Genomic DNA, 64,198 nt, shown 5'->3' on the forward strand with positions numbered 1-64,198 from the left:
ATTGGATATATTTTATAATAAAATTATAGCTTTAGCTCACTATAATTTCTATAGACATAATCTGTAATTTTTTTTTGTTTTGGAAATAAAATAACCCGTTAAACAAAACCACAAACCTAATAAAATCTTATTTGTGTTGGCACAAAGACAATTGAGAATTGAGAATTGTTTCTATACTCAAGCAAAGACAAAATTTGATATGTTATGACACAAAGATAAATAACAAATCACAAAAATAATAATTTACTTGTACTATTTGGTGGCACAAGAGACCTTAATAAATCATCTTAAAATTCATACACCTAAAATCTAGAAAAAGTGTAAGTATAAAGGGCATACACTTGTCATAATGAGCAAGAAAATGGAGGATTTTATCTTCCTATTCTACATGCTATCAACCTCGCTACGCCTTCCTCCTCTCCCAGCCGCACACAGGCCATGCGCCGTGGCTGCTGTCCCCGTCCTTCTACCTCCTCCTACAATCTACCCCCTTCATCTCAAAGTAACAGAATTTTAACATCATTAAGATCAATGGCTCCTAACGCTCCCTCAAAAGCTTCAACCCAATTTGATGGCCAACATTATTTGGATCATCCCTACACCCTAGGCTTCAACGCACGCCCCCACACCCCCTTACACGGCGTTGACGCACCTCACGACCAACGACCCATGATCGAATCCCCAAATTAAATTTCCTTCTTCTCCCAATGTGGTGGCGCACCAGGCAGGCTCCCACGGTGGCCGGCCTTAGGCGCGGCCAGGCCTCGGTGCCGCTAGCTTCCGTCCCCCACACCCCGCTGCGCACGCATTTCTCCCTCCCACTCTCCAGATGTGGTGGCGCACTGTTTGGGCCCCTACGAGGATTGAGGATTTAAGGGCTATGGTGCGGTTGGCCTCGGTGATGGCCGTGAGAGCAAGCCGGCCTAGGGGCTCGTGGGCCGAGGCGCACGCGCGGGTGAGGAGCTAGGTGCCCTTCACGAAGTGTTGGGTCGACTGGGCTGTGGAGGAACCGCCGCTGGCGTCGGAGCGGCACTGCCGTAGGGCGGCACGGCGGGGGAGGGAGTGGAGCGCGACGAGCATGCCAGCAGCAAGGAGGAAGGAATATGTGAAAGTTGATCTCACATATTTTCCTTTCATAGTTAGTGTAAGGAAAATGGACCCTAGGCCCATTCACTTTGGATTTTGGTGTTTAATAACCAACACAACCAAATTGGACTAATAAATTTGCAAGTAATTATTTTGTAGTTTAATATGGTGCAAGACGTGATGAGGACATGACATCCATGCATATGACCATGTTTGGCGCATTGGATGGAGGGAAAGGAGGCCAGTAAGGGTGTCTAAGTCAAGAAGGAGGCCCGAGGCTAATTCGGTTCGAGTCTCCGAGGTGGAGGCCCAAAGCAACTCAAGTTTGAGTCTGCCTCGGAATCCAGGACCAGTCTGCCTTAAACTGGTCACCCAGGATGCATCCGGACTCCGTTTTTGATGATCCATATATGGATGGAAAGCTAATTGGATAAGAAAGCCAACCCAATTGGTTTCAAGTCAAAAGCCCTTCAGAATCAACAGAAATCATCAAAACAAGTCAGCGTCCAGAATCTACCATGGTGCTGCGACACCGTCTTTTGGTCCGTTGGACCGCGTATAGTGTTTGGGCCCATTAGGGGGCGCATCTAGGGGGGTGACGCCCAATACTATAAATACCAGCCGTCGCTCCCTTAGGGTTTGGGTTTAGCTTAGATTAATCTGTCAAGAACAGTTTCGCCGTTCATTGGTTTGTGAGACCCCAACTTCGTGAGTTTAATCATTCATCTGTAATTTGGTTGCGTTTTTTCTTGTTCTTGCTTGTGTTCTTCATTGCGCAGGCAAGGATTAGCCTTCTTGGTGAGGTTAACCTGGTCCGTGACTCAGTTGATAACCAGAGGAGCTATGGTGCTAAGATTGTAGGGTTCGATCTTTCGATCTGAAGCCGGATCGGTGTGTTATTCTCCGCCACAACGATAGTTACCATCACCTGACGGAAGATCGGGATCCCTGTCTCCATCAAGTGGTAATCAGAGCTAAGGTATACCATCAGGTTCACATTTATTCCCTAGTTTGAGTGTTTCGCATTCGTCCCATAGTCCAGTGCCATACTCGTTTTTTCTGTCCTAGAACATTCCGCGCCATAGCCTTTGCATATTTCAGTTTTAGAGTCCGTCGTGTTGAGTTTGTGTCCTGGTCGAGATCTTGTTGCTGGTTAGGTCGTGTTAGAGTCCAGTTCGTGTGTTTTCCCCCATCGTTTTCATCAAATCTTTGCTGTTGTGATCAATTTTACGCACATTGTTTCCGTTTTGTCCTCTAATTCGGAGCCAATTCTTAAAACTGGTCTAGTTTTCGTATACGGACTCCGATTTCGACGTTCCATATATCAAAATCGATCCGAAAAAATTTTCGGATCCATCCATCCCCCATCTTTTCAGGGTTGGAAAATTTTAAAATGGTCAAAAACTGGTCACAAGATCCTATTTTCGTGGTCACAAGCTTTTTATCGATTTTGAGCACGTCTTCTGAAATTTCCACAGGCCACGTCTTTCATTTTTTTAAGCTCATATTTTTTGTGGTTACTTCTTTTGTGCTCCTAAGTGAAGAAAAAATATCAAAAATAAAATAAAATAAAAAAGTCAAAATTTCCCAAAAAACAACGACGGCCCAAAAAATAGAAAAAAGAGAGGGGCAAAAGAGAAACAATATCTAGAGGAGCACATAGAGAAGGCCAAAGTGAGCTGTGTTAGCGTGTGCTATCTGGTTTCTTGTTTGTGTTGCTGTTTTCCATCCACCATACTTGTTTTTCACACTCCTGTCACCTTGCTATCCACCATACTTGTTTGTTACACACCTGGTACTTGGAACATTTTAGACTAGCAACGAGAACAAGTACTTTGGACTATAATTCAGCATTACTTTCTGTTACTAACTTGTGTGCCAGATATATATATTACTCTTTGTTTGCCTTCCAAGCTCCACAAATTCTTCAGATCAGTACAGAAAAGGGCCTTGCAATCTCGGTACCACTACCTCATAGGTATCACGAACCAGCCGCCGGTTGTACCGCCCACTGCTTGCGTTAGTAAAAACTTTGTAAGAGCTTGGTAAGACATTTCCACTTGCTATGAAAAGTGACACCACTACAACCACGTAGTCATTTGGTAGGGATAACTTTCACTGCTTGTTCCTGTTTTTGTGTTTACAATGACAGGTTGTTCGTATCCACCGACTTATGATGGTATAGGTGCTGATGAGTACATAGAGTAGAAAATTGCCATTGATAACATATTTGCTACTCGCTTTATGTGTCCAAGGAGGAAGGTAAAAAATGCAGCTAGTGTTTTGTGATATTCTGCTTTATCTTGGTGGGAGTCTTTAGATCCTTCTGATAAACCTCAAACTTAGAATGATATGAAACTTCTTATGTGAGAAACCTTTGTTAATCCATCTCCTATTTTGATTTCGTATGCTGAGGTGCACCATTTAGAGGAAGAGTTGGTTGTTATTCCTCTTGCTATGACTAACCTTCTGCAGAATAATATACATAAGCGAGAGGATGACGTGGAAGAAAATAAGGAGCTCACAACCTCATATGCAAATTCAGAACCATCACTTCACCATGCACCTATTACTCCTGCTGAGAACACAGGTAATGCCCATGGTCCTACACTCACGGAAGGTGAAAATTGTCTTAATGTACTAAATTTTTCCACAAACCATGCTGTCATAGAGTAATTGTTAGTGGAACCCTCTCTTGATTTATCTTTGTCCCATGATAATTTGCTTGATGTTCCTTATGACAAAGATGAATTGGTTGAAGATGCTTCAGTTTTACATGTTTTAGAACCAGTGACTTGTGCTGAAAATAAACATGTTATTCATATTGCTACTAAAATTGATGAGTTTAAACTGTTGTCTTCTTTACATACTTTGGGTTACATTGAATTTGATGTTTTGTGTAACCTAGATTGTTTAGAAGAGAGCCTTTTTAAATATGCTGATTTGCCTTAGTTTTCTAAACACACATATCATGTTATTAGCAGATATAACAACAAGGGACAATATATGATACATCGAGTATACATTCGTAATAATATGAATTCTCCTTTTATTGTACAAGATTATGATCATTTAGAGGGCAGCCATAATAATACAAATATTTTCTCATGTTCCTTAAAGAAACAAGTTCACTTCCAACAAGGGGAACTTTGTTGGTTGCTACCTATGTCTGCTCGACCATCTATTCCTATATTGTCTTTGGTTAGTTCTAATCTTTTTGTAGGATAGTGTTTACATACATCATGTGCATTCGGATCGTGGAGTCTACATGCTTGCTAAAATTTTTATGTGAGATGACATGCTAGAAACTTGGAAACATGGTCACGTTCCTTCTCACAATTATTTCAGTTTTCTTTGTCCTCGTAACCCTATTCTCCTTTATGTTGTGCAGAATCAGTTTGAAGCACAATCGACGCCGAGGACGGCTTTTCATCAAGAAGGGGAGGATGATGAGGACATGACATCCATGCGTATGACCATGTTTGGCGCATGGGATGGAGGGGAAGGAGGCCAGCAAGGGTGTCCAAGTCAAGAAGGAGGCCTGAGGCTAATTCGGTTCGAGTCCCCAAGGTGGAGGCCCAAAGCAACTCAAGTTCGAGTCTGCCTCGGAATGCAGGACCAGCCTGCCTTAAACTGATCACCCAGGATGTATTCGGACTCCGTTTTCAATGATCCATATATGGATGGAAAGCTAATTGGATAAGGAAGCCAACCGAATTTGTTTCATGTCAAAAGCAGTTCAGAATCAACGGGAATCGTCGAAATAAGTCAGCATCTAGAATCTACCAGGGTGCTGCGACACCGTCTTTTGGTCCGTTGGACCGTGCATAGTGTTTGGGCCCATTAGGGGGCGCGTCTAGGGGGATGACGCCCAAGACTCTATAAATACTAGTCATCGCTCCCTTAGGGTTTGGGTTTTACTTAGATTAATCTGTCAAGAACAGTTTCGCCGTTCATCGGTTTGTGAGACCCCAACTTCATGAGTTTAATCATTCATCTGCAATTTGGTTGCGTTCTTTCTTGTTCTTTCTTATGTTCTTCATTGCGCAGGCAAGGATTAGCCTTCTTGGCGAGGTCAACCTAGTTTGTGACTCAGTTGATAACCAGAGGAGCTGTGGTGCTAAGATTGTAGGGTTTGATATTTCGATCTGAAGCCAGATCGGTGTGTCATTCTCCGCCATAACGATAGTTACCATCACCTGATGTAAGATTGGGATCCCCGTCTCCATCAAGACATGACTTGGACAAAGGTAACATGATGATTAGATGATCAACACCTCAAGTAAGACCCTAGAAGCACAAGAGAAGACCTAAGATATCAAGCAAAGTCCAAGCACGAAGATAGAAACCAAGCTGGATGCAAGATCATAAAGAAACACGCTTCATAGAGGTGACTAGACATGGACCTTATAAGGAGTGGACGCATCCAATCTATTGCTCGGCAACAACAGGCGTTAACAGTAGCGACCGGACGCTGAGCGAGGCAGTGACCGAACGCATAGACTTCACTATTCATCATCGCGGCAGTAATTCGGCGTGACCAGATGCAGCGGCATAGGACAACCGGATGCACAATGTGTAGCCTCTGATCGAGTCTAGAGAGGTTCTAGAGTGACGCTAGCACGACCGGACGTGTCCGATTGAGTGTGACCGGACTCGGCTCAGAGTCCGATCAACACGTGCGCTCCAACGGTCGGGATGACCGAACATGTCTGGTCAAGACGACAACAGCATCCGGTTAGTAGCAGAAAGCTGGGTTTCACCCCCAATGGCTACTTTCTCTATGAGGCTTATAAATAGACCCCCAATAGGCCATTTGAGATATGGAGAGTTGAGAAAACATACTAAGGGTGTTGATACACCATTTTAGTGATCTTCACTTGTATAGCGCTTAGTGATTCATTAGGTGATTAGCGTAGGTGCTTTGTGAAGTGCTTAGGTTAATTAGACCACTGCTTATGTGCTTGCTCTAGGTTTAAGTCTAGTGTTTAGTGAGGTTTGCATACCTCTTACCACTCGGTGCTTGTGCGCACTATTGTTATACATTGGAGGGGCTTCTAATCTTGCGAGATCACATAAATCGTGTTTGTGGTGTGGCCGCCACCGTGTACCAAAGGGAACAAGGCCTGCGGCGGTTTGGCCAAAAGTTTGATAGTGAAGACGACGGGGAGCAGTCCTGGAGAGGCTTGCCGGAAGGCACACCGGAGACCCACTTACGCATGGAGAAGGCCCAGGGCTATCCATAGAGTTACCTGACCGAGAGCTTGGCCCTTACGAGGGGCTCCAACGAGGACTAGGAGGAAGCTTGCGCGCTTCTTGATGCCTCGGTAAAAATACCGGAGTCATCTACGGGAGTTTGCATATCTCTACCTTACTCTTTAGCTTCCTCATTTACATTATTTGCATAACTCCTTTTTGCAGTAGAGATAGCAACACACTAGCAAAACCGCAGTTGCACATTTAGATAGTTTATCTTTTGCATAGGTTTTGCTAAGAATAGAAAAAGAGGCCATAGTTTAGAGTTAGAGTTTTAAGTTGCCTAATTCGCCCCCTCTCTTAGGCGTCACGGTCCCTTACAAGTGGTATCGGAGCCGGTTGGATCAATTTGGACTTTTGGCTTCACTGCCGTTGAGCCGACGACATTCTAAGTGTTTAGGATGGATACCTCTAGGCCTCCATACTTTGACGGCACTAACTTCCCCTACTATAAAGCTAGAATGGCTTGTCACCTTGAGGCGGTAGATTTGGGTGTTTGGAGAGTCACTCGTGATGGGATGAAACCCATTAAGAATCTCGATAAACCCACCAAGAGTGAAGAAAAAGAAATTCATTTCAATGCTAGAGCTAAAAATTGCTTGTTTGAATCTTTTAGCATGGATGTATTTAACCAAGTGTTCACCTTAAATATGGCACATGAAATTTGGTTAAAACTCTGAGACCTCCATGCCAGCACAACTAATGTTCGTAAGCAAAAATATTGTCTAGCTAAACAAAATTATGATTCCTTTAAAATGAATGATGATGAGCTTGTTCGTGATATGTATTCTTGTTTGAATCTAATTACCAATGAGCTCTATTCAATAGGATTAACAGAGCTAGATGATGCGGACATCATGAGGAAGATCATCTCCGTGCTACCATAAAAGAAATATGCAAGCATCATCGCTATCCTTCACAACATGGAGGACTTGAGCACCATGACCCCGTCCATAGTCATTGGCAAGATAGTGGCATTTGAAATGTCATGGAAGATGGGTCAAGAAGAAGCCTCGTCATCAAGCAAAGGCAAAGCTCTCACATGTAGTGAGAAAAAGAATATGAAGGGCAAGCAAGTTGAGACAAGCTCAAGCTCCTCAAGTGAAGATGACGAAGAAGATGAGGATGATGATGATAATGATGAAGATTCAAGTGATGATGATCAATCTTCCTCCTCCACCTCTGACCTTGATGAAGAATCAATCAAACTTATCAACAAGGTGGAGAAGATGATCCAAAGGCTCAATGTCAAGGGTGTGCCCATCCAAATTCAAGATTTCATCTTCACCAATCAAAGAAATGAGCAAAGAAAGAAAGGATGTGGCGAGTTAGGGCACTTTGTGGAAGCTTGTCCAAATAAGCCCACACCCAAGACAAAGAAGAAGGCGTGCAAGGACAAAGCCCTCATATCAATAAGGTCATGGGATGATTCTTTAAGTGAAGAAGACCGCCACAAGAGGCGAGGGCACAAGTACTCATCATCAAGCACCTCACGTGTGTGCCTTATGGCACGAGGTAACAAAAAGCCTATCCCTAGTGTTAGTGACAATAATAGTGACAGTGATGATGAGCTACCTTCTTATGATGAAATTGTGCAACAAAATCTTAACTTTACTAAAGTTTGCACTAGTCAACAAAAGAAGCTTAAAAAATTAAAAGAAAAACTAGATAGCTCACAATAAGCTTATGCTACTTTGCTTGAACAATATGAAACTTTTGCCAATCTTAATATGGAGCTATCTACTAAAATTGAGCAACTTGAGACTAGTGCAAACACAAATAATTGCACAATCAATGATGAGCAAATTGTAAAGAAAAATGAAAAATTAAAGAAAAAGTTAGCTAGCTCACAAGATGCTTATAAAAGTTTGCTCGCTAAAATAAAAACCATGTTCAAACATTGTGATGAGCTAACTAATAAAGTTGCAAATCTTGAAGCCATCGGTACAACCCCCACCAAGGCACCTAAAAAGAAAGGTTCAATTTTTGACATGCCTAAAAAGGATACATCTACTTCTTATAATGATTTATGTTTAGACTCACCCTTGTGCAACCAAGTTTGTATTGAAAAAGTTGTTGTAGAAACATGCACACAAGAGGTCGCAATGGAGAATGAGCAACTCAAGCAAGAAGTGGCTTGCCTCACCAAGGACTTGACTCAAATGAAAGGCAAGACGGAGCAAGCCCAACTTCATCAAGATAACACCATTAAGGTAGTGAAGAAGCTTGACGAAGCACAAACCGTGGTTTGCTACGTATGCCATAAGGAAGGCAACAAGTCCTATGAGTGCAAGGTGAAAAATGGGGGAGGAGCTAAGAAGAAAGAGAAAAACAAAAAAGGAAACAAGCAAGTTCTCCAACACCTACACCAACAAGGTGGACAAAAGGGCCTCCACACCTTATCTCTTGAAGAAGAAGAAAAATGACAAGGTGGTGGCCATCAAGCTGAACAAGCAAGCCAACAATGGGGCTAAACGCATTTGGGTGCCAAAGGAGATAATTTCCAATATGAAGAGCACCAAGAAGGTTTGGATCCCAAAAAGGAAGTGAGAAGTCCGATGGACTTTAGGGAATTTGGAGACTTGGCAAAGTATGGGTGCTTTTCATGGGGTGCATCATTATTGATAAGGTAATTGCCAAGTGGGTTAGTAAATACTATGGACCCAAATTCTCCTTCCCTTGTTAGGTAACAAGATTAAGTTTCTTAAAATTTCAATTAGCTTCTAGTTCCTTTTCATGCCTAGGTTTGTATTTGTATGTTTAATCTTTTGACTTGCATACACTAGGTATATCTTATGGTAGGCTTGCTCGGTTTCACTCTTAACCCTTGGAGCAAACCTACATGGTTTAAATTGTTTAGGAGCACGACACATAGCTTGTTTTACAATTATTCATCTAATATGTGCCAAAGTCCAAATTGTAGATAATTTCTCCTGAATATCACTTTCAAAAATGATTCTCACATTCATGTGATGTCATCTTTCAAGTGGTATTTTTTATTCTAAAATCAATATGCATGTCTCCTATAAGTATTCCATACTTGTGTGCACAAATTTAGGGAGAGGTTACTCTACAAGTTGGATGCTTTGAGACTAACCTTTTTTAAGCTTATCATGTGTGTAGTAGTCTCATTGCAAGAAAAATGGAGTCCCTGGAATTAAGCATCATACTTTAAATATTCACCACCTATTGCAAGTGGTATAAATTAAATTGGTTTCCACATGTGGTATCTCTAAACCGATATCATCATGTTAATTTTGCTTTGATATTTATATGCTTTCTCTGTGCATTATATGGATTAAACTCCCTTGAGCATTAATTTGCCAATTATGCATAAACTATATTCTCCATCATATGTATACATGTATTTAGGGGGAGCTTAGTCTATGTAATGTGAGAGTCAAATTTTGTGACCTATTCCACTCCACATACAAAGGATCACAAAGTTTGACCCTCTCTTGTGCTACTAATGTCTTCTTTTTTGGTGTTTGATTCCAAAGGGGGAGAATTTGTAGGACCAAAAGCAAGCCCGATAATAATAATTTACAGGTGGTAATGGTCCGAGAAAGGGAGGATAGTGGATTATTGTCGATGTTTCGAGTAAACACCAATGAGTAAATTTGTGTTATTGCGTGTCTGGCCCAGATGGTGTGCTAAAAAGACATAAGGTTTATACTGGTTCAGGCAGAATGTCCCTACGTCTAGTTCGTGGCTGTTGCTCATGTTATTAGCACAAAAAGTTCATAGTAGGGGTTACAAATGGGCAAGAGAGGGATAGGTCCCAAGTCTCTAATGGAAAGGTCGAATGGGTGCGGAGAGCTTGGTCATAGTTCAACTATGTGTTCAAGGTTAGTGGTTCTACTGTGATGCGGCGTGATGCATGATGTCATGAATCGATCCCTTAGTGTGGTTTCGTGCTTTCTCTTTTATAGGCCAAGGGAAAACATGGGTTACAGCGAGAGAAAAGAAGAGAGAGAGAGAGAGAGTTTGAATGTACTTGTGTGCTCCTAAGTCTTGTTGCCCATGTTGTGGGTACAAGACGGTCATAAGTGCCCACAATACTATTTATGTTAGACACATGTGGCAGGCTTTACCGTATTCGCCTAGTATGGCAAATGACGGCGCCCACAAAACTGTAAGGCAAATGTCGATGTCCACAATACTGTTTGGGTTCTAACATTGCGGGAAGGTTGTAAAGCACCCTTCTAGCTTGGCCTAGTGGTACTATCCTATAGGTGTACAGGGTATGGGCCTCGGTATTGTGGTTGACTTGAGTGCCTTGCCTTATCTGCTTTGCCTAATTCTTGGGTCACACCTTCTGGACCGTAGTAGTTGTCGTGAGCTTCGATAAAGATCCATGCCCGAGGGATTAGGCGAGGAGGAGCCAACCCTCAGACGTTGGGTGAGTCAGACCTAGCCCTTGGGGGTTAGGCGAGGTAGAGCTAGCCCTCAGACATTGGGTGAGGAAAAGCTAGCCCTCAGACATCGTGCGAGTCGGGCCTAGCCCTCGGGGGTCGGGCAAGGCAGAGCCAGCCCTTAGATGTTGGGCGAGGTGGAGCTAGCCCTCAGATGTCGGGCAAAGTGGACCCAACCCTTAGGGGTCAAGCAAGATGGAGCCCGTGACCACAGCATCCACTGAGGCAGAGCCAACCCTCGGGGGTTGGACGAGGCAGAGCCCTGGCCTTGGTGGCCAGATGAGGTAGAGCTCAACAAGAGGTGTAGTCGCACTCTTGATCGCTCAGATGAATCAACGTTGACGGTTATTAACTCCTCCTCTTTGGGCACCCTAGTATTGGTCCTTGACAGTAGCCCTCGAGCCTCTAGAGGAGTAGAATACTCTTTTGGAGGTTTTTCCAAAAGGAAGGGCTCTAAAGGCCCTGGCCTTCTTTTGTCACCCACGGCGTGTCGGTGATCCCTTCTTGCAGAGGTCAGACCCTTCGTGGGTATGGCCATGAGATTTGGTGGTTGTTTAGCTAGATAGTTTGATTGGGGTCCCGGTATCCCATTCGTGGGGATCCAGTCAGGGTAAGCTAGGCTAAGACTCAATTATGGGCCGAGATGCCCGTGGCGCTCGTGCACCTAGGCGCTGGCCGCTTGCGGGGCCCAACTCTTTCCATCCCTTATTGTAGGGGTGCTTGGAGCAGCTGTTGGACCCATTGATGGGCCAACCGTCAAACTCCTAGGCCTAGATGGGCCATAGATGCATTTTTGGATCTGTATTCCTCTTACTCGTAACGAGTCCCGATTCGCATGGGGAGGCAAAATGTCTGGCGAGTTTCCTAAAGGAAAGGATAGGGATTGCGTGCGCATATCCCATGGCATGATTTTGTGGTGGATCATGGCAGGCATGGAGATCTAGGCAGATAGTTGGTTCCATCGCATTCATCGCCCCTATAAAACTAAAGGGTTTACCCCTAGGGTTTCATACTTTGCCTTGTTGCCTTCACATCTGCAACCTCCACCGCCAGTCACCTAAGCTCCATGCATCTGTGTCTCAGCCGCCATCGAGTTCACATCCACCCACCCCCATCTTCCAATGGAGCCATGGTGCCGCTCTAATATCACCCTCCAGCGCATGGAGGGCCTTGTCCGTCATGGTCTTCTCTATGTGTGGACCACCACCGAGGAGTGGCGGCTGCCCGACGAGGAGGACGTGCCATCGCCGCCTGATGGCTATGTCGTCTCATTCATGCACTTCCATGAGCGGGGGTTTGCTACCCCTGCTCACAAATTTCTTCAGGGGTTGCTGCACTACTACCAAATCAAGTTGTAGCACCTCAATCCCAATGGAATCCAGCACATGACAGTATTCATCGCCCTGTGTAAGGGATTCCTGGGGATCAGTCCCTACTTTGATCTGTGGTGGTACTTCTTCGTCGTCACCCTTCAGAAGTAGCAAGAGAAGAAGCAGGAGCTAAACACGTCGATGGGATGCGCCAACATCCATCTGGAACAACAGGGTCGGTGAATACCCGCTAATGCATTTGTCAACCTCCAACAAGGGGTGGCATTCGCATTGGTTCTATCTCAAGAACGATGTAGCCTCCCCCTACTAGAGTTCACCAGGCGCCTAGTCGAAGAGGTCCTGGACTCATGGAGGAAGTGGGGTGTCCTAGAGAAGGACAAGAAGAAGATCTAGGACCACCTCACCGCCATCTGAATCCTAAAGGAGAGGGGCCTAAAGGGGTCGGGCATCATCGGCACCTTCCACATGAGGAGGGTGGCGCCACTGATGAGGCGTGTGCTTCCCCTGTACGCGATGGCATCCGGGGCATTATTCGATGAGACGGCGCTTGCCAAGGGGGCGCTCTCCCCTTTCAAAGTTGTGCAGCACATCAAGGAGGTGATGGAGCCTTCTTGGGACAGCATGGGCGCCCCATTGATTTTGTGTACCCGGTGCTGAGGCATCCCCCAATTTGGCTAGAATTAGGATACATCATCCTTGTAAGTTTTCCCTTCCTAATGCCTTCTCTTGAATTAAACTCCCAACCCCTTGATACTGACATTGAGATTGGGGGACCAGCCGAGGGACCTCATCCTTAGGGATCACCTGGCTCCATTGTCGAGGGATCCATCTATGAGGGCGGTGAACCACGTCGAGGCTGAGCGGTAGAGGAAGGTGAAGGAGGACGAGCAGAAGAAGAGGCAGCGGCAACTGCTGGTGTGGGAGCGAGGGGAGGACACTGACAGTGACGACGACAACGATGAGGAAGATGATGATGAGGTTGTCAATGACACCGAGCGTGATGACCAGGAGAGCAAGAATATGCTGATAGGTACCCGCTCATCCTTGCAGGGGTCAGGACCCTTCCCATTTCATGGAGGGCACGGGCACAGGTTGCTGCCCATGGCGGGTGATGGGCGCGGGTGCGGGCATGAGATTTTTCTCACGGGTGCGGGTGTGCGAAGCCACTATCTGTGCAGATATTACTAAAGATGGCAATGGGTAGAAAAAACCCACGTACCCATAGGCACCCGACCCAACGGGCATGGATATGGGCATGAATCTGTGCCTATGGGCATGGGCACGGGCACAGGTTGCTGTCCGTGGCGGGTGGCGAGCACGGGTGCAGGCATGAGATTTTTCTCACGGGTGTGCGAAGCCACTATCCACGCGGATATTACCCGTTGCCATCTTTAGCCGTGCCTCCGGATGCAAGGGAAGCGAGCCCCTCTGCCTAGGAGTAGGGGTGGACTCAAAATGGCCCCAACCCGATGAGGCGGAGCTGGGGTCTAGGGGTTCGCCCCCCAAATGTATCCACCACCCAACAGCGCCGATGTAAGTCACCAATTCCCCTATTTTTCTCTATTTTCCTCATGACTCATGTCTTTCTTTCTCACAGCATCTTAAGGCTGCGCAATCTTTTGGCGCTGGCACCAAAAAAGAGCGTCACCCTTCAAGTGAGGCGGCAGCCACCGGCTGACGTCACACCCATTTCAGGCAGGAGTGGTGCCAGTGAGACTGCGTCGCCGACTAGTGAGGCACCGCTCATGGTGGCACTCATGCCCTTGGTGGGACAAGCGGGCGCCGAGGCTAGGGGAACGCCCTCGGAGGTCACCGAGCAGCCAGCAATGAAGGTGATTCCACTGCCGACGACGAGGCAGATGGAGCTACCGACCACGCTTGTGGCGCCAACCGCGGCAGGCATGACACCGCCGATCAAGGCCCCACCAACACAGGCGGAGGTGGCAGTGACTGTGATAGGTGAGGCATAGCTAGATGCAACCATGGTGGTGCCTGAGGAAGTGATGTGATCCACACCACCTGCGGCCCATTTGATGGTGCCCAACATGGGCTGGACGGAGGGGGACATGGCCGAGGGGTCCCTGAACATCATGGTGATGGCAGAGAGGACCAGTGGGGAATTGTCCCTAGCCCTAACATCAGGGGGCAGTCATTCACCCACATGGGACAAACCCCTGCTCAGGTGGATGAATCCACAAGACCCGACATCGACACTCTTCACCTTCGATGATGCCACTGAGAGCATGAAGCAGGAGAGTCTCAACGAGGGGATTACAGCCGTGCTAAAAGCCTTGGAACATGCTAGGGGCGCCCTACACAAAGTCATCATTCCCACTGGCCGAGTATTCACTTGACCTTGCCTCTCGCCTTCTTCTTTCTTCATGTGTTTTTGTGCTCTGATCATCTTTTTTAGTCCCTTATCGCTCATAGCCAGGAGAAGTCCTAGTTCCTTCGTGAGCAGGAGAACTAGGACTGCCTCATCGAAGAGGCCCACCTATGCAGGGATGTGACCACCCAGCTTGTGTGACCACCCAGCTTCTTGAGCTAACTCCTGTTGCCATGGAGGCGGATAGTCTCCAACTATGGGAGGCCGAGGCCCATCGACATGAGGAGGAGATCGAGAGGGCGTTCGAGGCCCTATCGATGAGGGTGTGACAAGATGAGGAGGAGGATGCTAGAGTTAGGAGGGAGTGGGATGAGCTACTTTAGAGGGATGCTGAGACCCACCAGTGGATCCTCAACCTTCTGGCTGAGGCTAAGAAGGAGCGGGAGCTAAAGCTAGTAGTCAAGGAGAAGCTCACAGCCCTAGAGCGGAGGGTGAGTCACGATGCTGAGGCGGTCACCCAGCTATGCAGGGAGCGAGACAAACTGCTCCAAACCATGGGGAGGCTCTGCTTGGAGCGTGGCACAACCTGTGATGAGCGCGACCAGACCATCCAAGAGCGAGATGAGGCACAGCAGAGGATCAGCTCCCTCCTGGCCAAGCTTGGAACTGCTACAACCTAGAGGCTGGAGGCCGAGGGCATCTCTGCCAGGCTGGCCATGGAGCTCACCGACACAAGGATGAACCTTCAGGCGGAGGGCGCCGAGCTCGATTTCTTGAGCGCCACCCTTAGAGTGGTCTACGATGACCTAGAGGTGGTGCGGTCAGAGGGGACCAGTTCGCTTGCGGCTCGTGCCGTTGAGATCACGACACGGGTGCGCCAAATTGAAAGGAACACCCTTCACGCTAGGATCAACCAAGCCTTTGCATATGCCCACTCTCATTATGCGAATAGCATTGACTTAGAGACGATGAGCCTTGGCTTCGCTCCTGGCTATGAAGCCCATGAGCTAGATGAGATTGAGACGACGGTGGCTCCTCTCTCATGGGACCTGACGGATAGAATTGAAGACATAGTTCTCCCCTAGAGGGGCTTGTTAGTTGAATAGGTTGGATGATCATTTATTGTAATCAAAGGACAAGTGCCGACCCTTATGTATCATGAAAACAATTTCATCATTTCATTTCGTTTGATTGAACTTGTTTTCCTCCCTTTTTGTATGCGTCAAAGGGGCTCATGTATTTCAACCCTTCTATTCGTTAAGATCATAGGGCCTAAGGTGTAAGAGCAATACTTTGATCACGCTGGTGAGCAAAGACACCATAGCCACTGAGGCGTAGGCTTTTTGCAGTCCGACCAGGGAAACTCAGTTGTTTGTTTCCGCAAACCTTGCCACTAGGCTTAATGTGAGGAAGAGGTCTGACGTGGGGACTATTTTAGAAAAGGTGTATTTATACCTTTATTAGCCCTGGAGTGAGATCCATCCCCTTTGCCGTTGCTGGGGTCGGATGTCACTAAAAATCGAGGAGAGGATAGCGACATTTGTAGAAGAAAGCATCTTTTGTATTCGTGCATACCCCCTCCCTAGGATCTGAGCTATTGTTCTATGACTGTACATTCGGTCTCCCTATGAGTCCAACCTTCTTAGAGCCCCCATGTGTAGCAAGGGTTTAGTCGAGGTTTGGCTTGTCTTTATGATTGTCGCCCCATCCATGGTTTCCACAACCAAAGGGGTTGAGTTAATCATCTCTTGCCTTGATGGCTCGAGTGACGTGTTTGGTGAGCTCACTAATGGGCAGGGTCAAGTGGAATCTGGTTCTATCATTCGTGATGGGGTCAGCAAAGCCCTTGTGTGGCATTCCGCTGCTCCTTAACCCGTCTTCCAACAGATGCCCCCACCATGGGGATTGTATAGGCTCGGCTAGAGGCTAGGATCGAACAAGAAGGTCGAGATGAGGCCACAGGGGCTCATCTGCATTTTCTCCCCTGGCTCTTGTTCAATGCGAGGTGGCCTTAGGCCCTCCGTGGGCCAGCCTTTGAACCTCGGTCTCTCGATTTAGGGTCGGGTGGCTCGAGCCCCCAAGCCTAGTGGGTCTCGGTAGGGGTCGGCCGTGTTTCGTGTGTCACCCTATCCTCAGTTTCCGCAACTAGAGGGGCTAAGCTAACAGCACTTGCTTTGGTGGCTCGAGTGTTGCGCTCGGTGAGCTCGCTAATGGGGCTGGCAGAGTCCTCATGTGGCATTCCACTACTTCTTAACCCGCCTCCGGCAGATGCCCGATCCGTTCGATAGGCTCAGGTGGCCCATTGGCCTCTCCTCAATGGAGATTCTATGGGCTTGGCTTAATGTTAGAATCGAACGAGAAAGGTCAAGATGTCCCTATCCATGTTTGAGTGGGGTCGGGCAAGGCCACTGGCGCTCATCTCAGTTTTTCTCCCCTAGCTCTATTTGACTCGAGGTGGCCTCGAGCCCTTCGTGGGTCAGCCTTCAAATCTTGGTCAGTCACCACTCATATCGAATGAGACGACTACCGCTTTGTGACACGACACGAAGCATTGTGATGCAGCAATTGCAATGCTTGGATGCATGTGATGAATGAATGGATGAATGAATATATGAGAATGGATGAATGATCATGAAATGGAAACAGAAAGGTGGGAATCGGTAAAGTTACCTCAATGGTTTGAGAGGTGGGTTCAGGGAGCTCTTACCGGATATGTCTATGTGGGGTCCAGATCCGACATTCATGACAGAGTCAGCGTAACCTACATGGTGTATCCCACTACTCCCTATCTGTCTCTCGGCAGCAGCCTAAGTCGTTCAATCGACATGGGCGACCTATCGGCCTCTCCTCAATGGAGATTCTGTAGGTAGACCCCTCCAAACCCTTCCTGGGAAGGTGGAGGCTAGAGCTTGGGGTACAGAGACAAAGACTCTGATCACACTGGTGAACAAAAACACCATAGCCGCTGGGGCATAGGGTCCTAGCAGTTCGACTAGGTTTACTCAGAGTTTGTGTCCGCACACCCTGCCTCCAATTTTTAATGTAAGGAGGGGTCAAACATAGAGAATGTCTATCAGGTAGACACTCTCGCTAGCCCCTAAGTGATATCTGACCCCTTGCCATTGCTGGGTTCAGAGGCTTGGTAGCGAAATTAATGTGTAATGTAAAGGTGCTTGTCTCTTGGTAGTGGCTTTGAGCTATTGGATCGACCTAGGGACCGGTTTTACCTCGGTGGTAAGAGTGATGGGTCCAAGAAGCCTCCACCAGAGAAGAGCAGAATCCTGTCTGCTCCCCACCCATTTCTTGGCAGTGGCTTAGCCATCGAGCCGACTTGTGTTGCCTGCTGAGACAAGATTTTCCTATGGAGATAAAGGATGAGAACATCCCACATAAGAATTTAGTTAGGCAGATAAGCCAGGCAGAGAAACTTGTAACAAATGGATAGGCTTTTAGATTTTGTTATAGCAAACAGCCTTTTAGCTCTTCTCGCCTTTTTGTATAAAAAGGTTAGCGCACTCTGACCCTTTCCGTCGTTAAGGTCATAAAAGATTGGAGTGTGTGTGAGCCAATTTTGATCACACTGGTGAGCAAAGACACCATAGCCGCTAGGGCATAGGTCTCCCATAGTCCGACCAGTTATACTCAGAGCTTATTCCCGTAAACCTAGCTCTTAGGTCTTAACGTAAAAAGGGGGGTAGGCACAGAGAATGCTTGCTAGGTAAATGTGCTTATATCAACCCTCGAGTGAGGCCCAACCCTTTACCGTTGCTGGGGTCAGATGTCCCAAAAGATCGGGGAGTTCGATAACAAAAGCTGATAAGAGAAAGTGTGCTTTTATTAAGGGTAAAAGTGATGTAGCTGCTCGATGTTCTAGGCATTGGCGAAGACCTCACCGTCGATGGTCTTCAGCTTGTAGGTGCCTAGCTAGAGCACCTCCACGATGACGTACAGTCCCTCTCACAGTGGGGAGAGCTTGTGGTGGTCCTTGTTGCTCTGGATGAGGCAGAGAACTAGGTCTCTGACGTTGAAGGCCCAATCTCGCACTCGACAGCCATGGTATCATCATAATGCCTGCTGGTATTTGGCCGAGTGGAGGAGGGTAATGTTGCATGCTTCGTCCAGCTAGTCCATGGCATCCTTGAGGGATGCCTCGGCTCCTTGTTCATCATACGCCCTTACGCTTGGTGCTCCGTAGTCTACATCGATTGGGAGGATGGCTTCAGAACCATAGACCATGAAGAATGGTGTGTAGCTAGTGGCTCGGTTGGGGGTCGTCCTTAGACTCTAGAGCACCGCATGAAGCTCGGTGACCCATCTTGCGCCAAACTTATTCAACTGGTTGAAGATCCTAGGCTTGAGGCCTTATACGACCATGATGTTTGCGCGTTCTACCTGCCCGTTTGTTCAGGGGTGCACTATGGAGGCCCAGTCGATGGGATGTGATATTTATTGCAAATCGAAGGAACTTCTTCCCAGTGAACTATGTGCTATTGTCCATGATGATGGAGTTCAGGACTCCGAAGCGATGGATGATGTCGAGGAAGAACAGCACAGCCTGCTCAAATTTGATCATGACGATCGACCGAGCTTCTATCCACTTTGTAAACTTGTCTACGGTGATAAGTAAGTGGGTGTAGCCCCTAGATGCTTTTTGAGAGGTCCAACCAGATCGAGTCCCCAGACCATGAATGGCTAGGTAATGGGGATCGTCTGGAGCGCTTGGGCCAGTAGGTGAGTCTACTGAGCATAGTATTAGCACCCTTCGTAGGTGCGTACGATCTGCTCGGCGTCAGCTACCGCAGTAGGCTAGTAGAAGCCCTATCAGAACGTGTTTTCGACTAGGGTTCTAGGTGTGGCATGGTGACCGTAGACCCCACCGTGGATATTGCTCAACAAATGCCTCCCTCATTCGATAGGGATGTAGTGCTACAGGATTTTGGTGTGACTTCTCTTATAGAGTTTGCTCTCCACAAGAACAAAGGACTTGGCATGACATGCGAGCCGTTGGGCCTCCATCTTGTCTGTCGGCAGCGTATCATGGAGGAGGTAGTCAAGGTAGGGCGTCTTCTAGTCGACCAGAGGGTCAGGCTCTATCACTGGGTCCTCTTTAAGCTCCATGACTTTGGGACTAGATGGAGCCTATGGTTGGTCAGCCCCCAAGCCTAGAATGGGTGGACCGTCACCAGCTTGTTCTGACCCCTCATAGCAAACTAAGGGCTTGTGGTGTTTGCTAGCGAAGGCACCCGTTGGTACTGGCTCTTGATCGGACGCCGCCTTTGCTAGCGCGTTAGCCACCTCATTGAGGCACCTTAGGATGTGGTTGAGCTTGAGGCCATCGAACTTGTCCTCCAGCTAGCGGACTTCTTGGCAGTATGCAACCATCTTGGCATCAAGGTAGCATGATCCCTTCATGACTTGGTCGACGACCAGCTAGGAGTCCCCCCAAACGTTGAGGTATTAGATGCCTAACTCGATGGCGATGCACAGGCCATTGATGAGCACTTCATATTCAGCCACATTGTTGGAGAAGGTTAAATGGAGGCAAACCATGTACCTCATGCGTACCCCAAAGGGTGACATGAAAACTAGCCCCGCATCGGCACCCTTCTTCATCAATGATCCATCGAAGTACATCGTCCAGTACTCTTGGTCGACGACCAGTGGTGGCATTTGGACCTTGGTCCACTCTGCCATGAAATTAGCCAATACCTAGGATTTGATGGCCATCTAGGAGGCATACGTAATGCCCTGACCCATCAACTTGAGTGCCCACTTCGTGACTCTTCCCATGGCATCCTAGTTTTAGACGACCTCACTGAGGGGGAAGGACATTACGACTATCACCGGATGTGACTCGAAGTAGTGGCCTAGCTTCCTCTTAGTGATAAGGACAACATACATGAGCTTCTGGATTTGGAGATAGCAGGTTTTAGAGTCAGATAGGACCTCGCTAATGAAGTACACTGGGTGCTGTACATTGAGGGCATGCCCCTTTTCCTCTCGTTCCACTACTAGGGTGGCGCTGACCACTTGCGTGGTGGCCGCGATGTAGAGCAGAAGGGGTTCTCCATCAGCAGGAGGAACCAGGATTAAAGCCTTTGTCAGAAGCTACTTGAGCATGTCAAGTGCCTCCTGGGCCTCGGATGTCGATTTGAAGTGGCCAGCCTTCTTCAGAAGTCGATAAAGGGGGAGCCCTCGTTCGCTGAGGTGCAAGATGAAGCGACTAAGTGTGGCAAGGCACCCTATAACTTGTTGTACCCCCTTTATATTCTGAATCAGGCCCATCCTTGTAATGGCTGAGATCTTCTTCGGGTTGGCTTTGATGCCACTCTCGGAGACGATGAAACCAAGCAGCATGCCCTTTGGGACCCCAAAAACACACTTCTCGGGATTGAGTTTGATGCCGATTGCTTGAAGTTTTGCAAAGGTCTGCTCAAGATCGGCTATGAGGTGGTCAACCCATTTGGATTTGACCACGATGTCATCAACGTAGGCCTCAATGGTCCACCCGATGAGGTCCCCAAAACACTTTAGCATACAACGCTGGTATGTAGCCCCAGCGTTCTTTAGATCGAATGACATTGTGATGTAGTAGAACGATCCAAAGGGAGTGATAAAAGATGTCACGAGCTGGCCGAACTCTTCCATCATGATTTGATGGTACCAAGAGTATGCGTCAAGGAAGCAAAAGGTTTCACACCCTGAGGTAGAGTCGACTATTTGGTCTATGCGCGGCAAAGGAAACATATCCTTTGGGCACGCCTTATTGAGACCCGTGTAGTCAACACACATCCTCCATTTCCCATTCTTCTTTCGTACAAGAACGGGATTGGCTAACCACTCTGGGTGGTACACTTCCTTGATGAATCCGACCATCAAAAGCTTTGCGATCTCATCACCGATGGTCCTACGTTTCCCCTCATCGAAGCGACGCAGGTGCTGTTTCATCGGCTTGGAGCCCGAGCAGATCTTCAAGGCGTGCTCGGTGACTTCTCTCGGAATGTCTGGCATGTCCGAGGGTTTCCAAGCAAAGATGTCTTTATTGGCACAGAGGAAGTTGATGAGTGTGTTTTCCTATTTAGAGGAAAGTGTGGTGCCAATGCGCACCACCTTGCCCTTGGGGCTGCTAGGATCTATGAGGACCTCCTTGGAGCCTTCCGCTGGCTCAAGAGACCCAATCGACCTCTTGGGGTTGGGCGCTTCTTCGGTGACCTCTTTCCTGATGGTCGTGAGTTCTCTAGAGGCGATGATTGTCGTGGCATGATTGCAGCACTTGACCTCACACTCGTAGGCACGCTGGAAGGAGGTGTCGACGGTGATGACCCCACCAGGACTCGGCATCTTTAGCTTGAGGTAGGTGTAGTTGGAAATTGCCATGAACTTCGCGTAGAATGGTCGTCGTAGGATGGCGTGGTAAGTTCCATGGAACCCAACCACTTCAAAGGTGAGGGTCTCCGTCCTATAGTTGGATGGACCGCCAAAGGTTACGGGCAGATCGATCTGCCCAAGTGGCATGGTCTGCTTTCTAGGCATGATGCCAAGGAAAGGCGCTCCGGTTGGCCGGATGCGTGTCGGTCGACGCCCATAGCATCGAGCGTCTTGGCATACATGATGTTGAGGCCACTGCCTCCATCCATCAGTATTTTGGTGAGATGCTTCATGTTGACAATTGGGTCAACCACGAGTGGGTATCTCCCCAGCTACGGGACGCTCTCTAGGTGGTAGATCCAATCGTAGGTTATAGCAGACTCTGACCACGAGAGGAAGGTAGGTGTGGCCAGTTTGGTCATATAGACCTCGCGGCGCATGACCTTCTGGCGGTGCTTGGAGTTGTAGGCCACTAATCCTCCGAAGATCATGAGGTAGCCATCTGGTGTTGGAAAGCTACCATCCTTCCCCTCGGCGTCATCCATGGTAGGGTCGGGGTCCTTCTCGTGCTCCCCTTTGTTGGAGTCTCTGAACAAGAACCACTTCATGAGGCCGCAGTCCTTATATAGATGCTTGACAGGGAAGGCATGGTTCAGGCATGGCTCCTTAAGTAGTTTTTTGAAGTGGTTCGGAGTGCCCTCCGTAGGCTTTCGACCACTTCTATAGTCAGGGGCGGCCACGAGCGAGCCCTCACACTGTTGCTTTTTCTTTTTCTTGGCAGGACGATTGGAGGTGCCTTCATCGGTGTCCTTATCTCGCCTCACCTTGCCTCACCTTGCCCTTGAGGCATGGCTGATGGCGATGTCGAGGAGTTCCTTGGTGGTTTGCTGGCCCTTGCGTCCTAGCTTATGAACCAAGGACTCACAGGTGGTCCCAGATAGGAAAGCTCCTATAATGTCGGCATTGGCGACGTTAGGTAGCTCATTGCATTACCGAGAGAAGCACCGGATGTACCTAAGGAGGGTTTCTCTGGCCTTCTATTGGCAATTCTTGAGGTCCCATGGGTTCCCAGGGTGCTTGTATGTGCCCTAGAAGTTTCCCACGAAGATCTCCTTTAGGTCCGCCCAACTTTAGATTCTGTCGAACAGGAGGTGTTCCAACCATGTTCTTGCTGAATCGGCCAAGAACAATGGAAGATTACGGATAATTAAGTCGTTATTATCCACACCACCGGCTTGGTATTAAAGCCGATAGTCCTCAAGCCATAATCTAGGGTTTAATTCCCCAGAGTAGTTCAGGATATTGGTTGGTGGTCAGTACCTTAGCGGGAAGGCAACATTGAGGATGTATCATCCGAAGGCCTAAGGCCCCGGTAGGCCAAGGCTCAGGCTTCGGTCCTCACCACTGTCGTAGCATCCGCCATGATGAGGGTGATAGCCATGGCTAGCTCCCTCTTTCGGGTCATCGTAGGCACGTCTGTGGGCGTCGAGGGTGTTGCGTGCGTCACGGTTGCGGCTGAGACGCTGATGCACCAGGACCGCAGTGTGCTGCCTACTTTCTTGTGGCTCTTGGTGGACCGACGCATCGCTGCTAGGGTGCTCCGAGGGCGTGCGCTGGCTGGTGTCGAGCTCGTGTTGCCGAGATAATGAGCTCTCGGCCTGTTGCGCCACCGCATGCTTGAGCAGCGTGTGAATCTCATGGTGGGCTCAACGATCCTCAAGCATCGCGGCCTCTGGCAGACCACGGAGCAAGGCCGCCGTAGTGGTGATGTTCTGGCTCGCTCGGGCGAAGTGAGGGAGGGCTTCTTCATCGATGATGATCCTCTGATTTACATCGTGGGCCATGGCGCGTGCGAGCCCACCATCTCTATGGCGCTCGATCTCTCGATCGAGCTTCGCGTATTCTTGCTCGAGCTAGAGTCATGCTTCCTCGATCTCTTGGTGTCAAGCTTTTAGTTGCTCCACCCGCTTGTGAGGTTTTGCTGCTATCTCCCCCTCGACATCATTATCAAGGTCGTTTGCCAGGGTAGTCTCCTCCTTGTGAATGCCTTCAACGTGTCCCTCGAGGGTACCTATCATGAAGCATTCACAAGAGGGGTGATGGCTTCCCCTGCTAGAGCTAGGGCCAGAGCGTGACTCTAGCTCCTCTGTGAGGAGGTCATGGAAAGACTCCACGATGTGTTTGATCACCCCCATGAACTCATTGTTCGCGGGGGATGGGATCATGCGCTGCGCTACAAGGTGGCCAACGGTCTCTACGGTGTTGCAGAGACCGAATGGGAGCATTGTTGGGGTGCTTCGAATGAGGTATTCCGAGGAGAACGGCTCCCTCCCGGTAAGTTGTGCCATGACATTGGCGAATGAGACGGTGAGGTGGTGCAGGTCCTCCTAGGATGGTTGGGGTCCCAGGATGACGTCGAGCTAACGCTCCAACCTTTCATAGTCGGAGTTGAGGAGCTGGCCGCTTTCGAGGGCGTGGGCCTCCAGCGCATGCAACTACAGCTCCTCGAGCATCTCGGTGTTCATGTCGAGGCCGGTGGAGTGGAAAGGTTGAACGACAATGGGCACCCGCGCTAGCTCTCCCTCCGCCGTGATGATGAAGTTTAGGTCCTCGAAGCGCACGTGTGAGCCCAAGACCCAACTAATGCCATGACTAGCCATCTGTGGCCTGATGTTAATGTCATGACACACAAAGACCCCTACCTGGCGTGCCAACTGTCGGTGTTTCGAGTAAACACCAGCGAGTAAATTTGTGTTATTACGCGTCAGGCCTGGATGGTGTGCTAAAAAGACACAAGGTTTATACTAATTCGGGCAAAATGTCCATACGTCCAGTTCGTGGCTACTGCTCATGTTATTAGCACTAAAAAGTTCATAGTATGGGTTACAAACGGGCGAGAGAGGGACATGTTTTAAGTCTCTAATGAAAAGGTCGAATGGGTGCGGAGAGCTTGGTCGCTGTTCAGCTATGTGTTCGAGGTTAGTGGTTCTGCTGTGATGCGGCATGATATGTGATGTCATGAATCGATCCCTTAGTGGGGTTCTGTGCTTTCCCTTTTATAGGCCAAGGGAAAGCATGGGTTTACAGCGAGAGAAAAGAAGAGAGCAAGCGGGAGAGAGAGAGTTTGAATGTACTCATGTGCTCCTAAATCTTATTGCCCACGCTGTGGGTACAAGACGGTAGTAAGCGCCCATAATCCTATTAATGTCAGACGCATGTGGCAGGCTTTACCGTATTCACCTGGTATGGCAAATGACGGTGCCCACAACACTGTAAGGCAAATGACGGCGCCCACAACACTGTAAGGCAAATGTCGGCGTCCACAACACTGTTTGGGTTCTAACATGCCGGGAAGGTTGTAAAGCACCCTTTTGGCATGGCCTGGTAGTACTATCCTACAGGTGTATAGGGTACGGTTCTTGGTATTACGGTTGACTTGAGCGCCTTGCCTTATCTGCTCCACCTAATTCTTGGGTCACACCTTCTGGACTGTAGTGGTTGTTATGAGCTTCCGTAAAGATCCATGCCCGAGGGATCGGACGAGGAGGAGCCAGCCCTCAGACATCAGGCGAGTTGGACCTAGCCCTCGGGGGTTGAGCGAGGCGAAGCTAGCCCTTGGGGGTCGGATGAGGCGGAGCCAACCCTCAAACATCAGGCGAGGCAGAGCCAGCTCTTAGACGTCGAGTGAGGCAGACCCAACCCTCGAGGGTCGGGCGAGGTAGAGCCCGTGACCGCAGCGTCCACCGAGGCGGAGCCAACCCTTAGGGGTTGGACGAGGCAGAGCCCCTGGCCTTGGTGGCCGAACGAGGTGAAGCCTAGCAAGAGGTGTAGTCGCACTCTTGATCGCTTGGATGAATCAACATTGACGGTTATTAACTCCTCTTCGGGTACCCTAGTATTGGTCCTCGACAATTATGGAGTTAGGGGGAGGCTGAAATCCATAATGCCACATGGGGACATTTGCAAGGGTAAGATAAGTTTCCAAAGATGTTTACATGTGGTATCTTTTGGCATTATATAACCTTGCCCTTTGCATTGCATCCTAGCAAGTAAATAGTTTTTGAATTCTAAAATTTTTATTGTTTTGCTTGCTTTGGTCGTGTTGTCATCGATCACCAAAAAGAAGAGATTGTAAGGAAAATGAACCCTAGGCCCATTCACTTTGGATTTTAGTGTTTGATGACCAACACAACCAAATTGAACTAATGAATTTACAAGTAATTGTTTTGTAGTTCAATAGGGTGTAAGACAAGACTTGAACGAAGGCAACATGATGATCTGATGATCAACACCTCAAGCAAGACCATAGAAGCATAAGAGAAGACCTAAGATATCAAGTAAAGTCTAAGCACTAAGATAGGAACCAAGCCGGACGCAAGATTACGAAGAAATGAGCTTCACAGAGGTGACGGAACGCAGATCTTATAAGGACCAAACGCGTCTGATTTGTTGCTCGGCAACAGCAAGCGTTAGCAGCAGTGACCGGACGCTGAGCGAGGCAGTGACCGGACGCATGGACTTCACAGTTCATCATCGCGGAAACAATTCAGCGTGACCGGACGCAGTGGCATAGGACGACTGAACGCACAATGTGCAGTGTCCGATCGAGTCCAGAGAGGTTCTAGAGCGGCGCCAGCGCGACCGGACGTGTCCGATCGAGTGTGACCGGACTCGGCTTAGAGTTCGATCAACGTGCGCGCTCCAACGGTCAGGACGACCAGACGTGTCCAGTTAGGCGACAGCAGCGTCCGGTCAGTAGCAGAAAGCTGTGTTTCGCCCTCAACGGCTACTTTCTCTATAGGGCTTATAAATAGACTTCCCAACCGACCATTGGAGATGTGGAGAGCTTAGGAAACATACTAAGGGTATTGATACATCATTTTAGTGATCTCTACTTGCATAGTACTTAGTGATTTATTAGGTGATTAGCGTAGGTGCATTGCGAAGTGCTTAGATTGATTAGACCACCGCTTATGCGCTTGCTCTAGGTTTAGGCCTTGTGTTTAGTGAGGTTTGCACACCTCTTACCACTCGGTGCTTGCGCGCACCATTGTTGTACATCGGAAGGGCTTGTAATCTTGTGAGATCACACCAACCGCGTTTGTGGTGTGGGCACCACTGTGTACCGAAAGGAACAAGGCCCGCGGCAGTTCGGTCGGAAGCTTGATGGTGAAGACGGCGGGGAGCGGTCCGGGAGAGGCTTGCCGGAAGGCACACCGGAGACCCACTTGCGCGTGGGGAAGGCCCGGGCTATCCACGGAGTTACTCGACCGGGAGCCTGACCCTTGCGAGGGATTCCTAGCGAGGGGCTTCAACGAGGACTAGGGGGAAGCTTGCGCGCTTGCGCGCTTCTCGATACCTCGATAAAAATACCGGAGTCGTCGACGGGAGTTTGCATATCTCTACCTTAGTCTTTAGCTTTCGCATTTACATTGTTTGCATAACTCCTTTTTGCCATAGAGATAGCAACACACTAGCAAAACCGTAGTTACACATTTAGATAGTTTATCTTTTGTATAGGTTTTGCTAAGAATAAAAAAAGAGGCCATAGTTTAGAGTTAGAGCTTTAAGTTGCCTAATTTACCCCTCTCTTAGACGTCACGGTCCCTTACAGTTAGAATTCATGTGTACCTAGAAAATATATTTATGTTAGGACGAACAATATACATAAAGTATTATTTGATATATCGTTGAATCTATTTTTACAATATATTTATTTGAAAAAGTAAATGTTGGTAAATTTAGTCATAGATACCATACAACAACAACAACAAAGCCTTTAAGTCCTAAACAAGTTAGGGTAGGCTAGAGTTGAAACCCAGCAGAAACAAAGGTTCAGACACGTGAATAACTGTCTTCCAAGCACCCCTGTCTAAGGTTAAGTCTTTGGGTATATTCCATCGTTTCAAGTATCCTTTTATTGCCTCTACCCAAGTCAACTTCGGTCTTCCTCTGTCTCTCTTCACGTTACTATCCTGGCCTAGGATTCCACTACGCACCGGTGCCTCTGAAGGTCTCCGTTGGACATGTCCAATCCATCTCAACCGTTGTTGGACAAGCTTCTCTTCAATTGGTGCTACCCCTAATCTATCACGTATCTCATCGTTCCGAACTCGATCCCTTCTTGTATGACCGCAAATCCAACGCAACATACGCATTTCCGCGACACTTATCTGTTGAACATGTCGTCTTTTTCGTTGGCCAACATTCTGCACCATACAACATAGCAGGTCTAATCGCCGTCCTATAAAAATCGTCTTTTAGCTTCTGTGGTACCTTTTTTGTCACAGATACCATAGCCTCACTTATTTTTTGTCGGAGAGAGTACGTTCTAACCATCTAACCCCATCCAATGGCACGTCTGCACAATCAACCAGCTTAAAGATAGGACAAGATCGAATTCAATATATATATAATATAATAATAATTATCAATCAAGAACACCAGCTGCTACCCTCAATCGTACTATGCAGAATACATGCTCCAACCAAATACAGACCAATGCAATGCAATGCAAGCAGCAGCTACTACTAAATCCATAATGCAAATGGAACAAATAAGTTATATCTATGCCTAGACAATAGGAAGGAGCGCGTGGAGCGGCGATTCGTGATGCGTAGCTCTCCACTGCGATCATACTTGAGGCCAAACATGGTGAAACGGAGCTGGCGAGCCGAGCAGTAGTCCCGGTCCTCGTCGTCGACTCCATCTGGCATCATGGTCTGTACAACGCAAAACTTGCTTGTGCCCCCCATCATGTTCATGTAGGTGAGAGAGGCGCTACCGCGCCTGTCGGTCCAGTCCTCGTAGTCGTAGGCTAGCTTCTCCTTGGTCATTAGGATCATAGATGATTCGCTGTTGCTGCTACGGGAACGGGAGGCGACTTGGCAGGAACAGACGTAGCCCTCCCAGTGAAGGCCGACCCATGCGTCCAGCTCGCTGTCGAAGTAGCCCTGGCCAAAGAAAGGCAGAGCCCAATCCCCATGGCTCCTCCACTCCGAACGCTCGGTGTTGAAGGAGTAGGTGCCCAATGGTTCGCCTGGAGTGCCCCCGTCAGCCATGGTCATGAAGATGGTGCATCCGTCAGGGTGCAGCGCGTGGGAGACGACAATCTGACGGCTGGTGAACGACGGTGGTGGTTCCGGCAGGGTCTTCCAGGACCAGCCGCCGCCCTCCTGCTGCATCACATGGAACGAGCTCGGATCCTCCTTGTCGAAGAAGCGATGCGACAGTGCGTAGAGCATGCCGCCGGCAGGCACGGTGACGCCGGAGCCGCACAGCATCCGAGCAGGGGCGTGGGGGCCGATGGACACCACCGCCGTCTCGGTGTCATACACGAGGGCGCAGCGGTGGTTCATGAAAACCAACATCTTGGTGCCTAGCGCGGAGAAGGACACACGGTCATGGGGTACGGAGCCGATCGGTGACTCTAGCCGCAGCACTGGGGGCTCCGGGAGGTGCTGCTGCCCCTGCCCGGCACCGGCAGGTGATTCGTCATCCAAACTGTCGGGATCAATCTTGTGGATACTGAAGCCATTGTTCCAGTCATCCAGCACCAGGTACAGGTGCTTACGGCGGCCGGCGGCGTGTCCATGGCGGCGGCAGTGGCGCAGACTTGGCCTCGGCTCGTCGTCCTGGCCTACGGCTCGCCGCTTACTGGACATCGCGTCGCCCCACCTCCTGATCCCGGCCCGGCAATAATCTTGTGAATTTATGGATGGCATGTGCCCGCAGCACGTTTACATACATCAACAAACATGATGGATTGGGAATTTGGGATACGATGAGAAGAGGGGAGGAGTCGGACTTTTACCTACGGTAACCGGGCGCGGATCGAAATCGGAGACAACGAGGAGAGGGAGGATTCACAGCGGCGGCGGATCAGAGACCGGAGGCGAACGGGCGACGGCGACGGCGACGACGCGGCGCACGGCAAGGATGGCCGCTGGGCGAGGACGGCGACGGCGCAGCAGTCGATGCGGCCCTCCGGTGGAACTACGGAAGACGGTGGAGGCGATTTTACCTATCCACGAAGCTCTCGGCATCGGCAGGACCTTGTGTGGGCTACGATGGGCCTTGCCATTTGTGCAGCCCATGCCACTTTGGCATACCTGCAGTCGGTTCGTGTGAAGTTAGACGATCTCGTTCCTGCTGACCAGGCTGCACAGCCGCACCCCGCACGCGCAAGACACTGTTCACGCTCACGTATATGTACAGAACGAGTAAAAAAAACACTAGTACCCTACGTACTGCCCAACTGTTTGTACAATACCAGAAGAATGGCTAACACCTACCGAAATAAATTTAACGAATAACAAATGGTTCATCCCTGCCGCTTTTGGAGACCAATTATCGGTGTTTCGAGTAAACACCGACTAATAAATTTATAAATTCTAATATTGTTCGTCTGACTCGGATGGTATACTAAGAGGACACGAGATTTATACTGGTTCAGGCAGAATGTCCCTACGTTCAGTTCATTATTGCTGCTCGTGTTACTAGCATCGAAAGTTCATAGTAGGGGTTACAAACGGTCGAGAGAGGGACATGTCCCAAGTCTCTGGTGAAGGGAGCGAACGAATATTGAGAGCTCGGTTGCTGCTCAGCTATGTGTTCGAGGTTCGAGTGTGATGTGTTGCGATGCTCGTGGATTTGATCTCCTTTAGTGGGGTGCCCTGCTTTCCCTTTTATAAGCCAAGGAAAAGCACGGGTTACAGCGGGTGAAGAGAGGAGAATGAGAGAGAGAGGAGGTCCTTCATGGCCGTCGGGCCTTTCTTTTCCTTGGTGTGGGTCCCGCCAACACTGCAGGCTATGACAGGGACGGCTCCTTGCCGGAGGCCAGTACACCGATGATGCCACGCCCTGGCATTGTCCGCGGGGCGTGATGTCCCACTCTACCCCAGCGGGCGGCGCGGCGAACCAGCGTGCTGATCAGCGGCCGTACAGGGAGTAGGCAGCATAGTGACCATACGTCCGTCACTATGGCGCGATGTGAGTTCCCTAGAATGACATGTCGCTGGGACGGGTCATGTTGAGACATGACCGCTCACTGTACGATGCCAGAAGTTTGACCTTGGGTCGTACTTTCTGGCCCGTAGTAGTTGGCGGCAGCATGGGGCCTTGGTGTCGGGCAAGGCAGAGCCCGCCCTCAGACGTCGGGCGAAGCGGAGCCATCCCTCAGAGGTCGGGCGAGGCGGAGCCTGCCTTCAGAGGTCAGGCGAGGCGGAGCCCGTCCTCAAACATCGGGCGAGGCAGAGCCAACCCTCAGACAATGGGAGAGGCTGAGCCAACCCTCAGAGGTCGGGCGAGGAGAAGCCCTCCCTCAGACATCGGACGAGGCGGAGCTAGCCCTCAGATGTCGAGCAAGGCGGAGCCCGCCCTCAGAGGTCGGGCGAGGCGGAGCCTGCGTATCTGGGGTGGGTTGGAGCTGCAGTCGTGCCCCTAGAGGAATTAATGTTTAACGACCATTAGCCCCTCATCTTTGAATACCCTACTATTGGTCCTCGACAGTAGCCCCCGAGCCTTTGGAGGAGTAGAATACTCCTTCGGAGGCTTATCCGAACGGGAGGACTCTGAGGACCTTGGCCTTCTTTTGTCGCCTACGGCGTGGTCCGAGAACGGTGATTCCTTTTTGTTGAGATCGGACCCTTCGTGGATACGGCTGTGAGCTTTGGTGGGTTGGAAAAAGGTCTTTCCTGATTAGGGCACTGGCATCCTATTCGCGGGGATCCGGCTAGGGTTAGCTGGTGACCGACTCTAGTTTCTCAGCGGTCAATCCATATAGTTCTTGGGTCCGTTCGACCGATCCCGACGGCTCTCTGCCTTTCTTTAAGGGAAAACTATGGATTTCCTCTAGACAAGACTCGAACGTGGGCCGAGATGCCCGTAGTGCTCGTGCGCCTAGGCGCTGGTCACTAGCGGCCCCATCCCTTTTTATTTCCTTACTTCGAAGGTGCTTGGGGTGGTTGTCGAAACCGCTGATGGGCCAACCTTCGAACTCCCAGGCCCAGACATGCCGTAGAGGTGTTTTTAGATACGTATTCCTCGCACTTGTGATGAGTCGTGGCCCGTACGGAGAGGCGAAACATCCGGTGAGTTTCCCGAGGGAACGAACAGAGATTGCGTGTGCATATCCCATGACATGACGCTGTGGCAGATCATGGCATGCGTGGAGATCTAGGCAGGTGGTTGGTTTCCTCGCGACCGTCGCCCTGACATCACCTTCCAGCGCATAGAGGGCCTCATCCGTCGCGGCCTTCTTCGCGCGTGGACCTCGGCCAAGGAGTGGCTGCTTATCGACGAGGAGGATCTATCATCATCGCTCGATGGCTATGTGGTGTCGTCCGCGCACTTCCATGAGCACAGGTTCACTACCCCCGCCCATAGATTTCTTTGGGGGCTGTTGCACTACTACAAGATTGAGTAGTAGCACCTCAATCCCAAAGAGATCCAGCATATGGTGGCGTTCGTCGCCCTATGCGAGGGATTCCTAGGGATCAGGCCCCACTTCGATCTCTAGAGGTACTTCTTCGCCATCACCCTCCAGAAGAAGAGGGAGAAAAGCGGCAGGCAGGAGCTGCACATGCCGATGGGGTGCGCCGGCATCCAGCTCTGAAACAATCAAGTCGGCGAGTAGCCACCGATGTGGTTGTCGACATCCAATAAGGGGTTTCTATGTTTCTCAATTGAAGAAATGTCTTCGAGTGCCTAAGCAGAATGTTGAGGTTGAAGGAGTGGAACTTGAACCAGATTTGACTTATTCTGAATATCCTATCCGAGTTTTGGATCAAAAAGATTGTGTTACTCGAAGAAGGACAATCAAGTTCTACAAGATACAATGGAATCAACATTCAGAAGAAGAAGCTACTTGGGAATAAGAAGATTACTTATTGGAAAATTTTCCAGAGTTTCTGGTGTCAATATAGAATAGAGTAATGTTAGTTGAGCTCAGTTGTTACAAATTGTGTTTTGTAAAGAGACCTCAGTTGTTTTTTGACAGATTTTGTATGTGTTCTTGCGACACATTTCCTTTTCTATTACTTACCCTATGGCTTTGAATCTCGGGGCGAGATTTCTTTTAGGGGGGAAGGATTGTAACACCCCGGGTGTTTAAATATTAAAAATAGGATATGTCATCATATGCATTGCAAGGCATTTTGTCATATTGCAAACTTTGATATGCATTCACTAAAACAAGTTTACATTTGTGTTATGAGTGTTGAATTGAATTGTTTGAATCAAGTCAAAATTTGGTTTGGATTTGAATTTTCCAGAAAACCCTGATTTTCAGTATTCAAATCCTACCCTGAAAACTCATTTCCAAATCTAAGCATATTTTGGGGTTGAGGCCAAAAGCAAAAGTGTAGAGCTTGTCAAGTTATACAAAGTTTGTTTTTGGAGTTTTTTAAAGTTGTTATGAAAAATTTGGAGTAATTCAAAAAGGCGTAATTCGTTAAATGTCACCTATTTGAATTCAAAAGTCCAATTCAAAATGTAGACCGAATTAGGGGTTGGTTATAACAGCAAAGTTATAGAACTTTGAATTTTGAATAACTTTTATTTTTGGAGATTTTTGAGTTATTACACAAATTTGGGAGTAATTTGAATTTGAAAACAAAGGGCAATTCTATAAATTCTGTGAACAGTGTTCACCGCCTAAGCTACACCGCCGACGACCTTCGGTTTGCTTCCAGGCGCGGTCGTGTCCATCTTTGGTGTCGTGCTAGCGCGGTGAAGGCCACAGCGCAGCTTCCTTGCGCTTCTGTGCCGCTCTATTTAGCCTTGGTCGTCGCCGTTTGCCCCCGCTCTCTTGCTCTGTTTTCCCGATGCCACGGCCATAACTCCGGTGAGCTCTCACCGTCGCTTTAGCGCACTCCAGCCGCTGTAAAGCTTGTCACAGCTCCGCCTGCTGCTTGCGCACCCAACCAACCTGCTTTTGTCGCTTGTCTTCACCAGAAACTCACGGTGCGCGCTCTTCTTCCTCGCGGCTGGCAACCTCACCTGCGATCCCGTTTCGTCGTGGTCAGCGCGTTGCGGTGAGTCTCTGTCCTTGCCGAGCCGTAATTCAGTTTTGCCACGATGCCATGGTGCTTTGTACCTTGATGCTTGATCAAATTGTCCACCACAGCCACCGGAGCGCCACCGTCGCCGTTGCTTGCTCTGCCGTGACCGCTGTGACCGTCGAACGGTGTCTCCAGTGCTCCTCCGGCCTTGTGCTCTACTCAGTCGCGTTTGGGGTGAGCTGCTGATGCTTCCTGGGCCATCTGTTTAAGCTTTACAAGTCTCACGTCGCCAGCGTAGTGTAGCCGCGCCGTCATGGCCGCCATGGCCGGCGTAGTGCTTGGTCCAGTCCGTAGCTGGTCCAGCTTGTGCCCCCAAATCGATGCGCCTAGTCGAGGGTAGTGTTTTGGTACCTTGGTCGTCACCGTTGGTCTCGCCGTCGGTGAGATATCGCCGATCAGCGCGCGTGTCACCGGAGTCAAAGCCTGAGGTTGAAGATGACAGGTGGGGTCAGGATGTCAGTGACTGTGTAGTTCAAAAATGGATTTTTCTATTTTCTGGAATGAATGAATAGTGTCTATTTTTGTTATTTTTGTGTAGATTTATTTAGAGCTCCAAAAATTATGAAAATTTTTGTGTGACCTCTCTGTAATGTATTTTATTTAAAAAAAATATGAAATAATGTTTTTCAGTACTTTCTGAATGTGATGAAAATTACTTAATTAATTAATAAATGGATTTCCATGATTTTTCTAGGCTTATTTATTTATCCAAAAATTATGAAAATTGTTTTGCCACTTAGTTATCATGTGATAAACATTTACAAAAAATTTTAGGTCAATTGGAACAAGTTGATTTATTTCATAATTCTTAATTAATTAATTAATCCATAAAAGCAAATAGTAACCTTTAGTGATTTAGGTTTTGTTTGAATTTTTGATTGAGTGATGTCCTTGGGTCATTAGTTGGTAATGATCTTTGGCAATTAATGTTAGTATTCTAGAAAGGTTTAGTTAGTTTGACTTGTAACTGTACCGCGAAGGAAAGTTGTATTCCAGTTATTAACTTTTGCATCCATCATCAAGCATCATGTTTCGTATTCCGCATCATGTTAAACATGGTATTGTTACTACGTGTAGTGAACGAAGGTGAACACATGATAGTTAATCAAGTTGCTGAGGAAGTTAGTCCGTCTGTTGAGGTCGGATCGAATACTTGTGGAACGTCGCAGGAATCAGACTTTTCCGTCAACGAAGGCAAGCCCCGGATGCATATAACCCTACCTTGAGTTTTACAAATTAATTTCGCTTTTGCTTTTCTATACTGCATTAAGTGATTAAGAATTAAGTAAAAGCCTAATTGGTGCATTACCAACATTGTTTTTCCATATCTACCTTGATTACCTGTTCATTCGTAAATGTCTAGATATGCTTAGTCATGCTTAGTCGGGTGATTACCTGTCACCTGAGAATCTTAAATGAATCTTTGGTTACTTATGTGATCATAAAATATGAGAATGTGGAGTAATAAATCTAGACCGGACGGACTAGGTGTGTGTGAGCCACAAGACATGAAGGTCTTGTGAGCGAGTTCTTTCCGCCTGTGTCGGTTAAGGTCCGTTCGTTGTTGAACTGTGTGCGGTGAGACTTTGTAGTACTAACCACATACTCCGATAAGCCTTAACTTGGCGATTCTATGATGAGAATGGCTACTCGCACACTAGGAGTGGAGAGATGGCGAGAATAGCGTGTACCCACGTGGCAATGGGCTGGATTGGTGGAGTACTATATTCTCGGGTGGCGCGGACCCGTTCTTGTTTTAGAGGATCCGAGAATAGGTTGGTATATGTAGGTCGGGGACCTGCATATGTCGTGTGGTCTGGAATCCCCAGCTGGGTTATAATTGGTTCGAATCGTCGTTGCTCCTCGGTTATGGAGACTCACTTCTCTGTTCACCATCGTAGTTTTATAACTGAACTTGAGAAGGTGTTGGATATGAAGTTTCATGATCTCAATACAGATCGTGTCAGCTTTGTATATGATTTGATGAAGTTTTTAATGTTGATATAAAGAATTTTGTTAAAGAGCTTTTACGCAAAAGAACTTTGATTATTGCTAAAGCCATACCTTAAATCCCTGAGCCTGCATTCCTGAGTTTATCAGTTCCTATTTTGGTTAAGTCTTGTTGAGTACTTTTGTACTTAGAGTTCATTGACCCTTGTTGCAGGTGAGCCTCATGAGCAGATCTGTTTTGGATCGTGCTGCATGATTATTGTTCAATCTGATGATGAGAAGTAAATATGTGGCCCTTGGGCAGGGCAGTTTCTTTGTGTGTTTTGTATTATATTATAATGCCACTCCACTATTTTGTTTTGTAATAATCATTGAACTTAGTTGTGAGGTTTGAAACTACTGTTTTGTAAAATATGTTATTGTAAGACTTCCGATGTTTTTACTCTGGTGTAGATATTTGAATAAATGTTGTAATACTGCAATGACTCTGTAATGTGATCCTGCTCAGAAATCGTGGATGATTCAGGGACACCCGATAGTCTTCTTAAGTTAACGAAAACATATGCATAGATGTCAAAGGTCGTCGGACAGTGATAGGTGCATGTGGGCCCTATAATTTAGGAGGTTCTACCACAAAATAGTATCAGAGCGATCGTTACAAGGTTTTTGTTGTATTATTTTATAAAAACTTCAAAATGATTTGGGATGACTAAATTTAACTTGATAATTTGGTCTAAATTGCTTCTGACTTATCTTATTTCTTTCTCACCATTCTTTATTTGATTAAAAAGGTTTTTTGTGGTGGAGTAGTAATCTTACTATGCCCTATATAAAAACAAATGTTGTTTATGTGTATTATAAGCTTTGATGATTTTGTTCATAAGAACAATTCATGCATCATAAATAATTCACTAGTTACTTCCTTCACCTCTGAGTCTGGAGTTGAGTAGTGAGTCTGGTTTGAGTAATGTAATCCATCCTAGCTGCTCTTTAGACTTTGATCAAATGATCTTACTTGGATTAAATTGGCTTCCTATAGTATGGCTCGTACCAAGATGACGCCCCGTAAGTCCACTGGACCCAAAGGAGTTCCTCATCACAAACTTGCCCCTAGGAATGACGGTGCTAGCAGTAGCAGCTCTAGGCCTGATCCCCAGGTAGGGATACAGAGGATTTCTGCAGAGTTAGCACAAGCTACTAAAGATAGGGCTTTGGATGCTATATAGGTAGAAGAATTACAGGATCAATTGAGGCGTCTCACCACCGTGCACAGGAACTACAAAAGCATGTTAGTTCGTATGGTGGAGGGAAGTAATGAAGCTTGGCATAGGGAAAATGTAGCTAGAGCTAGAACTCATGAGCTAGAATTCTATGTAGAAGATTTAGAAGAACATAATACCTATCTGCATGAGGAAGTTCATAGGCTTAGCAATCTACTAAATCCAAATCATGAACCCCAAGCTGATGCCATGGACCCCGATGTCATCCTTGCCAATGATGATGAATTAGAAGAAGAAGATCCTGAAGAATTAGTAATGATCAATGAAAGTGATAATGAAGGCGGTAATATTTCTGGAATGGATACCGAGCCGAAAGTTTGAAGTGATCAAGGACAGGAGTAGAGTTGTATAATAGTTAGTTCTAGTTAAGTTATGTAGTCTTGTTTTGGTACTTATAGGTTCTGGTGTTTATATTAGTAAACCCTATGTAATGTATCTGGAGTAAGCTTTGGTGCAATTCAATAAAGGCTTGTGAATAAAGTTTGGTTTGTTATGAGCAGATGCATCGTACGCGGGGTTCATATATTCCGGGAACTTCACAAGATGAGGACGGTATTCTAGATCCACCACCAATTCCAACAAATCTGGCTGATGCTATAACCGCACTTATCAATGTGACGGCCAAAAATTCTCATTTGCTTCATGAGATAGCTCAAAGTAATCAGAATCAGATGCAAGGAAATCGTGGTCGCCATCATAATAGGCAGGAGGCTACATATATTGATTTTACAGACACAAGACCACTGGTGTTCACCAAGGCAGATGAACCATTGGAGGCTGACAATTGGCTTTGAACCATGGAGCAGAAATTTGATCTCATTCCATACACGGAGTTTCAGAAACCAGTCTTTGCTGCCCAGCAACTTAGAGGTGTAGCTGGTGCTTGGTATGCAAATCTTATGGCCATGCAACCCGTAGGTGTTCCGTTAACTTGGATAGAGTTTCGTACTGCTTTCAGAGCCCATTATATCCCGAAGTGAGTTATGGCTATGAAGCTGGATGAATTCCTTGCTTTGAAGCAAGGAGATCAAACCGTGATGCAGTATGTGGGAAGATTCAATCACCTGTCACAATATGCACCTGAACATGTCAATACTGATGCTAAGAAGAAGAGGTGGTTTATGAGAGGCCTGAATACCAAGCTGCAGACAATGATGACAACTTGTACTAATGTTACTTATCATGAGGCTGTAAATATTGCAATTGCTTCAGAGGCAAAGTATCGGCAGCATAAGGAGCTCAAAAAAAAAGAGTATGCCATCTGGATCTTTTGGGGGAAATCAGAAAAGGCAGAGGGTGATTTATCATCCAGTAAATCATAATCGTCCTTATCGTCCGCCACAGTTCCAAGCTTTACAAGAGGGTACAAGAGGGTCATTGGCGCCTATAATACTGTTTATGTCAGACGCATATGGCAGGCTTTACTGTGTTCGTCTGGCATGGTAAATGACGACGCCCAAAATACTATAGGGCAAATGTCGGTGCCCACAACACTGTTTGGGTTCTGACATGCCTGAAAGGTTGCAAAGCACCCTTCTGGTATGGCCTGGTGGTACTGTCCTACATGGGTGCAGGGTACGGTCCTCGGTATTGCGGTTGACTTGAGCGCCTTGCCTTATCTGCTCTGCCTGATTCTCAGGTCCTCACTGAGCGGGCCTCCTCGGTCGGTCATTTTCAGTCGGCTCCGACCACGCCGGTTGGAGGAGAGCTGTAAGCAGAGGTTCAGCGTATTCTCAGTCGGAAAAGCAGGCCGGAGTCAGAAGCGAGTGTTGTCCCCTCCTTGGCCTAGCCTTTCGGTCGAAGACTGGATTGCTCTTTCGGCCTATCGTTAGGTATCTGGGCCGGCCCAGGAGTCGCGCATTTGTTGTAATACCGTCTGCTAGGCTGAGTTTTTGCTGGCAAGCGGGCCCATCGGGGACCCTGGGTTTATGAACCCGACACTGCTTGACCGCGTCAAGTGCCTCCTAGGCCCCGGACGTCCATTCGAAGTGGTCAGCCCTCTTCAGAAGCCGATAAAGGAGGAGACCTCATTCGCCGAGGCACGAGATGAAGCGGCTGAGCATGGCGACGCACCCTATAACTCGCTGCACCCCCTTTATGTTCTGAATCAGGCCATCCTTGTGATGGCTAAGATATTCTCCGGGTTGGCTTCGATGACGTGCTCAGAGACGATGAAACCAATCTGCATACCCCTCGGGACCCCAAAAATGCACTTCTTGGGGTTGAGCTTAATGCCATTGGCTTAGAGTTTTGAGAAGGTCTGCTCAAGGTCAGCTATGAGCTAGTTGACTCGTTTGGACTTGACTACGATGTCGTCCACGTAGGCCTCAACGGTTCGCCCGATGAGGTCCCCAAAACAATTGAGTATGCAACGCTAGTACATAGCCACAGTGTTTTTTAGACCAAACGGCATCGTGACGTAGCAGAACGATCTGAATAGGGTGATGAAAGATGTCACGAGCTGGTCAGACTCTTTCATCGTGATTTGATGGTGCCCGAAGTACGCATCAAGGACGCAAAGGGTTTCGCACCCTGAGGTTGAGTCGACTACTTGGTCTATGCGTGGTAAAGGAAACATATCCTTTGGGCACGCTTTGTTGAGACCCGTGTAGTCAACACACATCCTCCATTTTCCACTCTTCTTTCGTACAAGAACGGGATTGGCTAACCACTCTAGGTGGTACACTTTCTTGATGAACCCGGCCGCCAAAAGCTTCGCGATTTCCTCGTCGATGGCCCTGCGTTTCCCCTTGTCAAAGCGACGTAGGCGTTGCTTCACCGGCTTGGAGCCTGGCCTGATCTTCAAGGCATGCTCGGTGACTTCTCTCGGAATGCCTGGTATATCCGAGGGTTTCCATGTAAAGATGTCTCTATTGGTGCGGAGGAAGTCGACGAACGCGCTTTCCTATTCAGAGGAAAGCGCGGTGCCAATGTGCACCACCTTGCCGTTGGAGCTGCTGGGGTCTATGAGGACCTCCTTAGTGCCCTCCACTGGCTCAAAAGACCTAGCTGACCGTTGGTGGTTGGGTGTTTCTTCGGTGATCTCCTTTCTAACGACCGCAAGCTCTTTGGAGGTGACGATTGCCGCGGCGTGATCGTAGCATTCGACCTCGCACTTGTAGGCACGCTAAAATGAGGTGTCGACGGTGATGACCCCGCCTGGGCTTGGCATTTTTAGCTTTAGATAGGTGTAGTTGGGAACGGCCATGAACTTCGCGTAATATGGTCGTCCCAAGATGGCGTGGTCGGTTCCGTGGAACCCAACCATCTCGAAGGTGAGGGTCTCCGTCCTATAATTGGATGGATCCCTGAAGGTGATTTGCAGGTCGATCTGCCCAAGTGGCACGGACTACTTTCCTGGCATGATGCCGTGGAAAGGCGCTCTGGTTGGCTAGATGCGCGATCGGTCGATGCCCATGGCGTCGAGTGTCTCGACGTACATGATGTTGAGGTCGCTGCCTCTGTCCATCAGTACCTTGGAGAGTCGCTTCGTGCCGATGATTGGGTCAACCATGAGCGGATATCTCCCTGGTTGTGGGATGCTCTCCGGTTGGTCGGTCCGATCAAAGGTTATGGCAGACTCCGACCACCGGAGGAAGGTAGGCGCGGTTGGTTCGGCCATATAGACCTCACGGCACGTGAACTTCTGACGGCGCTTGGAGTTGTAGGCTACGGACCCTCCAAAGATCATGAGGCAGCCATTCGATGTCGAAAAGCCACCATCCTTCCCCTCGGCGTCGTCTGTGGTCGGGTCAGGGTCCTTCCCATGCTCCCCTTTGTTGGAGCCTCCGGATAAGAACCACTTCATGAGGCCACAGTCCTTGTACAGATGCTTGATGGGGAAGGCATGGTTCGAGCATGACCCCTCGAGTAGCTTCTCGAAGTGGTTCGGGGTAGCCTCCGTGGACTTCCAACCTCCCCTGTGGTCGGCGGTGGCCACGAGCGAGCCCTTGTGCCACTGCTTGTTCTTCTTCTTGACGGGACGGTTGGAGGCGCCTTTGCTGGTGACCTCGTCCCGCTTTGCCTTGCCCTTGAGGCAATCAAAGATCGCTCCGACCACCTCCTTGCCCGAGGCATGGCTGGTGGTGATGTTGAGGAGCTCCTTGGTGGTTCGTAGGTCCTTGCGTCCTAGCTTATGAACTAGGGATGCACAGGTGGTCCCAGACAGGAAGGCCCCCATGACGTCGACGTTGGCAACGTTGGGCAGTTCATTGCATTGCCGGGAGAAGCACCGGATGTACCCACGAAGGGTTTCTCCAGCCTTCTATCGGTAGTTCTTGAGATCCCATGGGTTCCCAGGATGCTTGTACGTGCCCTGAAAGTTCCCCACGAAGATCTCCTTCAGATCCGTCCAACTTTGGATTCTGTTGGACGGAAGGTGCTCCCATGTGCATGCCGAATCGGCCAGGAACAACGGAAGGTTGCGGATAATGAAATCATCATTATCCTACCCCACCGGTTTGGTAGGCAAGCGGATAATCCTCAAGCCATAGTCCGGGGTTCGTTCCCCCAGAGTATTTTGGGATGTTGGTTGGTGGTTGATACCTTGCGGGAAGGCGGCGTTGAAGATGTGTCGGCCGAAGGCCTGAGGTCCCGGTAGGCTAGGGCTCGGGCTTCGGTCCTCGCTGTTGTTGTAGCGTCCGCCCCATCGAGGGTGGTAACCGTGGCTGGCCCCCTACCCCGCATCGCTGTAGGTACGCCGGCGAGCGTTGAGGGTGTCGCGCGCGTCACGGTTGCAACCGAGACGCTCATGCACCGGAACCGTGATGCATGGCCTACTGCTGTGCGGCGCCTGGTGGACTGATGCGTCCTTGTCGGGTCGCACTGAGGACGTGCGCTGGCTGGCGTCGAGCTCGCGTCGCCGAGATAGCGAGCTCTTGGCCTGTTGCACAGCCACACGCTCAAGCAGCGTGCGAATCTCACGGTGGGCCCATCGATCCTTGGGCGTCGCAGGCCCCGGAAGCCCCCTGAGCAAGGCTACCACAGCAGTGATGTTCTGGTTTGCCCAGGCGAAGTGCGGGAGCGCTTGATCGTCCTCGATGATCCTTCGGTTCATGTCACGGGCCATGGCGCGTGCGCGCCCTCCGTCTCCGTGGCGCTCAATCTCACGATCGAGCTTCGTGCGTTCTTGCTCAAGCTAGAGTCACGCTTCCTCAAGCTATAGGTGTCGGGCCTTCAGCTGCTCCACCCGCAGGCGGGGTGGGGCTCCTTCATCCCCCTCGACCTCATCGTTGAGGTCGTTCGTCGGGGTAGCCTTCTCCTCGTGGATGCTTTCGATGTGTCCCTCGGGGGTACCTGCCATGAAGCATTCACGAGAGGGGTGATGGCTCCCCCTGCTGGAGCCAGAGCCAGAGGGCGACTCCGGCTCCTCTGCGAGGAGGTCATGGAAAGACTCTACGACGTGTTCGATCACCCCCACGAACTCGTCGTTCACGGGGCATGTAATCATGTGTTGTGCCACGAGGTGGCCAATGGTCTCTGCGGCGTTGCGGAGACCGAACGGGAGCACTATCGGGGCGCTCCGGATGAGGTATTCCAAGGAGAGCGGCTCTCCCCAGGTAAGCTGCGCCATGACGTAGTTGCATATTTAGATAGCAACACACTAGCAAAATCGTAGTTGCACATTTAGATAGTTTATCTTTTGCATAGGTTTTGTTAAGAATAGAAAAAGAGGCCATAGTTTAGATTTAGAGTTTTAAGTTACCTAATTCACCCCCTTCCCCCTCTTAGATGTCACGGTCCCTTACAATTAGAATTTGTGTGTACCTAGAAAATATATTTGTGTTAGGATGAGCAATATACATAAAGTATCATTTGATATATCATTGAATCTATTTTTATAATATATTTATTTGAAGAAGTAAATGTTGGTAAATCTAGTCACAGATACCATAGCCTCACTTATTTTTGGTGGGAGAGAGTACGTTCTAACCATCTAAGCCCATCCAATGGCACGTCTGCACAATCAACCAGCTTAAAGATAGGACAAGATCGAATTCAATATATATATATATATAATATAATAATAATTATCAATCAAGAACACCAGCTGCTACCCTCAATCGTACTATGCAGAATACATGCTCCAACCAAATACAGACCAATGCAATGCAATGCAAGCAGCAGCTACTACTAAATCCATAATGCAAATGGAACAAATAAGTTATATCTATGCCTAGACAATAGGAAGGAGCGCGTGGAGCGTCGATTCGTGATGCGTAGCTCACCACTGCGATCATACTTGAGGCCAAACATGGTGAAACGGAGCTGGCGAGCCGAGCAGTAGTCCCGGTCCTCGTCGTCGACTCCATCTGGCATCATGGTCTGTACAGTGCAAAACTTGCTTGTGCCCCCCATCATGTTCATGTAGGTGAGAGAGGCGCTACCGCGCCTGTCGTCCCAGTCCTCGTAGTCGTAGGCTAGCTTCTCCTTGGTCATTAGGATCATAGATGATTCGCTGGTGCTGCTACGGGAACGGGAGGCGACTTGGCAGGAACAGACGTAGCCCTCCCGGTGAAGGCCGACCCATGCGTCCAGCTCGCTGTCGAAGTAGCCCTGGCCAAAGAAAGGCAGAGCCCAATCCCCATGGCTCCTCCACTCCGAACGCTTGGTGTTGAAGGAGTAGGTGCCCAATGGTTCGCCTGGAGTGCCCCCGTCAGCCATGGTCATGAAGATGGTGCATCCGTCAGGGTGCAGCGCGTGGGAGACGACAATCTGACGGCTGGTGAACGACGGTGGTGGTTCCGGCAGGGTCTTCCAGGACCAGCCGCCGCCCTCCTGCTGCATCACATGGAACGAGCTCGGATCCTCCTTGTCGAAGAAGCGATGCGACAGTGCGTAGAGCATGCCGCCGGCAGGCACGGTGACGCCGGAGCCGCACAGCATCCGAGCAGGGGCGTGGGGGCCGATGGACACCACCGCCGTCTCGGTGTCATACACGAGGGCGCAGCGGTGGTTCATGAAAACCAACATCTTGGTGCCTAGCGCGGAGAAGGACACACGGTCATGGGGTACGGAGCCGATCGGTGACTCTAGCCGCAGCACTGGGGGCTCCGGGAGGTGCTGCTGCCCCTGCCCGGCACCGGCAGGTGATTCGTCATCCAAACCGTCGGGATCAATCTTGTGGATACTGAATCCATTGTTCCAGTCATCCAGCACCAGGTACAGGTGCTTACGGCGGCCGGCGGCGTGTCGATGGCGGCGGCAGTGGCGCAGACTTGGCCTCGGATCGTCGTCCTGGCCTACGGCTCGCCGCTTACTGGACATCGCGTCGCCCCACCTCCTGATCCCGGCCCGGCAATAATCTTGTGAATTTTATGGATGGCATGTGCCCGCAGCACGTTTACATACATCAACAAACATGATGGATTGGGAATTTGGGATACGATGAGAAGAGGGGAGGAGTCGGACTTTTACCTACGGTAACCGGGCGCGGATCGAAATCGGAGACAACGAGGAGAGGGAGGATTCACAGCGGCGGCGGATCAGAGACCGGAGGCGAACGGGCGACGGCGACGGCGACTACGCGGCGCACGGCAAGGATGGCCGCTGGGCGAGGACGGCGACGGCGCAGCAGTCGATGCGGCCCTCCGGTGGAACTACGGAAGACGGTGGAGGCGATTTTACCTATCCACGAAGCTCTCGGCATCGGCAGGACCTTGTGTGGGCTACGATGGGCCTTGCCATTTGTGCAGCCCATGCCACTTTGGCATACCTGCAGTCGGTTCGTGTGAAGTTAGACGATCTCGCTCCTGCTGACCATGCTGCACAGCCGCACCCCGCACGCGCAAGACACTGTTCACGCTCACGTATATGTACAGAACGAGTTAAAAAAAAAAAACACTAGTACCCTACGTACTGCCCAACTGTTTGCACAATACCAGAAGAATGGCTAACACCTACCAAAATAAATTTAACGAGTAACAAATGGTGCATCCCTGCCGCTTTTGGAGACCACTCTAATAAATAAATAACCGATGGTGCATCAATGCTGCTTTCGGATAACAAAAAGTGTGGTACGACATAGCTCTATTTTCTTATTCCTATATATAGGCTAATACAACCTAGCTGAGCTAGCACACTAGTACAACCTTAGCCAAAAATCTCTTCAAAATTCAATGGTGTTATCTGGGGAGCAAAAAAGATTTCTTTTTCTCGTGACTGTCAATTAACTCCACTCATCTCGGTTACAATGGTCTGCCTGCCTCTGCTTGGTATTTGGCCTGTAACCAGGTCTGGAAAGAAAAAAAATCTCAATCCTGTAAAGCTAAATCATCTCAGCTTGTTTCTGTCCCGGCGTCACTCTGGAAAGCTAAATCATATATTTCACCGTATGTGTCAACAAAATGAACTTCGAGGCCTTCCTTCACATTAGAAGCAAGCTCGTCAAAGTCCCTTTTATTCGCTGCTGGAAATATGAGTGTCTTTATCGCACTTCTCCTTGCCGCAATCGTTTTCTCTTTTACCTGATATATAGAGAAGAAACAAGAGTGAGTGTCCAGTGATCCGATGCATGAAACCATATTGATATCACCATGGCATGCTGAAGCAAATGGGTGTTAACATTAACTCATTAAGGCACTGTCATCTGCTTGGATGTCACCTAGCATCTGAAAACTAAGCCTATCATTATTACAGGAGGCTCGAAGATGAAACAAGGAAACCACTTCATATTTTTCAGTCAAGTGACATTTCCTCGTTTCACATGCAGAAGTCATTGGCTGGCTGGTCTTGTCTAAAAACAAATAAATTTAAAATGTAAAACCAAGCTTGAGTAGGGAACAAAGAAAACATACCCCGCCGATTGGTAGGATTCTTCCAGTTAATGTTACTTCACCCGTCATTGCAAGGTCCTTCTTGACAGGCTTTCCCATAGCTAAGGACAGCATAGATGTTATCATGGTGCATCCAGCACTAGGGCCATCCTTAGGGGTGGACCCTGCAGGAACATGCAAGTGCAGCTTCCAGTTTGCAAAGAACTGATTATCTGGCTCTTTCTCCAGTAATACAGCTCTGCCAACTGTGTGCGCTATCTGAGCACTCTCTTTCATGACATCTCCAAGCTGTCCCGTCAACACAAGTGCACCTTTCCCTTCCCCTTCCTCCACTTTTGTTGTTTCGATGTACAAAGTAGAACCACCCATAGCAGTCCAAGCTAAACCCATGACCACTCCAACAGGCGTCTGCTCATATATACGCTCAGCCTGGAACACAGGTTTCCCAACAAAATCGCCAAGGTTTGATGAATCAACCACAACCTTTTCAATTGCCTTGTCTGCTGCATCTTCTGCTGCTCCATCTGTGTCCTTGTTGCCCTACAGAATACAGGAATCAGTAACTAACATCATAATATAATATTGTTTGATTTGTTTCCCACTCTCCTGAGTCTATATTGCACATTTGTTGAGTGAGCTAGCAATCGCATAAGTGGTTTTCAGGCCAACACAATGGACACAGACAGGGAACATTGATGCCCAGTATCTACAAAATTATATTTGACCAACCAACAACACCCGGCTGCCATACACAAGGATAAGCAGTGTGTCAATCAGCAGAACAGATACAATGTAGAGGACCATTTTGCACATTAACAGGCAAGGGGCAGTACAAAATTAAGTGTGAATACTTTGTTTGAAAAAAATAATAAAACCAACGAATGACACACTATACCTTAGATGTGCTGTCTTCTTTTGGTGCTTCAGTTGTCAAATTTACTTCATTAGCTTCCTCAGAGGCAGGATTTGTAACATTATTGGCGACTGAAGCATCTTCTACAGCAGGATCCTTCAAAATCTCATCTTTTGCTGTGGTGCTATCACCACTACTAGATTCCTCACTTACAGTGACACTGAGAGACTCCTGGTCTGGCTCATTCGATACCCCTTGGCGAACAAGCTGCAGAGCTATCTGCGGAGGTAAAAAGTTTGTAAGGAATTTCAGAAGTATATGATCATATCGGCCAGCAAAGGATGTATGGCATGATCATATTGGCGAGCAGAAGATATTAATGGAAGCATTGACTCTAAAACGAAAAGCAACCTTTCATACCATACCAATGCCTTGAGGTTGCTTAACCATTATCAACAATCAGCCAACATTTTTTCCCTTCTCTGAGGGGTCAGATCAGTATGCAGAAATTATTTTACACACCTTACGGTAAATTTTCTCAATCTGCTTTTGAAGGTTCCTCACTCCAGCTTCTCGGCAGTAATTTTCAATGAGAGCAAGAAGAGCAGCATCTGTAACTTCAACCTGTAGATGTGGATAGCTGAACAGTTAAGTCCAAAATTGATAATAACGTGGAATCAGAAATAAGAAGCAAGTGTATTGGCCTATTGGGACACTTCACATGCTACTGAAACTGTGTCAGTATAGATTAGGTGGTTTACGCATACAGAAATTATAAAAGCATAGAGTTTACAACAATTTTCCCCTTTCTTTGTGTTGTTTGTTTTTTTATTATGGAAATTCCAAGGTTGCTTTAAAAACAAATGTTCTATACTTAATAATTTATTCTCATGCACATAATATTGAATGAAAGGAAGATTATAAGAGAAGTGTCCAAGATACCTGTTGAGGCTTTATGCCACAAGCCTGTCTTGTATTCTTCTCTAGATAGTCCCGAGCAATATGCATCTTTTCATCAGTTATATACCCAGCTATAGCAATAATCTCCATTCTATCCAGTAACGGATTTGGTATCATCTCTATTACGTTTGCTGTGCAAACGAACAGAACCTAATTTTCATAAACAAGGTTTTAGAAGATGACAAGAATATTACAAACAGATAGCATGAAATAAATAGTTAAACACGACTGAAGACACTCGAAACAACAGGAATAAAAAAAGGTTGGCGAGGCAGAGGATTGTGTGGAAGTTATGCACTTGAACTCTTGAAGTGTACCGAAGACCATCCTACTGCTACGGATCTCATCGTATAGAACAAAACATAATACTAAGGATGTTGCTTTGGTGCAACCTACTAATCACAACTTACAGTAGTACACTAGCACTTAGCAGCATTGCATGTGAATGATATGATAGCACGATAATCAGCAATGCTCGTACCTAATGATAACAGCAAGATGCGTGAGAATGCAAGACAATGAGATGATGATGACAACTAGCAATCTGTTAAGAATAAGCTTGTTGTCTATATTTAAAAGAATAAACATGGCAAAAAAGGTTAAATTGTGAAGCCAACCACACGTAGACAGTCAAACAGGCAACTCCTGAGGGAGCAAGGACTAACCTTGGATAGGTCAATAGGAACATCAAGGTAGTGATCTAAGAAATTAACATTCTGCTCAGGATCGAGGAGTTCCAACAATGCACTAGCTGGATCGCCAGAATGCCCCTTCCCAAGCTGCAAGACAGACAAGTAAAAGTTAGCGTTAATAAAGCATGCACACAAGTTGTCACATTGAAGAAAGTAACTGTTGAAAGTCCATTCTGTGTCAAAGACTCAAAGTGCATCACAGGCCATTATGCAAGTATATAATGCAGGCTATTATTAGCCATTTAGCATCTCAAGCAAAATAAGACCAAATGGACCATAACCAGTTGTTTGAGCACCTTGTCAATCTCATCTATCAATACTAGAGGATTTGCTGTCCCAACTGATTTAAGACACTGCACCATCTTCCCTGGCATTGCACCAACATACGTGCGTCGATGGCCCTGAGATTGTTGAAAAGTTACTTATAGAACCACATGCAACTGTACATGACATCAGCAACATCTGTTTTGTACCTTGATTTCAGCCACATCAGCCAAACCTCCAACAGAAAACCTGTAGAACTGGCGGTTCAGTGCACGTGCAATTGAACGACCAATACTGGTTTTTCCAACTCCTGGTGGCCCAGAAAGACATATGATCTTGCCTGTTGTAAAAGATGGACAGAGTTATTGGTAGAATAACTACAGATGGACATTGAGGAATCAAGAAATTTAGTGAGCACTGTAGGTTATTGTTACGGACCAGATGGCCATGGACCAGCTGGACCGTAACATGGTCCATCCTAGACCAGCCATAGCCCATGTGGCCAGGGGGCACCGCCGCCGGCCGCCCTAGCCAGGCTGCACGCAGGTGGAGGTGTGACCTTCCAGAGTCAATAGGTTTGGAGGTAATAAATCTATTTCTTAGGCAAATATCTTGATAAAGTTAGGAAGTAAAGGATCATGTTTACATAGGGTGTCTCGAGTGCCAAGTCGAGTCTCCTCTATAAATAGAGACACGATAGTTTCTTGACAAGTCAGCGTCTTAATGTTCACGTTACTGTTCATGTGAGCTGCTCTCTCTCCCTATCCAACCAATCTATCTCAACAACAACAACAACAAAGCCTTTAAGTCCCAAACAAGTTGGGGTAGGCTAGAGTTGAAACCCAGCAGAAGCAATCAAGGCTCAGGCACGTGAATAGCTGTTTTCCAAGCACTCCTATCTAAGGCTAATTCTTTGGATATATTCCATCCTTTCAAGTCTCCTTTTATTGCCTCTACCCAAGTCAACTTTGGTCTTCCTCTGCCTCTCTTCACGTTACTATCCTGGCTTAGGATTCCACTACGCACCGGTGCCTCTGGAGGTCTCCGTTGGACATGTCCAAACCATCTCAACCGGTGTTGGACAAGCTTTTCTTCAATTGGTGCTATCCCTAATCTATCACGTATATCATCGTTCCGAGCTCGATCCCTTCTTGTATGACCGCAAATCCAACGCAACATACGCATTTCCACGATACTTATCTGTTGAACATGTCGTCTTTTTGTAGGCCAACATTCTACACCATACAACATAGCAGGTCTAATCGCCGTCCTATAAAATTTGCCTTTTAGCTTCTGTGGTACCCTTTTGTCACATAGGACACCAGATGCTTGGCGCCACTTCATCCACCCTGCTTTGATTCTATGGCTAACATCTTCATCAATATCCCCGTCTCTCTGTAGCATTGATCCTAAATATCGAAATGTATCCTTCCTAGGCACTACTTGACCTTCCAAACTAATATCTTCCTAGGTAATGGAGGAAGATATTAGTTTGGAAGGTCAAGTAGTGCCTAGGAAGGATACATTAAGTACATGAAAGTTATGATGACTGAGACAGGATTGTCAAAACTCGACGCCATTTTTTCTAACCATGGATGACAGTTGAGGATGCATTAATGCAAATTGAACAGTACAACACTCTACAAGCTCAATACAACAGATAAATCAGTCGAGTATGAATCAAACCTTGTGAAGTCCCTCTTAACTTCCCAACTGCTATGAATTCCAGTATTCTCTCTTTCACGTCACTCAAACCATAGTGGTCTTCATCGAGAATTTTCTGAGCATGGTGGACATCGAAGTTTTCATCACTGCAACAGAAGGATAAACACTAATGAGGCACAAACATATGGCAGATTTCTCTTCAGGGAAAGGTTGATAAATACAAACCTATAATTTCCCCATGGCAATACTGTCAGCCAGTCCAAATAATTACGAGTTACACTGAACTCACTAGAGCTGGCTTCTAAAAGCTGAAGCTTGGTAAGCTCTTCTTCAATGACTTGTAAAACATGAGGAGGACATTTGTCCTTCTTTAATTCTATGCGTTCCTTAAATTTTGCTGCAACACATAAACAATAAGTCAACTTGAAATCGACTATGATAACTGCACAGCTATATGATAAAAGCATATACAAAGCTCATTAAGTATCATAGTTCAAGAACAAACCAGACAATGCCGTTTTGTCATCAGTCTCCAAACCCAGCTCCTGGATACATGACATAGACAGAGTCGGGGATTATTATTGGCATCTGGCTTTTCATTACAGACAACAGCATGGACAGACTCTACAACAGTATAGTAATTTGACTATCGCAATGTAAGGAACATAGGTAGCCTGTAGGAGCAGCAGAAATAATGAAGTACCTTCTTGATTGCCTTAAGTTGCTCATTCAATAAATAACGGCGCTGATCTCCACTAATCTTTTCTTCAATTGCTTTTGCTATGGCTTGCTGAAACAGAAGCACATTAAACATCAAGAAGATTAGACAAAACATGATGGCTAAGACCGGACGATAAGAAAACTCGACCTGCGGGGGTAAGACAGTCCCCGGGCATTGCATTAAAGAAGACGACCTTCTCACAGGTCGAAAAAAACCCCGAACCCATGACCCACCCATACACAGTGGCACCATAGCCCATGACCACAACCGGGGCCAGCCCTTAGAACTGTGCTTTGGTGTGGGACAAGGCGAGGGGATTTTTTAACCCCAGCCTGAAATTCGCTCTCACGGGGAGTCGAACCCAGAACCTGAGGAGTGTTACAAGAGCCACCTAACCAACTCAGCTAGAGGTCCGTTCGCAGGACCGAGGATAAGAAAATGAATTACCTGTAGCTTACTAATCTCCATCTCCTTTTTTATTAACTCAAGAGTCAACTTCAAACGCCTGTATACCTGTTCCAGAAACAAAATGATGGACGGAGGCAGAGAACAAAAAAAATTGTGTTTACATACGAAATCTAGAATGCAGTCAGAACAGAACGTGACTGCGTACTCCAAAATAAATTTTGTGCAGCACTTATCGGGCTCTTTTGGTCAGTTTGGAAAAAGAACCTAAGAATCCAGGAATCAATAGGTATTACTGGCTACGGATGCATAATAGGTCTTCGACTGAATTTTATGAAAACATTAAATTGGTAATCCTGCTCGACTGTGTTGCAGTATAGACTTTGAAGTGGGCAAAGTACACAACAAGAAAACAATTGAAAAGAGAGGAGTTTAAGCAAAGTTTCTTACATCTAATTCCTCAAGCACCTCCTGGCAATGCAACTTGTTGGCACCAGAGATAGCAGCACCGAAGTCTGCTAACCGTTGGTAGTTAAAGTCACCAATGTGCTGAAACAGAGGAAATCAGTTTCAAAATTCACAGTTGCTAAGACGAAATCCAATGGCATCCAAAAAAAATAGAAATGCCTATCAAGGCAAGTAAACAAACATATTGGCCGTATCTTGTATGATAGGGGATTTATGTCGAAACTCTACATGGACACTGGTTGCTAGCTTTGTTTTACTGGCAATTTTGCAATATTGGTAGGCTATATGGAACAGTCAGGCAACAAAGGGTATACCTCTAATAGTCAGATTCCAGCGTCCAGTCTGGTAGTTTTAGCACCCTGTCTATGATCCATTACCAGGAGGCCAGGAACTAACAGCAATGTTATATTATGCACACGTTGCCTAATATTAGACCATTCTACAGTGTACAAAAAACAAAACACCGAGTGCAGCAAGTTTGGGAAGTTAAGCCATGCTGAAACAATTCCAAGCTTCAAGCAAATGATTAAAAAATAGATGTGTAAAAATGAAAAAAGGTTAAAAAGTCAGACCTGTTGGTAGGTTTGCACATGATCCTTCCAAAGGGAACTTGTCCTTAAAACTTCCCTTAAAGTTGATATAACTTCGAATGAGGTAGCTTTCATAACATCATCATCCTTGTTGTAGGGATTTTCCTGAAAAGGCCAACTTAAATAAGACATTGCAAAGAAAACATAGAAATCCTACACTGGATTCATCATGAAATCATGTTCAAACAAAGTACTAGTAATTCACCACAAATGGCACAAAAAAGTATGAAATATAGAACTATGAGCACACATGAACATAACTACCTTTAGATGGTCAACTTTAACTGTGAGTGGATCCTCTTCGACCTGCAATTTTTGGCATCTTGGTGAAACAATTAAACAAATCAACTTGTACAAACAGCAATTGAATGGCATGCAATCTGAAGTATCTCACCATCTCAGTTATCCGTAAACGTCGGTGACCAAGTAGAACTACCTGATCCCCTTGAATGCTTGTAATCTACAGAAATAACTAAAATTAATTACAGAGCACATTTTGAAAGACTAGGCAAACAGAACCTTTGAAGGGAGTAATTTGAAAATGGTCAAATTACCTGAACAAGCGTCCCGACTTCATGAAGACGCTTCAGCAAGTCTTTTCCTTTGAGATCATCAATGCTTTTCTCTGAATCTGAACCAGTCACAATGTTAGGGTCAGTACCTTCTTCATCTTTCACAAGAAAGGCACCAGCATACGGAGCTGATCTTTTGCGATTTTCTATTAGGACTTGCAACAGCTTTTGGTCCTGAGGGATTTTCAAACAAGACGAAAAATAGCACATCATTTTGAAGGGAAATGATGAAGTTGTGCGTTAAAAGATGTGAAATTCATTTCAGAAACTCCAAATAGAGCAACATACCTTTACATAGATTGGCATGTAAAATCCAGGAAAGAGTGGCCGATGTGGAAGAGGTAACGCTATAACCTATTTGAACGAGTGACCAATGGCCATGACAAGGACAAATGGTTATGGCTGGCAGTATCACATCAGTACATCACTAAGATATAAACACACACATCAGCAGTAAACTTAACAGATTCTTGTACTGTCACTTTGAAGTTCAACATCGAGCTAATATGAAGTCATGAATTCAGCAGAGACAACGACAGTGGTTTCTGGAATAGAAGAGTTATAAAGGGAAAGCAACGCAGCATAAACCTTTGGAAGAATGACCCTACCAAACCCGTTTTTCCTATAATGATGGCACTAACATAGCTTCAGCCACTAAAGATGAAAAAAATGAATTATAGTCCCCTGATATATACCAAAAAAATATGATCACAGTCCCAAAATAAACACTTGGGTCCTAATAAAATGCATGCAGTTTATTTCACAACAGATGTATGTTTTTCCTAGCAGATTGGAGGCATTTTCCTACCAGATTGGAGGCATTTTAGTTTGCATTAAATTGGAGGCATTTCTATGCAATTTGCATCATACCTCATTAATACTGTTTGCACGTAATTGTGCAAGCAAAACCTTCCCGATCCCCTCTGCCACATCGGCCGACTCAATAAGAGCCCTCAGTACTAGTTGTCTCTAATGATCTCTCCGCACAGCTCTATCAAACTAGAAAATACATGGAGCAAAGAATTAGCCTATTTCCTTCAGAACAAAGGAAATCTGGTATATATATCCATTCATGCTGTATTGCAGATTTTAGCATAAACTTGTAATTCAAAGTTCCTCCATGCTCATATTGAGGCACGGACCTTTAAGGTGTTGAATCCAGCACGCTACTGACGCCTGATTTAATGGTTCATTTGTGTCTGAGCTAATCCGGGACTCAACCCACAATACAGAATCTGGTACTAACCTACTACTCATAGCATATTTCCAACACATTTCCAAGCGCGTGGCTGAGTCTCTTAAAAAAGGGGAAAAAACGAATGGCTGAGGCAAGCAACAAAGCAAGTGACTCTGATCCAGACGAACATACCGAGAGGCAGTCGTCGATATTGGTGCTGGTCGGAACGATGGCGGAAGACGCCTTGCTGTCCGCCTCCCCCTCCGCAGCGGTCGCATCCTCGGCCTTCGCCTCCGCCGCCGCCGCCTCGGAGTCGCTCGCGGAGGAGTTGGAGCAGAAACGTGCCCTCCTCCCCAGCAGCACCGAGCCGCGGCCGCCCCTCAGCGTCCCAATGACCCTGAGCAGCGGAGACCTGAGCTCCTCCGCCGCCGCCACAGCCGGCGCGGCGGCGAACCGCGCCGGGAAGATGGCGGCGGCAGCCGCCGCCGCACGCAGCATGGTGGATGAGGGCGGTTCCGCGCTTGATTCTAGGGTTCTCCAAGTCGCGGATTGTTTTGGCCTTTTTATTTTTCTGCGGTGTTTTGGTTTGGATTGGAGAGGAAGAAAGGGAGAAAGGCGAGGGAACGAACCTACCAAACCCTTCTAAAACCCTCGATTTTTAATTTTGTTCTTGCTACCACAGAAGCTAGCGAGAATGTCCTCAAGGACGGACCTCAAAGCTAGTAGGCATAATTTAGCTTTTTACCAGTAAGATATATACTTACACACACAAACGTATTTTCTTGAAAAGAAAATAAATGTCATTTCTATTTTGTGTTTCGTTTTTAGCTAGTATAAAAACCCTTCTAATTTGTTTTAAAAAGTTAGGGTCCCATTTTTAAAAAAAGAATTACCTCTTCTTTTAAGAAAGCAACGTCACCAGTACATAACTTGGGTTACAGGTCAAGAAAACCCCAGATCTAGACCTTCTCACTACCGGGAGCTACTAATCGAGCTATCAGCTCGTTCACAAACTTTGTAAGAATTAGTTTAGTTTTATAGAAAAAGCATAGGATTCAGAAGAAAAAAAAATCAGTCGCTTTTCCAAGGATATAGACCGATAAGATTTCGTTTCTATTTTCTAAAAACAAGAAAAGAGCGAATAACATACTCCTTCTGTCCTAAAAAAATAGTCTATAACACCCTTAGTGTTACGTCCAAAACGAATTACTAAACCATATCATGATCATTATGTTTATGTGATAATGCATGTGATGGAATATGCGGATGAAAATTTTGTAACTTAAGATGATCAATAAAAATACTAAATGAGAAACTATTCCATAATTCATGTATATTAACTAAGGTTGAAAACCAATTTTTATTGAACGAAAATGCTATAGAGCATATATGTGGCACTTAAATAAAGTTTGGAGTATGAATTTTGTAGGTGACAATGGAAAACTTGATGTAGACAAATAACATTGCTAGCTAATATTTCCAATAGCCTAGAAATGTAACTTGAAATCAAATTCAACTCAAGACTTAGAGAAATCTTTAGGTTTATAGACAGCAAGACAATGTCATGTTTAGGAATTTATTTTGTGAAATTGAGTTAAGAGATGGTGTCATGTTTTAGCTCGAGTTGGTAGCATGATCTGCCCTCTTGAGCATAGTGAAGGTGGTTCAGGTCCAAGAGCAATCGTTTAGTTTTTATAGACGTTTTAAAATTCGTGCACGAGATGTCTTGGGTTGGTTGGTCGAGTGGACGCGGTCACCATACTCGGGCTGTCGGTGTTTCGTACAAGCACCGGCAAGTAAATTTATAGTAATGCGCGTTAGGCTCGGATGGTGCGCTAAAGGACACAAGATTTATACTGGTTCGGGCGGAACGTCCCTACGTCCAGTTTGTTGCTGCTTGTGTTATTAGCACCGTGAACGGTCTGTAGTAAGGGATACAAACTGTCGAGAGAGGGACTGGTCCCAAGTCTCTGATGGAAGGATTGAAAAAGTGGTCAAGAGCTTCGTAGCTGCTTGAATGTTTTTATCAGTGCGTTCTATTGTTCGGTCCTATTTCTCCCGTCCTCCCTGATGGAGGAAGCGCATCCCCTTTTATAGATGAAGGGGCTGGCCTTACAAGGGTGAGGGCTCCAGGATGTGTACTCTACTTAGTCATGTGGCTCACGTTTACCTGGTCAGGTCCTCTATTCTGATGAGTGCGAAGGAAGATAAGTGCTTAGCATGTTGTCGATGTCTCTGTAGGATGTCAGATTAATCACAGAATGCTGCCCGCAGGGTATGGGCTGTAGTACAGTGATTTTGACTTATGAGCCTCCCTCCAGCCTTGCTCCGCACGCCTTCTGGTTCCCATGATTCCTTGTTGGGAGAATTCGGGGTCGGGGTCCGGTGTAGCGCCGTGGCCAAGGCCTTCTGACTGGGAGGACCTGAGGGATCGGGAATAGGGCGCCGCTCCCTCGGGTCCACAGCGTGGTGACGGAATATCCGTCGTTCATGGAGATAGCAAATCCGTTCTTGGAGCGTAGCGGTTGTCGTATATCTTCGTTGGGTTCCGTGTCCCAGAGCTGAAGACGGCGCCTACAACTCTACAGGGTGAGATGCACGCACCTGTAATACCTTTTGGGCTCTGCAGCGCCCGGAAGGGTCTAAAGCATCAGTCCTGTCGTTCCCTGGCAGTCCTTTTCCTGCCAGGGCGCAGGGTATGGTCGTTGGAGCCATGGTTGACCTGAACGTCTTGTCTCGTCCTGTACCCATCATTATGAGGGATAGATATCGATCAGGGCAAGGCTCGTTCTGGGCCATCGGGTGAGGCGGAGACCAATCCCTATCTCTTGGGCGAGACTAACCCTATCCCTCCGGGATCGGGCGAGGCGGAATCCATCCCTTTGCCTTCGGGCGAGATCGAGCCCGCCCTATAGACGTCGGGCGAGACGGAGATTAGCCTTGAGCTTTTGGGGCGAGGCAGGGTTATCCCACAAAGGCGTCGGGTGAGGCTGACCCCGCCCCTCTAGGATCGGGCGAGACGGAATTCATCCCTCAGCCCTCGGGCGAGACCGAGCCCGCCCTCAAGGCGTTGGGCGAGACAGAGTTTATCCCTCGGCCCTCGGGCGAGACCGAGCCCGTCCTAAAGGTGTCGGGCGAGGCGGAACCGAACTCATGTCACTCGAACAAGGGATGACATGGAGCCCTTATGCGTCCAGAAGTTTTTCACGTTCGGTGGTTATCGGTTCCACCTTCTGGGGTACCCTGGTATTAGGTCCCCAACAGTAGCCCTTGAGACTCTAGGTGATTCGGGTAGAACCGCCTGGAGGGTGTCTTTGATTTCGTCGAAGCTAATTTGCCGGAGGGTGCGCATGAGCGCACCCGATGGGTGTAGCCCCCGAGCCCCCGGGTGACTCGAGTAGAGTCGCCCGGGGGGTTGTATCGGCTCCTTCGCGGGTAAGGCTGAAGGACTTAGTTTTTCATCAACTGGGTGTTTTTCCGAGTGGGTCGTGGCGTCCCGTTCGCTGGGGACTGATTTGGGGCCGTCCTAACTGGTGCTTCTGCCCTTGGTGGCGGATTGTTCGTGGATTCCTTCTTAGTTGGGCCGGCCGGCGAGTTGCTGGGCCCTAGGTGGGCCAAAGAGAAAAGAACAGGCCTTTGTGGCTTGCGCTTCCCCGGTGGGTAGAGAGTCCGGATTCGCTTGGGGAAGGCGAACCGTCCGCCGAGATTTTTGGGATGAGAGGATAGGGACTGCGGGCGCGTGTCCCGCGACGTGACGTGGTGGCACACGTGGCAGGCCCGAAGATCGAGGCAGATGGTTGCCCTTCTCGCGTCCGTCGCCCCCTATAAAACCACGGGGTTTGCCCCTAGGGTCCCGTATTTCGCTCCCCTTCCTTTGCGTTCCGAAACATCCACCGCCAATCTTCCCAGCCTCTCGCGCCCGCATCGCCACCGTCGACCAGCCTGCGTTCGTGTTCCAGCCGTCGTTAAGCTCACGCCTGCCCTTCCCCCCTACTGCTTCAATGGAGTTGTGGGGCAGATCAAGCATCACTTCCCGGCGTCTGGAGGGCCTCGTCCGCCGTGGCCTTCTCCGCCCACTATTCGCCGTCCAGGAGTGGTTACTCCCCGGCGACGAGGGTGAGCCGGTGCCGCCTGAAGGGTATGTCGTCTCCTTTGCCATCTTTCATGAGTGGGGATTCGGGGTACCCATGCATAGATTCCTTCGGGGGCTATTAGATTACTATGAGGTAGAGCTGCAGCATCTCACTCCTAATGGGATTCAGCATATGGCGGCGTTCGTTGCCCTGTGCGAGGGTTTCCTGGGGATCGATCCCCATTTTGATCTGTGGCGGTATTTCTTTAGCATTAGTCTGTCGAAGAGGAAGATTGGGGGGAAAGAAGTGAATGCGCTGATGGGGTGTGCCAGCATTCATCTGCACCATACCCGGTCGAAGGGTTACCCGTACATGCGTCTGGCTACATCCAACAAGGGATGGCATTCACAGTGGTTTTATGTTAGGGATGATGTGAGTGCCACCCTACCGAAGTGCACCGGACATCTTATTGTGGATGCTCCGGAGTCGTGGGGCTGGGGCGTCCAGTCTAAAGACAAGAAACATATCTCCGACCTTCTCTCCGCCCTCCATGCCCTGAAGGGTTGGGGTGTAAAGGGGTCAGGGATTATCGGCGCCTACCACGCGAGGAGGGTGGCACCACTGATGGCGCGTGTGCTTCCCCTGCATCGGATGATGCCCGGGATATCGTTCGAGGGGACAGTGCTCGTTGACGAGGCGCTCCCTTATTCAGAAGTGGCGCAGCGTATCAAGGAGGCGACGGAGCCGACGAAGGATTCCGCCGGCAGGGTCCTTGACATCGTGTATCCGGTGCCCGGGCATCCTCCAATGCGGCCGGAGCCTGGGTTCTTTGAATTCGTAAGCCTTCTTCTCCCGCACTCTTTTCTTTCTCCTGAATCTCTTTTTTAATACTTGCTTTTGTGATGTTGGGACTAGCCGGGGGGGCTAGTCTTCAAGGATAGTCTGGCTCCACTGCCGAAGGACAAGGTTGTGGCGGTGGCGAATCGACTCGTGGCCGAGCGGGACAAGAAAGCAAAGGAGGAGATGAAGAAGGCGAAACGACTGAAGCAGGAGGCACGGGATCGGGGAGAGGACGTGAGCAGTGAGGATGATGATGATGATGATGATGACGATGACGAGGTAGCCATCGACATAGATTGGGGCGTCCTGGAGGATGAGGAAACGCTGACGAGTGGCCACCCACCCATGCAGGGGCCCTTCGCTTTTCACGCAGAGGGAAGTGAATCAATGAGGTCAGTGGAGGCCGGCGAGTCCGCCGCTTCGCACGGTGTGCCGGCCGAGGATCGGTGGACGAGGGACGCTGGGCTTGCTGCCGCCGGCCCTGAGGTGATCGTGGAGGAGGGTGGTACCGGAGACGTGCCTGGCTCTGATGCCGCGCCCTGCGAGGTGATGGAGGGGAGCAGCTCCGGTGCTGCGCCTCGCGAGATAATGGAGGGGGACGGCTTCGGTGCCACGCCCGATGAGATGATGGAGGGGAGCGACCCCGGCGCCGCACCCGACGAGATGAACCCTCCTGCCCCAGAGCAGGGGGCAGGCACGAAACGGTCCTGTCCGGACGAGTCAGGGTAGGGATCTGGGGATCCGTCCCCAAAATGCTTCTGCCGGCTGAGGACGTCAACGTAAGCTCTTGATTCCTCTGTTTTCATCCTTTTTTCATTTTTATTTTGACTTAACGGTTATTACCTTTATGTAGGTTCTTGCGGACGGGTCACCCCCTAGGACTGGTGCCCAAGAAGAGTCTCGCCCTTCAAGCGGGACAGATGGCGTCGCCTGGAGTCACCCCTGTTTTGGGCAGGAGTGGTGCCGACGTTGGGGCCGCGTTGGCCAAACCGACGGCGTCCATGGTGGCTCCCACGCCCGCGGAGGTTACTGAGCGATCGGTTTCTTCTGTGGCGGGCATGGAACAGCCGGCCGAGGACCGCATACCGCCGGTGAAGGTGATCGTGACTGCGCCAAGCCAGGATCAGCCGGGCGCGATCGTGGTGGCACCCGAGGGTGTGGTGCAATCCGCGCCGCCAGGCGCCCATGTGGATCCGCCCGTGGCACCCGAAGCGGTCCAGACGGAGGAGGGTCTAGCCAGAGGGTCCTTGAGTGCGGCGGTGGTGCCGCATAGGGTCAGGAGGGAGCCGCCACCAGCCCCTTTGTCGGGAGGAAGCCGCTCCCCTGCGCGGGGGGAGCCGCCGCTCCAGTGGATGGCTGCTCAGGACCCGACGTCGGCTCTTTTCTCGCTCGATGATCATTCCGAGAGTATGGAGCGAGAAGGTCTTGACATCGGGATCTCGACCATGCTGAACACCCTGGACCAGGCCAGAGGAGCCCTCCGTGAGATCGTTATCCCTACCTCTCAGGTATTTTCTAGACTTTCTTCTTTCTTCGTGTGTTTCTGTGTTCTCGTATTTCTGATATCAGTCTTCTTCCTCTTTAGATTCTTGTTGCTCGTAGCCGGAAAAAATCCCAATTCCTCCGTGAGCAGAAGGCGGAGCAGGATCGCCTCTTCGAGGAGGCCCGGCTGCGAGCAAACATGGCCGCCCAGCTTGCTATCATCCAGGAGCGGGAGGCCCAGGTGCGTCAGGATGCGGAGGAGGCGCACGGGATGTTCGAGGACCTGTCGGCGAGGTCTAAGCTGGATGGAGAGGAGATTGCCAGGCTCCAAAAAGAGCGAGATGAGCTGCTGCAGAGGAATGCCACGGCCAATGAGAAGGCCGGTGAAATCCTGAAGGAGCTGGAGATGGAGCGGGACCTCCGACGGAAGGCCGAGAGTAGGGCCACAACCCTCTAGCAGAAGGTGGACGAGGACGTCGAGGTGGTCCGCTCTCTCCGGGCGGAGCTTGGTGACGCGGTGGAAGGAAGGTTGAGTGCTGAGAACGTCGCCACCAAGCTGGAGAAAGAGGCTGCCTATACACGAAGGGCCCTTCAGGCTGAGAGCGATGAGCACGATCTTCTACAAGCTGCGGTCGGGGTGGTCCTTAACGCCCTGAATGTGACGGAGCCGGTGGAGACCAGCCCGCTCGTGGCTCGTGTCGGAGGTATCACGGCTCGGGTGGGCCAACTTGAGGAGAGTGCCTTTCACGCCAGGATTACCCAGGCCTTCACCGTCGCCCACGCCCATTATGAGAAGGAAATAAACCTGAAGGTGATGAGCGAAGGCTTTCCGTCCACTTACGAGGATGAAGAGCTGGAGGAAATGGAGAAGATGGTTGCTCCCCTTGCGAAGAACCTGGCAGACAGTCTGAAAGAAATGGTTCTCCCTCCGCGGGAGTAATTAATCGAACAATTTTGAGAACAGCTTATTTGTAATATGTGGACAAGTGTCGGTACTTTTTGAGTCTGGATGCCTTTCGTGCTTTTGCGTCTTAATTTCGTTTTGTTTGATTTTTTGCGATTTGATTTTTTACGGTCTTACCAATATGTTCCCCCGAATTATGCCGCTGATTATAATGCAAGGAGATTGAGGAGGTAGCCGTACCTTTACAGACCCCGAGTAAGGTCCAACCCCCGCACCTGCTGGGGTCGGGTGTTACTGGAGACTGGAATCGTGGTTTTGGTGACGATGGATGTCATCGCAATAATCCCCGCCCTGTCTTCCAACAGAAATCCCAAGTGGGGACTCTATGGGCTCGGCAAGGTGGGGCCTTCGAACTTGTGTTCCTGCATTGTTTGGCCCGAGCCCCCGAGCCTTGTTGGGGCCTGATAGGGGTCGTCCGTTATTTGCGTGTTACCCCGTCCTCGGTTTTCGCAATCGGAGGGGCTGAGTGAACGATACTTGCCTTGACGGCTTGAGTACCGTGCTCAACGAGCTCGCTAACGGGTATGTTCGTGCGGAATCCGGGTCCATCATTTGCTGATGGGGTCGGCAGAGCCCTCTGGTGGCACTCCATAACTTCTTAACCCGCCTCCCGGCAGATGCCTGAGTCGTTCGATAAGCTCAGGGGCCCGATGGCCTCTCCTCGATGGAGATTCTGTGGGTTTGGCTCGAGGTTAGAATCGAACGAGAGAAGGTCGAGACGTCCTGGTTTGCTTCTGAGCAGGGTCGGGCAGGGCCGCTGGGGCTCGTCTCGGTTATCTCTCCCTGGCTCTGTTCGGCGTGAGGCGGCCTCGAGCCCTTTGCGGGCCGACCTTCGAACCTCAGCCTGTGGTTGCCTATATCGAATGAGGCGACAGCCGTTTCGTGGTGCAACACGAATCGTTGGGATGCAATGTTCTGCATATGTAATGTTTTGAATGCAAGATTTAATTGAAAATAAAGGCGGGGTCGATAACATTACCTTGGTGGTATGAGTGGCGGAAAAGCTCCTACCAGATGGGTCTGGGCCCTGACGTTTGTGACGAGGTTGGAATAACCTGCGTAAGAATTGCTATTCTTTGTTTTCGTGTCTCGGTGACGATCCGAGCCATTTGATTAACTTGGGCATCCTGACAGCTCTTCCTTTGGGGGAGACTCTGTAGGTGGACCCCTCCGATCCTTCTTTGAGAAGGTAGACGTCGAAACTAGAGACGCGAGGGGCATTGAGTATGACTTTTCTGGTGAACAGAAACACCGTAGCTATCGGGGCGTAGGGTTTGCTAGTTCGTCTAGTTTTACTCAAAGCTTTGTGCCTGTATGTCGCGCCCTTAGTTTCAAGCGTACGGAGGGGTCGGGTGAAGAGGATGTCTAGACTGGTAGTCATCCTCGGCAGCCCCCGAGTGATGTTCGTGTCCCTGCTATTTGATGGGGTCGGAATCTTGCGAACGAATTTTAACGCATAAAGTGAGAAATCTGAGAGGCTTATCTTTCTTTGGTCGTTCGTTCGTCGTGTCTTCTGGGCCGAACGGCTGACCCAGGAGATCTGAAAGGTCCCGTCATCGGGTCGTCCGTGGTCCTGCATGGGGAGGCGAAAAAGTTGTCTGCCTATGTGGGTGCCTTAATCGCCGCGTCCGGAGCGGGTCAGTGGCGGGCCATACCCAGGCAGTGTTTAGTTTGACCAAAGAGGGACGCCTCGTAGACCGGGGTTCGTCCCATCACTTCTGGCGCGTCCCCTCAGACATCAATCAGCATTGATTGCGTATTAAAAAAGGGGAAGGGAGAGGGTTTTTCGTCTAACCTTTCGCCTTTCCTTAGTTATAGCGCCTCCTCTTTAAATAGGGAGGGGGAGAGGAGTTCTCATTGTAACACCCTAGGTGTTTGGCTTCCACTAATTGCATTTCATTCATAAGCATGTGCATTATCTATATCATCATGTCATTATCATTGAAACATACATATGCAACATTTGAAATTGTATGTGTTTCGTACTTGAGTGCTTATGAATGATAGTAGTGCAACTTGAGAATGCAACATGAAATTCTTATACTTGGAAACATGGCAACATGGTAGAAAGATGACAAGTGTAGAATAACAACCAAGCCATGAAACATATGAAACATTTCATTGCAACATATGATTGAATTGTTTGTTTTAATTGTTTTATTTCATGTGATCATTAGAAGTGGTATAACAACTTTGTAAAATGGTTGATCATGGTCTAATACACCTTAACTACATTTAGTTTACTTGTTGGAACATTGTTCATGTAGGTCAAAATGACAGAATTGCCCTTGAATGGAGGTTTGACTAGAATTGACCATAAGAGTCTCATTGTTTGACTGTTTAAAAAGTGCAACTTAGAGACTTTGCATGGCTGTGCACTCTTTACAAAAGTTGTAGCAAATTTATCAAGGAACAAAAGTTGTTTTATAGCCAAGTCATGAAAATGTGTGGAACATGGTCAAACATGGCCCACAAGTCAGAGATACATGCTGTTTTCAACACTTAGAAAAATATTCTAAGTCATAGTGTTTTCCAGTTGCATCAAGCCAACTTTAGCTTCATGTAACTTCGGATCCATGACGTTTTAGGTGTTTATCATGGAAAAGAAATTGTAGAGGGAATAT

The 64,198-nt window shown here is 48.3% G+C and overlaps 4 protein-coding genes across 6 annotated transcripts; all 4 read right to left on the reverse strand.

The window, feature by feature from the left end:
- Positions 1–21,488: 21,488 nt before the first annotated feature.
- Positions 21,489–21,929, reverse strand: LOC136544714 (uncharacterized). The gene has a single exon (XM_066536777.1). It carries the CDS (start codon positions 21,927–21,929, stop codon positions 21,489–21,491), a length of 441 nt encoding a protein of 146 aa, XP_066392874.1.
- A 6,302-nt stretch (positions 21,930–28,231) lies between these two features.
- On the reverse strand, positions 28,232–29,947 carry LOC136547563 (uncharacterized). 2 transcript variants are annotated; one of them, XM_066539512.1, is made up of 2 exons: positions 29,596–29,947; positions 28,232–29,462 (listed from the first exon to the last, which is right to left on the reverse strand). In XM_066539512.1, exon 2 carries the CDS (start codon positions 29,444–29,446, stop codon positions 28,313–28,315), a length of 1,134 nt encoding a protein of 377 aa, XP_066395609.1. In that variant the 5' UTR covers positions 29,447–29,462; positions 29,596–29,947; the 3' UTR covers positions 28,232–28,312. The 2 variants fall into 2 exon arrangements, with proteins under 2 accessions (XP_066395609.1, XP_066395608.1); XM_066539511.1 differs by having other exon boundaries at positions 28,232–29,484; positions 29,596–29,946.
- Positions 29,948–43,070: 13,123 nt separating this feature from the next.
- LOC136547564 (uncharacterized) lies at positions 43,071–44,822 on the reverse strand. 2 transcript variants are annotated; one of them, XM_066539514.1, is made up of 2 exons: positions 44,491–44,822; positions 43,071–44,356 (listed from the first exon to the last, which is right to left on the reverse strand). In XM_066539514.1, the coding sequence occupies exon 2, from the start codon at positions 44,338–44,340 to the stop codon at positions 43,207–43,209; it is 1,134 nt and encodes a 377-aa protein (XP_066395611.1). In that variant the 5' UTR covers positions 44,341–44,356; positions 44,491–44,822; the 3' UTR covers positions 43,071–43,206. The 2 variants fall into 2 exon arrangements, with proteins under 2 accessions (XP_066395611.1, XP_066395610.1); XM_066539513.1 differs by having other exon boundaries at positions 43,071–44,378.
- Positions 44,823–45,036: 214 nt separating this feature from the next.
- LOC136547565 (lon protease homolog, mitochondrial) lies at positions 45,037–54,876 on the reverse strand. Its single transcript, XM_066539515.1, has 20 exons — positions 54,408–54,876; positions 53,327–53,392; positions 53,021–53,212; positions 52,861–52,926; positions 52,731–52,772; positions 52,449–52,571; positions 51,859–51,957; positions 51,451–51,516; positions 50,986–51,072; positions 50,788–50,827; positions 50,508–50,679; positions 50,304–50,428; positions 48,827–48,957; positions 48,650–48,754; positions 48,327–48,440; positions 47,644–47,811; positions 47,224–47,325; positions 46,744–46,980; positions 45,870–46,388; positions 45,037–45,539 (listed from the first exon to the last, which is right to left on the reverse strand). The coding sequence occupies exons 1-20, from the start codon at positions 54,711–54,713 to the stop codon at positions 45,351–45,353; spliced, it is 2,949 nt and encodes a 982-aa protein (XP_066395612.1). The 5' UTR covers positions 54,714–54,876; the 3' UTR covers positions 45,037–45,350.
- Between the last annotated feature and the right edge of the window lie 9,322 nt (positions 54,877–64,198).

Source organism: Miscanthus floridulus, chromosome 3 (genome assembly GCF_019320115.1).
Source record: "Miscanthus floridulus cultivar M001 chromosome 3, ASM1932011v1, whole genome shotgun sequence".
In the NCBI taxonomy this organism is placed as follows: Eukaryota; Viridiplantae; Streptophyta; class Magnoliopsida; order Poales; family Poaceae; genus Miscanthus; species Miscanthus floridulus.

Excerpts from the sequence above, each read along its gene's own strand:
- LOC136544714 (XM_066536777.1), bottom strand. The coding sequence starts at position 21,929 with ATGCCACTTGGGCAGATCGATCTGCCCGTAACCTTTGGCGGTCCATCC.
- LOC136547563 (XM_066539512.1), bottom strand. The coding sequence starts at position 29,446 with ATGTCCAGTAAGCGGCGAGCCGTAGGCCAGGACGACGAGCCGAGGCCA.
- LOC136547564 (XM_066539514.1), bottom strand. The coding sequence starts at position 44,340 with ATGTCCAGTAAGCGGCGAGCCGTAGGCCAGGACGACGATCCGAGGCCA.
- LOC136547565 (XM_066539515.1), bottom strand. The coding sequence starts at position 54,713 with ATGCTGCGTGCGGCGGCGGCTGCCGCCGCCATCTTCCCGGCGCGGTTC. Across the intron at positions 52,927-53,020 it reads AAGTCGGGACGCTTGTTCAG|ATTACAAGCATTCAAGGGGA; the intron begins GTAATTTGACCA and ends TTATTTCTGTAG. Across the intron at positions 51,958-52,448 it reads ATGTGCAAACCTACCAACAG|CACATTGGTGACTTTAACTA; the intron begins GTCTGACTTTTT and ends CCTCTGTTTCAG.